At 31.8% G+C, this 72089-nt stretch overlaps 1 long non-coding RNA gene across 1 annotated transcript; it reads left to right on the top strand.

Annotated features, from left to right (window-relative positions):
• The first annotated feature begins 7045 nt into the window (after positions 1-7045).
• Positions 7046-52507, top strand: LOC148278214 (uncharacterized). The gene is made up of 3 exons (XR_015823246.1): positions 7046-7214; positions 14746-14815; positions 51563-52507. It is a non-coding gene; the product is annotated as an uncharacterized LOC148278214 (long non-coding RNA).
• The last annotated feature ends 19582 nt before the right edge of the window (positions 52508-72089 follow it).

Here is a 72089-nt window from a genome sequence, read left to right on the forward strand (position 1 = left end):
TAAATTGTGTCGTGGGTTATAATAGTTACACCAAGAATAGAAGATAATGCGTAGAGAACGAAACACTTTGATACATTATTAATAATTTTCCTTTATCGTATACAAATAATCAGTTACATTTTAATAACAAACAACTTGGAATGTAAGAAGAAGGATTAAGTTAATTATGTGTAAGTAAACATTCGTAAATGTTACTTATATCCATTTTCTATGTGTAATTCGGCAGTAATTGATTCAAAAACTCCTTAATCTTTCGAATTAAAAAACATTATAATGTTAAAAAATGTAAACTGTATTAAAATTGCCCTTAACAATATGTAAAACGCAAATATGAGAAGAAACACAATATTGCTCATACCACTTCATCTATTTCAATTTGGCGCATTTTAACTATTATCCCAAGATAGCACTAAAAATATATTCAGTAGAAATTTTTACATTGGGCTTCTGCCCAATTAGGTAATAGTGACTTCTACCACTTTGTCTAAATGCCACATAATTTTGGATAAAATAATCGAGTATTTTGAATATTTAAGTGAAATCTAACAGATTCTTAAAGTTATTTTGACGGTTCTTAAATGTCATCAATCTAACCTCATTTTCACGCGGGGTTAGTTTGAATTTGTAACGATTTATTTAGACTGTCAATTGGTTATAAACTGTCAGAAATTTCTGTCAGTGTTTTGCTGAAATTAAAATCATTTCCATCGTAAATCACTCTGTATGAGTTTCCTTTTCGGATAATTTATTCGGTGCTTTAGTGTTCCAACTGACAGATTTTCTCTTTCCGGAGCGACTGCAGCATCTGAGCTGTGTCTGTGAATTCGTTTACAACGTTTTAAACCAGACTGATAAATTATATATGAAATATTCTGCGGTTCGCATTTCTGTAAGTTCATATTTTTTCACATAATTCTTCATATCATACGACTCGCATTGTTGTTAATCGTAATTTAAAGTGATGGCGTACTGATTACTGATGCACATTTATCCGGTTTCATGTGATGTTAGGGTATGTTTTTAAACAGTATCACATTTTTCAAAGTTTTAAGTATCACAGTTATATAAATAACACCTTTTATTGGTTGATTGGAAGAAATTGCCATTTGGCAGTAAGCTAGCCAATGTAAAAATATTGTAATATGTACAAGAAATTTAATTAATAAAAAACGAAAAATGCAGACCATTTACATGGAGTGTTTATCATTTTTTTTAAAAATAAAAACCTTTATATGCTTAAAAAAAAACAATACATACATTTAAAAAGTGGAACACTTAAGTTTGAACTAGCCAAAAAAGAGTCTGGCTCTTGTGTTGGGCAAGTTTACAAAATATTATAAAAATGGAAAAAAGCAAAACAAAATAATACAATAAATAAGAAATTAAACAATTGAGAAAATTTAACACTAATAAAAAATAAATAAAAACACAAAGTTTATAAATTGATATACACGGGCACATATTATACATACATCTTTATTTTCATAATACGGTTAATGTTGATTATCTCAGGAAGTTTTTCTTCAATTTATTCTTAAATTTTCCGTAATTTATTTCTTGACGTAGATTTTATAATGCAAAAAAATCCTCTTAGAACTTTCGGAGAAGCCGAAGTGGTAGTTTTAATTCTCTGTAGAGCGAGGCATCCTCTTAACCTTCCCAATATAATAATAATAATAATTTTAGACATAGTTTATATCGTCTAATAAAATATTTATTAATTGTCATTTTTAGGAATGCAACATACAAAATTATACTTTTAAAAAACAGTTGTGTTATATTTACTCCACATACTGTTGTGTTTTGATATATTATGATAACTTGCATATGGAAAAATTGAAATCAGTGACACTCTTTCCGAATCCGACCCATCGCATTGTGTTTATTTACTACTCTGCGTGAGGCGCACTCCGCTCCGTAGTCCGTACGTCCGCGTCCGCAGCGGTGGTGGCAGTGCATCGTCCCTCGCGCACAGCGCGCTATGTGCGCTGTATGTAGCGGGCTATAAATATTGTGAAGGGCACGTCAGCTATTTCCTCGCCACTAGTAGTACTAGAGCTTCGCTAGCGGGATCCCTCGCCCTGAGATGAACCGTAAATCGGGACGAAATTAGAACTTTAACGCCGGTCACAGGTCTCCCGAGTCGCGTTGGTACTGCGTACTTAGTGTTCAATATTATTCTGCATCGCATTTCACAAAGCCAATTATTTTCAACTAATGTTAGTAAATATTCGAACCACTTACCGACTTCTTGATGTCTACCAGTTTTTCAAACGCACCCGTATCTTCGCCAGGAAACTTCTAGGTCAAAATGTAACTATATAAATACTCCGCGTCGTACACCGAATTAGTTAATTATCTAACTATATTATTAGTGTTTTTTTTGTTGTTTTTTTTTGTTGTTTTTTTTTTGTTTTGTTTGTGGTCCTGTGGCCTAGTGTCTCAGACTCACGGACCAAAGGTCCCTGGTTAGAATCTCACTGTACCCCAACTTGATACCCATTTTCTTATAGTGAGTTATTTAAAACTCGTTGAAAATGGCCCTCAAAATACAATATTTATGTAAATCATAAGAACGCAAATATTTCTTTTAATTAAAAATAAATAAATATATGCGTTCTTATGATTTACCCGAATCAATTTTTTAACCTTTTTCTTTTTAAAAGTAACCGAGTTCGAAAATGGGAGACAAGTTGTGGTAGTGTGGGGTTTGTTCCTCGGTCCTCCTGATTCGCGACACGGGACTGCAACCCGTCGTTTAAAACTGATGAATGTTGCACCCCTTAAACTGTTCGTTTTATCTTTTCCTTAATAATATGTGTGCTGTGATGATGGTGAATGTGATGGTTTAATTTAGTATTTGCACTTTATTATACTCAGTGTCCTGATAAAGAGGGGGGTACGTCTCGAAACCGGTAGACGTTATTAGTTAAATCTGATAAGCACAAAGTGAATGCTTGAAATGTAAATAGCAACCGTCTTCATGTTTTAGTTATAAGATCATTTCGTCTTCAACAGTTTTCCGGGTAGCTTTTGTAATGTTTGTATGTTGGAATTATCAACAGTAACACAAATTAAAAATATGCAGATAATAAAAACGATGACATATATCCACAGAAATACGTCAAAATATCAATTAGTTATGTTTCTTCGTGTGTGAAAATATGTGTTAGAGATCGATTGTGAGGATGAGTCAGTATGCACCGTTGTTCGAAGACATTGATAGAATCCTAGCCTAGGGCTCTTACGAATTCGAGGACGTCTTCGGATTCCGAAATGTTACAAAAGTAATGTCCTCTTTTATTATTTTTAAACTTAGCGTGCACAATTTGGCCCTCTTTTAGACGCGCAATAATACTTCATATTTTTACAATGTCGCGGTAGACAATTGATAGTATTACCGATTATTAATATGACTTTTTAATCGATCATTTTATGTTATCATACACTGACGGTGCTCACTTTATTATAATTTTCTATGATTTTTGCATTTCGTGGTCTATTGGACTAATTTAATTCACGTGAAACCGAAATTGCTTTTTTTTCCCTCTGAGTTTAAGATCAGTATCCTTATGAGAAAAAAAGTTCGCGCATATTTACGTACTAAATACGCGCTAACGAAGCGTTCTCTACTCCAGCGATAGCGTTCAGAATAGCAGCCCAAGTTTTTAAACTTTATTAAGTTTTTCATTGCTTCCTATAATCTCCACTCCTTTCTCTTCCTTAATCTCTCCTCCTTTCCTTTTTCCTCTTTCCTCTTTTTTCCTTTTTCCAATTGAGTAATAGTTTTGATTTATGGTAATTTATAAACAAATACGTTTATTTATATTTTTATATATCTTTAGATTTTGAATATTTTTTTCTATTGAATATGTTCTGTAACTTGAATTATAAAAATAAAACTTTTATTTTATTGGTTAGTTGGAATAAATTGCCATTTGGCAATAAGCCCGTCAATGTACACATAACATTATAAACAAAAAGTTAGAATAAATAAAAAATACATCATGAACACTTGATAAATTTACTACTCTGCCCTATGTTTATGTTTATTTTTAATAAATTTATCGTCATCATTTTAAGTTCTTAGAATCCCACTCGTCTATGCACTTTGAAGCTTTGCACGACTCTTGGTAATCTTACTTCCATATGTAAATGTTTCAATGAAATATCTAAATTTTGTAAATGGGGTCAAGTATTTCGACCTTTCATGGACCTAGTAACTGAAAGACGTGTTCTAATCTTACTCCTTTTTAAAATTTCCTCTTTATTTAAAAAAAATATTCATTAATGCACTTAACTTCATTGTCAATTAATCGTAATCAAGCTCTTATCTGTTATAATTGAAATAGATGGGTAGAAACGAGGAACTAGAATCCAAATCGTTCATTCGCACTGTAGCTGCAAGCCATGCTGGAATATTTATTTTTTGTACAGCGCCCTTGAAGTTATTTTCGCAAAAATGGCGCTATATAAATTATCCAACTATATTTTCTTTAATATTTGAGGATATTAATTCTTATTATTGGAATCCCAGATCCAGTATTGACATAACTTTCACACTAAACTTGTGCATGAAACACAGAATATCACTCCGATGGGCAGCGATGTGGTACATAGTACACATGTGTAATATGTATCACGTGATCACTGATCGCCTCTATTCACGATATATCGTGTGTACATTGGAGCATGTTCTACTATCATTCGCACTTTTTAGGACCTAAAACTTCACACGGACATTTCACCGACAATGAGAAAAACATCAAGAATACCGCAGTTTGATATTATCTTATTAATCAAGTAGGCAATAAAAATCATTTTCGCTACTGAAATACATTTAAAAAAAAATGTTTTGAGCCTAATTTGCTATGTTCATTTTTTTAAATTTTTTAATTTTATTAATTTTATTAATTTTACACGCCCATAAGGCTTTTACATACACAAAAGTTGTATAAAATATGAGTATATTAACAACATTAATTTAAAAAATACAATATAAAGCAACAAAAGATAGAACAGTGTTTAGAAGTAAAGTTGGTATAAAAAAAAGAATATGAGTATATAAACAACATATTTTAAAAAAAAAACAATATAAAGAAATAAAAGATAGGAACAGTGTTAAGAAGTATAGTTGGTATAAAAATAAAAAGATGAGTGTATTAACAACATAAATTTAAAAAAAATACAATATAAAGTAATAAAATATAGAACTGTGTTTAGAAGTTAAGTTGGTTTTAAAAAAAAAATTAAAAAATATAATAATATATATACATATAAATATATTTTTTTAAAATAATTTAACTAAATATTTTCTTTGTGTAAAATCACTAAATATGTTTTTTTTAACGCTGAACTTCAATCGTGTTCAATGTGTGCTTTGATTTACACTTTCACTTTTTTAAGACATGCGGTGTTTTTTTTAAAGTATACTTTGTCCTGAAGCTAGACATCGATTTTTTTTAGTTATTGCAATATTTCCTTGCTTAAAGACTGCGATTATAGTACCGAGAGCGGATAAGCGATAGATGAAGATGAATATTTTCATAGTTTGTCATTGCTAGATTTCTACAAATCCGAAAAAAAAATGTTTGATCACTTTTACCGCGCGTACCAACATCCAATGAACGGGAAAAAGTGATGCAGAATCGGCATAAGTATTAAATTACTCGCTGAGGCTTCTATATCACGCAACAATCATTAGTCAGACCACCTTCGTTTACTTTCGATTTTATTATCTCTTTTTAATTTCTTTTAATCTGAGATAAATTACTCACCATACCGCAGTACCTCGGTATCCAATATCGTGGATCGTGTGGCGAAGTTAAAGTTGCAGTGGGCAGCGCATGTCGCAAGGCAGGATGCCGCAAGATAGACTCCTATATTTCTGAAGCGGAGACTATGGGAAGATAAGAGGGGCGTCGGAAGACCTCGAAAGAGATGGTCCGACGATATAGCCGCTGTGGGAGGGAAGAAATGACTACAAAAATCAAATGACGGAGAAGTATATGGAAGAGACCTATATCCAGCAGTGGAGAGATAAAGGCTAAGGAAGAAGAAAATAAGAAGACCGAATTATTTTAGCTTGTTTAAGCGATAACTTTAGCATTCACTATTCTGTACAAATTAAAATATTCGTGCGCCTTCAATTCTATTTTTTGTTATTTGTGAAGTAAGGAGAATAGGTATTGAACTTCCAAAACTGAAACAATTTTTTTTTAAACAAAGATTATCAGAATGAAATTTTCTGTGAAGGTACATTCTCCATTTTTCAAAATTATTTATCGTATTTGTGTACCATACAGATTGCAGATTAAACTTAGCGCTTTTTTGGGGTTTTTGGATGGTCCTAGTTCCCATAAGAAACAATTCATTAAATAAACAAAACGATAAAGACGCGCCAATGGTGAATATCTATAGTTCGCAAAAATCGCTCCTCTAGTGTCGTAATCTAAGGAGAAAATACGAGAATACGTTTTTTTTTCTTCATACAAACGTATTGTTTGTTTGAAGAAAAGTCAGGCCGTGTTTCCTCTTAATGAGCTTTATTGGTGTGGTGATAAACTAGGAAACGCCTGAAAATACTTATATTTTTTTCGTGGACCAGTTGGTTTTAATACACAATACTTTTAGTTCTTATCATCTACCGGAATATTTCAATTTCGAAAGCCATTTTCAACGAGTTGTATATAACTCACTATTAGAAAATGGGAGATCGGGGCTCGAACCTCAAACCTCTGATTCATGAGCCTCATAATTTCCCATCGCTGCTGTACTTTTGGGTATATTAAAAATATTATTTAATGATGATCAACGTTTTGTTCAAACGCTCGAGTTGTATAATAATCGAAATCGCACTGACCCGACTGAAAGATCATTCGTACGGGAAACGCGACGCATGGCGTCGGCGTCGCGTCAGTTCTAATTCGGTCGCCGCTCCCCGAGGAATTCGGGAATTTCCGCCGAAGATCGTCGATGTTTATTTTGTTCGGCGGGACACGCGACTCGGTGCATCTTTATCCCAATTATTATTACAGCCACATTCACTCAGTCCTAGTGTTTCTGGTTGTCCTGTTGTGTTATTGTGCTCGCGTCCGCGTCTCCGGATACCCGAAAATGCATCGCAAAACCGAATAGCGGTTTCATGTGTACCATCTGTCGTATTTATACATATTGTGATCAATTTTGGATAACTCGCACTCATTCGACCAATCGTAAGTAGCGATGTTAATTTAAATCGTACATTTTGTCTTAAAATCAAAGTTTGTCTTGTAATTGGATACGCAAGTCGAAATAAAGATTTATGTGCCTTATGTAGTATTCAAAATTTTTATCTTTTTGTTATGTATGAAATTATATTTTATGTGATACCTAATTTTTATTTTATTTATTATTAATACTCAACGGCCGCCGTAGTAACAGTTATTTAGACATCTAATTCTGAAACTGGCTACGCAATATTGATGTGTTCTGGCGTGCAGAGCCTAAATCGCTGCAACTCATGTTTTGCCGTTTTTGAGTTGTTTATTGATTCGTAATCAGCATTTCATTAGCTATAAGTTTATTTAACTCTTTTTTGCCACGATAACTAGAATATCATAAATTAAATACCCACCAATGCAGTAACATCAAGTAAATTAAAAAATTCCAACTAAAATGCGGTTTTTTAAACATATTTTTATCTTAATCATGTTAAATTTTTATTTTTAAAAATAAACCCCACTTTATTTGGATGAATAAACTATGTTTTTTCAAAAAAATAACATGTGTTTTTAATCATACGCTTATACGCGTAATAAGTGTATCTGCTATCAGTTTTCTCCAAAAAACAACTAAAACGCTCTAAACCTTATAAAATACTACATTTGCGGTTGTTACAATTACTAAAAGAAGCTTTTTTGCAGTATCGAGTTTTAATACTGCATTTTGATTAAGTTTTCATGAACTTTTTGTGTGCGTTTCATGAACTAACTGATGCTAAATTGGAAAAAATAACTTTTTTAAACACGCCTTTTTCCCTCAATTAATCGTCATCCCTCATAACCTTAGGATAAATTTAAAAAAAGTTATTATCGATATCATTGCTATTTACTTGAAAAATTTTTTGCGTTTTCCTCGAAAGTGAATTTTCAAGTTACAGCGGTTTAAGTAGTCCACGGCAGCGTTGTGGTGTATTTTTCATAACTTCCTTCCGTAAGCTCTCTTTTCCGCCTGCTGAAAAGCCTCTACTTAGAGGATTATATATTATATAGAGGCTTCGAGGATTATTCCTTTGAAATAATAAAAAATGAAAATAGTGTAAGCTAGGTGAATAAAAATATATGTTATTATTATTTTCCACGGTGTAAACATTGCCCATAATTGAAAAAAAAAGGTTTAAGCATACATTTTTTAATTTAGTGTACCAAGCAGTTACTTAGTATAACTTTCAAGACCTTGCTCATTTACCGTCAATGGTAATCGATTAGTCATCCTCTCTGTCGTTCACTGATATGAATATCAAAACTTGATTGCGTAATGCTCACTGCTCACCTACCCAGGCATTCACTATTCGTTAATCTCTTCAAGCGGGGTTACGGCTACAGGACATAACGTAGCTAAAATTGTAGCGATTCAAAAAAAACCATTTCAATTTATTTATGTATACAAAGGTTAATATAATATTACAAAAAATAGCTCCATGAGACCAAAAACCCTGTGTTGAGTTGGGATACAGTGAGGAAGTTCAGTGCTACGGTAATTTGTTTTATTATTGTTTTCTTTCATGCGGAAAAAAATGAGCATTCAATTGTATGGCGAAGTTTTTCGAAAATATATGAAAAATTTATAAAAATGAATTACTTTTGACTACGTCGCAGGTTCTTGCTTATCAACCAATAAACTACAGCGTTAGATAGATTTCCGGTATCCGGGAAGCTAACTCATCAGTCAGAACAACTCACAGTCGACAACTAGTGACGTCATGGGCGGAATATATTTAAAATTTCAAATAAAAAAAGCGTAACGATGGTAATACGATATATAAAAGTATTACCTTTTTGGCTTAGTTTGATAATCTTTTAACAAATAAAAACATATTAAAAAGTACCGAACTTCCTTATCAAGAATAATCCTGAAGTACAGTCCTATTCCTGTGAATAATAGTTTTATTCCTGTGAAGTACTTTTTTCTTCTGAAAAGTGCAGCGCAAATCCTGTGAAACATTTAGAAGTTAAACGTTGTATTTTCTTACGTGCTCAACACTTTTTTCTCTTTTTTTTACCAGCATCCAAAAGTTTATTATTTAATTTCCCGTTTCTGCTTATTAGGGTAATACTTATTTTCGTATATTTTTTTATTAAGTCACGATGTACCTTCTGCAATTTTGATATATTTTTTGTAGAATTATACTTTTTAACTTCATTGCAACATAACATCATGTTGCAATGAAATATTTTCAGATATTTAAGTTTTTATAAACCAACGTGCAAATTCAACCAATTTCATCCTCTGCATATCAACACTGCCTAAGAAGGACTAGTCTGCTAATTTTCTTACTTTCATTCATTTTAAAGTATATTAAGCATTAGGTTTGGGCAAACTTAATTTATTATATACACAAATGTACAATGTTTTATTTTCGTCACCTTGATTATCGCCTCCGTCAATTTCGGAGCTTTGTTGAGGGGCGGTATTGAATGTTAATGAAATGATGCTAACTTCTCCCGAACAAGATGGGCAATATTAATATTCATCCTCTCGCGCTATTGAATCATCACCATCAGTAACAAGTAGTAACCAGTAACCCACCTTCTCAGCTCCACGGCCCACCATAAAAGGTGAACTTATTAACTTCCAGTGTCTAAAATAGACATTTTTTCAAGCATAAATTATATTCCTAGTCGCTTTTTTCCTCAACTTTAAAACCAGTTTAAAATCGCCGATATTATTTTTAAATAAATTTATGCATTGCTGTTGGTCTACTCGCTATAAATTTTAATTTTACATTAGTCTAACTACAGCGGTCCATTCTTCGAATTAACTTTACTGCGTATAAGCTTTTTAATTAAGAATATATGGAATGCAAACGTATCGGCACATTATGTATGTTTTATCTTACCTGTGGCATAATTTCTTGTGATAGACAGCCACATTCGAAGTAGCTAGATCCATGCGAGTTCATTTTAACCAATGTACATTAGGAGGAAACGTATTCCAATATTTTCTCCCTGTATTAGGACACTAGAGCAATGATTTTTTACGCGCTATAGATATTTACCATTGGCGTGTCTATCGTTTTGATAAATTGTTTCTTACGGGAGCTAGGACCATCCGAAAACTCAAAAAAGCGCCTGGTTTTATCGGCTGTCTTTATGACAGTTATGATAAATAATTTTAGAAAAATGGAAAAGTTACCGACACAAAAAATTTCATTCTGATCCTTTCATAAAATAAATAACATAATCGGTTCAGTTTTAGGGACCTGTAAACGGCACAGCCAAAGGTCGATTTTAGTTTAACAAAATTAGTCCAGCGTGCAGTTGTCTTTTCAGCACAATATCGAGGGGACATTTGCGAGAAAGTGACAGAAAAACAATGTTCAAATATATATTTCGTATTTGAAACGATAATACGATACATAATGGTTTTATTTTTATTTTGGTTTTGTTTTATATTCTTCAAATAAAGAAATATAAAAAAACCACTGAACCTCCTAATTGTATTGTATAATACAAATACGCAATTGGGAATTTGGCCACCGTACCTACCTTCCGGATCATTTCGGCCATGACCGATGTCAGAGTTGACCTAAAATTCGACGTTTTCACGTAAAATGCCGGATCCAACGGGTGTTCATGCATTTGTGTTTTGTTTATTTTTTATGTCTCATTTATTGTGTAAAAAATTATTTTCAAGTGAATTGAATACGATCAAGCTGGCGATTATTTTGTAACAATCCAATAAATAAATAAATCATTTGATAAATTAATGAAAAGAAAGTTTTTTTTCTGATTTTTTTATGCTCTTCTTTGTTCAATTTGACAAACGCGAATGTTTTGTTAATTTTTTTTCACCAAGATAGCCTTTTGATTTTTAAATTCAACAAAAAAAAATAAAGAAAAATTTGAGCAAAAGATTGAAAATGGTTTTCATTAAACCTATAATTAAACACACTGGAAAAATAGCTTAAATTATTTTTTACACATTTTAAAAATTATTTATCTCAATATGCATTTTTTTAGTCCTGTGTTGAATTGGGACGAATAATTTATTAATGCCGACATTTTGTATCACCACAAATCTGTATTTATATAAAAGTGAATGTATAAAAGTTTGTCCTTTATAGACTAGATAACTACCTGACCAATTTACAAAAGAATCTAATTTTCGTGACTTAGGTTTGTAAATAATATCTTCAATATGTTCATCAGAAAAAAGTAATGAGCGAATATTTGTTTTTCATCGAACTTCCAGGGTTGCATTCGACTAAAATGCATATTCCAAAAAAATCGGAGGCTGTCGTTTTTTTGTGTATTAAAAAAGTTTGTATTTTAACGTTTACAAACATCAATTATTTTTAATGGATACTGAATTGATTCATTTCCTTATAATTCCCTAATTTCTACGTTTTAACTTATTTTTAGTAATGCTTAAATAATTTCAACTGACATTTTATACATTTTTGAAAAACGGATTCTTACACAGAATGCTGTTGGTAAGTAGCGCAGAGTTTGACATTTGCAAAATAAATTCTATATTTGAAAATTAATTATTTTATGTTTTGGAATTCCACCATAAACAAGTACCTAGGTACCTGATTAAATTTAATATTTAAAGATTTGAAAAAATAAATTTGGAATTCAATTATAAACCTAGGTACCTACATATCAATGAAAAGTCTTTTTCCTTTTATCCGCACAGTTTTTGCACGCTTTCACTACACAGTCATTTTTCTTTTATTATTTTTTATTTATTTTTCGACGGACTTATACAGTCCATTCCAGCAATGGTAAACACATTTTCTTATACTAAATACAGGTACAAATGAAATAAAATACAACTTGATAAAATTAAAGCTAGGACAAAAAATACTTCCTCAAGACAAGATCTGGTCTATCTTAGTTCTTTCTTTTTCGAATTAAATGTCAAGGTCACGTCAAAACCCGGCTGGCGGTTAAAAATGACTAAATATGCGTTGAGCATGAGTTGAGGTAATAGTTAATGCCTAGGGTAAAACGCGGTCTGACTTTTCTTCATTAACTATTTTCTCCATGGATTACGGCACTAGATTAGTGATATTTTCGCATGATTTTGATTTGAGCACGACGAGGACTCTTAACCAATCACATGAGGAGATACAACGAAAAACTAACCCTTATTACGAATATATAAACAGTTCGAAAAAGTCCAAAATAAATAACGTGTGTCCTTATTTACGAAAAAACGTTTGTTCAACCAGCTAATAGCAGGCAAGCCAACATTCAGGTAGGACAACGTCTGTCGGGTCTGCTAGTATAATATAAAGTATGAGACATAATAATAGAAAAATTAAAAATAAATGTATGTATGTATGGCACATCAATATGATAAATAGCAAACACATTTTTACAGTTTTCTTAATTATTGTTATAAAAAATTGACGAAACTTAAAAAAAAAAAAAGATGCATTATAATTACCATTCCTTTGCCGCACCTAATGCTGCACAGGTACACCAACTAAAGCGTATCTTATAAAACCTTTTTGGGTGTAAGATGATCGGTCTTGCGCTCCAGATAATTTATACACTACGATATAAACATATCTGCATGTATAGTCGGGGTCTACGTTCAAAGCACACGCGAGGAATGCGGTAGTGTGTTGTGACGCTATTCGGTTGAGTTTACATAAAAATTTGCTAGTCAGTATTTATCAATATATATTATTATGTTCTTGGATATCACGACACCAATTCTATCGAAACTATCGGGCAGCGTCAAAACGCATTATCGATTTTCTTCAGTGCGCCTTGTACGTAGACTCCGTCTATACCTAGGTAACTTCTTAAATTTTAATTAGATTAAGACATTTTAATTACGTTTTACTAAGTTATATACCATACAAACGCGTTCCGAATGAATGTTAAGTTATTGTAACGTGTAGGAACATTTTTTCACTCGACCATCTGGTTATAAAGAGCATTCAGAATATGAATGTACTTTCTTTGCGGGAGCCGTGTGGCGCTGTCACCGTCCTCCCGCGGCCTAACTACGCGAGGCTTGGCCCATTTCCAGAGCTTCGTGTGTTGTGGCACTAAGTACCAACCCAATAATAATAATCCCTAGTATGTACTTTGGTAGAAACCACGACCAGCGGTGCTATTCTGAACCGCTCTCGCGGCCGTAGAAAACACTTTTATCTCGCGTATTTTGCATGTAAATTGTATTTAAATACATGCTATAAAAGTGTTTTCTACGTCCGCGAAAGCGGTTCAGGATAGCACTGCAGATTTGTCCCTTTTATCGTGCCGGGTGGAATTTTACTGTGGTGGGAAAACTGCCATTCGTGTATTTTTTTTTAGTTTTTCAAGACGGGTTTTTCGGATTTTATACGCTCAGCCTTCATTGAAATTTTGTGAGCTATTTGTGGATTCCGCGTGCTGTATCCGTGCGAATAAAAAATCAATTTCTGTGTGTGAAATAGAACCAGAAACCTGGACAAGTGTTTTCGACTCGACGGCTACTCTCTAGTAAAAATCCTGAAATTAAAATCTAGTTCGGATAAGTCCTACACGTGATACTGGTTGGCGTATTTCCTTACTATTCTTGAGTTTCTCGGTTCCTACTGGGTTGTTCGACGCTGCAATAGTTCTTGGACTGGCACCTGAAACGTAAAACTGATCACCTTACCTTCTATGTAAAAAAAATGATCCAGATACACCGCAATTGAGGTACCAATGGAGTGCCCTATGCACCAATGGGTGCGTATAGGGGATGGTGATTATATTTTCGGTATTATTCTGACTTTTTTCTTTCAATATATTTTTTTTCCATGTTTTTACAGATCTTCCACCTTAGCGAAGTATTGAATAAAATGTTAACAAATTCTGTACCTCAGAATGTAAAACACGGGAGTCCACTTTTGCCTTTCTGAAGTAAAAAATGGCTGAATTATTGCAGTAATCTATTTTATACGTAAATATATCGCCGAAGTCCACTTTGTTTTAATGCAGAAAACGTCCCAGATACGCCATTTAAAAATTTGCTTTATTATCAAAATAAACATTATTTTACATTGAAAGTTTTTTATAAATTGAAATTTTCACAATTTGTTCGAAAGTTATCATGTTTTGGAATACTCAAAATTTTGTGTCCTGAACATTTTGTTCAATGTAACTCCTGTGATTTATCCTTGAAGTTACATATTTTATTCTAATAATGTAATTTTTATTGCTATTCTGCATGGCTATAACAAAACATTTGTTTGTTGAAATTAGCGAGTACTCTTAGAAGTTGCCGATGCTATTCTAAAGTTTATGTGAATTCACATGCTAATGCTTATTATTCCAATGTTTACAGCGCGTTGCGAACGTCACCATAACATCACATGCTCTAACACCCAAATTTAAACGGTTTCATCATCGATGAAAGAAATTTGTTTTCTTTTTGCCAATGGAGGTCTTTCGCCCTAGTTAAAATAAACACATGTTTTTTTTCTTCTGCTTCAATTTAAATCATTACTGTACATATTAAGTGTTTATTAACCGTATTTATTTATTTTTGTTACAGGTATGAAGTGATGTTTTAGCGAGCGAATAACAAATATCGTTTTAAGCGTACTGGACTGGAACACCTTGCTGTAAGTTTGTTAATTATTTCGGTTTTTATGTATATCATCTTTGTATGAATAATACAGTTCTTGGTCTGAAATTAAAACAGAATTCTGGACTACTAGTGTTCTCGACTCGATGGCTACTTTCAAGTAAAAATCCTGAAAACGGAAATCGACATGGAGATAAGTCCGCCTCGTGGTGGTATGGTTTGTGCGTTCGCCTGCTTGCTTGAGGACCCGGGTTCGATTCCTTGTAGGGTCGACGTGAAATATTTGTTTTATTGCTGGTTTCACATTGCAATTTTGTACTGTCCCTGTATTGAAACTTGAAGCGTGACTTGAATTTACCTTTAATCTGTTGAGAAATAAATGCAGAAACTGACGTCAAAACTCTCGAAAATGCCTTTTCTCGCATGCCTTTTACAAATATTTTATTGAAAAATCCCTCACAATCCAAATAAAATACCCTGAATGGATTAAAACCATTTCAAAGTAATTCATTTTTCACTGTAATTCAATCAAACTTTGGGAATATTTCGGCACTCAGTAGCCGACTGTTTCCATACAAATATATTTTTTAGTATTAACGCACGCCGTCCTACACGCTTTGCGGGAACAACAATACAATTATGAATGCCATTTTATAGTTTAAACAAATGAACAATTTAAAAAATATATATATATTTAATTGTCAATTCGTCGTCCATCTTTCAAAAAGGCGTATCTCGAATTTGTTAATTTTTGAGAAGACTTTTAAAAAAATTTTGCCTTTAAAAAGAATAAAATAATAATCTTGCTATATTTTGCTGGGTTTAAAAAAAAATATTTGAAGACAGTATGATGCTCATCTATTCCGTTAATATAATTTATTTTTTATTAAACTATTCATAACTCAATATCCACAAAAAACAAGATACGCCTTTTTGAAAGATATACGACGAATTGTCAGTTGTGACGGTAATTCGGACTGTGTTAGTACATTAAATACCTAGCGTCGGCGGCCGGTCAGTTCGTGTCTCGGCCCTTAAAGAAAATTTTATCAAGTTTACGACCCACATTTCCCATTATTCAGAAGACAGTTTTTATAAACTGAAAATTGCCATTGTTCTATGTAGAATGCGTGGAGATGTAATTTTCGACTTAACGACAAAATGTGAGTTGTACGTTTGATGTCTGAAATTATCTTATGGCTAAAAGTCAATCAATGCGAAGTACTTGAACTATAGATAGCTTGTCGTTTTATATGGCACCATTTTGCGTTTTGATCACCATTTAATATTATTTAACAAAACATGTTTTAATTGTAAATCAAATTTATCTTCTTACTTTATTTCATGTTTAAGCATGTTCTCGATTATTTGTCGTGACAAGATTTTCATATATTGAAAGTATTTACAAATAATCTTGCCGTTATTAACCCGCTTGTTTCTTACGATCTTAAATCCATTGTCAGAAAGGTCCAATAATTTACAGCATGCTTTATGGACCAATTAAGGGGGTTATTTTATGGCACGCGACTATCACATGGTTACTTTCACTTCTGTATAGTATAATAGGATTAGTTTAGGACTTGGAAAAGAGAAAAAAATGGCAACGTTAAATATGTTTAACGAAACTGAAACTCGGTTATATTCCCTAAATAGTGAAATAAAAAGAATATGATTCCTTTAAAATAATAATAATTACTATATAGATTAGTATTTATTACCCTTTTTTTTTATTAAAAACCTGAGTATTTTGAACCAATTTTGTAACCGGATCAAAAGAATATGAAGTACTTGTAATTTGGGATATGTTTTTTTTCTGGAATATTATCTACCAACTATATATTACATATTGTTATAAAAAACTTACTAACTGAGATAACCGCCCATGTTAAATTTCTGAGATGCTAGATGAAACTCCTGTAGCATGCGTCGTAAATCATCTTCTGATTCTGCCACTATGGTTGCATCGTCTGCGTAGCATGTGATGTTGACGACCTAATCTCGCTTAGTCCTAGATCAACAACTTCCTCCATTCTTTAAGGCGGCATTTATTTATTTTGTTTAAGAAAAGTTTTTTGGTTTATATATTTAGTTATAACGATGTTAAACTCGCTATGTTTCTTTGAAGTTCGGAATTACGCGCTTTTAAAAAAAGTATTCTTATTTTACTCCTTAAATGAGTTGTTTAGTAACTCCTGAAAATGTTATTCATTCGTATTATACTTTGAATTATATGATTTATATAATAATAAAAAAATACATGTTAATGAACAAAACGTCTAATAATGTAATTATTCTCTATCATTGCGCATTGGCTCGAGAAAAAACAGCCAATGAAAGCCCTGTTAATATAAAAACTTTCATATTTCGTTCTCATAGATTTAGGAAAAAATATTATGTATGCCGACGACATTGGACTACTCTATAAAAATCAAACAGATGTATTGACAAACAATGACATAAACAAAGACCTAACTATGTTGACTAAATGGACAAACACAAACTTACTTACACTTAATGAAAAAAAATGCAATATTATCCATTTTGAATCTAGAAAAAAATGTTATACAGTAGATGCTTACATAAATAATGAACGACTAAATGAAATTGTTAAATACTTAGGACTAACAATCGGCAGACAATTGACAATTCATAACAATAATTTAATTAGAAAAATGGCGTCATTATCGAGTCTTCTTTTTTTAAATCAAAAACTGTTCCAAAAATTTAAAAAATTCTTACGTACGAAGCATATGTAAAAACTAAAATATGTTATATGCAACTACTATGAGGAACAAGAAATCAAAATGACATAAACAGACTACAAAGACAGCAAAATAAAATATTAAAGTTAGTATATGACCTACCCTATCTAACAGCAACTAAAGAACTTTAAAAAAAAACTAAGCAATTAAATTTAACTGAACTCTTTAAACTAGAATCCTTCAAATTTATTCATAAATTAGCCACTGGTGTAATTGTAGACAAAGAACTAAAACTTCAAAAAAATTGTACTAAACATGGACACAATACGAGAATATCAGAAAAATATCATACACAACCTTCTAAAACGAGACAAGGACAGTCGAGACTAATAAACCATGGACTGAAATTATACAATAAACTACCAGACAAAACTAAGCAAAAGACTCATACAACCTTTACAAAAGATGTTAAAAATATCATCATTAACAGTAGAATGTGAATTTCAAAAGTAAAAATATTTTGTTAAATGTATGTAACCCGTTAGGGTTTATCAATGAAATTTTAAAATAATTTTTCAATTTTTTTATTGAAAAGATGTTCTTTCCATATTTGTTTAAACATCAAACATACTCAAAATATTTATGCTATTTTCATTAAAATGTTTTTCACTATATGTAGCTTCTGCAGTGTGAAAAAAGAGTATAATGCATTTGTATTGGTGTGCTTTTTCCGTATCTTATCTAAATGTATGTATTTTTATCGCTGCGCGCTGCAGTGAAATCATGTACCGAATCTCCTCTGTTGGTTATGTTGACTTAGCGAACTTCCCAATGATTACTAGTAAGTACATGCGTTCTGCCGTAAGGTATCGTGTGTCATCCATTTGTATTAGAAGTTTTCGCCCGACCACGCCCACGCCTTCCTGTCCTCTCAGTGTAGTAATATTGCATAGCAAATCATCATTCGTCATCGAATACTTTCTTCGCACATACTGTAATTAGGAATATTATTTAAGGTAAGATAATTGATTTCTAAATGTCTTATCTGCGAATATATTGGTTCATAATTTACCTAAGATATGAGAATTAGAGTTTTTAATCAAGAAAATATACATTCTATTACACTATTATTTTACATTATAAAAAAATAATATTCTGCATACTCCTTCCGATAAACTATCAACTAAAATAGTTTGTCATCGGGTGCGCAGACGCAATTAAACATAATAAAATAATTAACATAATGTGTATTATAGTTTTGATGCTTTGAAAATAAGAATACTCTTTTTTTGTAACTTCAACTAAAACAAGATAAAATTATTTTTTCAAAAAAAGAATTTTTGTACAATTATGTATTCAAACTCCTTGGTTTAGTATTGCTTTATTTCATTTGGACTGGTTATCAGTCGTGAATATGCCTATTAAGGCAAAAGCGCTCATTGGTCAAAATCAATAAAGTTAAACTAAACAGATGAGTTTTTATTGATAATTTTATCAAAACCATTTACTAAGGAGTTTTACCAAGAATTGTTTACAAAAAACATCACTTTAAAATCAAAAAAAGTATTAACCCATTAAAATTGTTTAAGAATATATTAATTTTTTATGCTAATGTACCAAGATTTAACTATCTGGAATTCTACCTCCCACGATAAATTACAACAGTGCTACTAAAAGTAAACTTATTTCTTTCCAATATACTCGTACATACAAAATGATACGTCAATCCTGAAACCACCCTCATACACACGTTTGTTTAATAATAATGTAAAATAGAAATAAAATTGAGCGGGAATATAATACTCATTATAAACGAAATAATACAGACTAAAATGGATACAAAGTCGTTGGAACAATAGGCTTCTTTCATCCCTCCGGCAACTACACGTGGACCGGACCATCTTCTAGGAATATAGCAAAAACATGTGTTTGCACATGTGCAATACTGCGACAGTGACTAGTCACTACAAAAGCTACCCTTCGGATATTTTTATATGTAATGTTATTCAGTGTTGAAGTGCTTTATCTGTTTAGTTTTTTATTGTTTAATTTTTAGCACGAACACTTAACAAATTTACTATTATGCTCAATGTTTGTTTTTGTAAATTTATTGATAATTTTAAGTTGCCAGAATTTCACTCGTCCATGCACTTTGTAGCTGCAAGACGATTAGTAATCTAGCTTCAATAGGTAAATGTTATCAACTATCAAATATCCAAATTTAGTAAGTGAGGTCTAGAATTCCAACCGTCCATGCGCTCTGTAGCTGCAAGACGTGGTGGGATATTTATTTATTGTACAGCGCCCTTGAGGTGATTTTCACAAAAACGGCGCTATAAAAATTATCCATATATATATATATAACTAGTATAGTAAATGACAATGAAAAAGTATAAAAAACACAATAAAATTAAATAATAAACGTACATTTTATGATTTCAAGAGATAGATAGCATATGCTTATAAATGCAAATAAACAAGATTAAACAATAAAACAATATAAATTCAAAGTATTGAGATTCACATCTAAAAATAAATAATGTAAATAATAAAGAGAAGGTTAAAGAAAGAAAAAAAAAAGTTGTAAGTACATAAATTAAGGATTGTAGAAACAAATATGGCTGAAGAACTCTTAATTATATTTTTCCGAAAATTTTCAATAAAATACCGACACACATTTCAAAGAATGCATTGATCTCACAAAGAAAAAAATTACCGAATTACCGATGTGCAATTGTGATGATATTTTTTTCTTTAATATACATTAATATCGATTTACTGGTTTTTTGCATACATTTTTTTATAATAAAAATAATATTTGGCTTATTTATACAGTCGGATTAGCCGGATTTCGATAAGTTTTCCTCCTCCTAAATCAAATGCTGACCTAAGAGTAGATTTTCTTTGACCTGTATTTTCTCTAATGCAAGGGTCCGATAGGTATCTTGGAGCCATTTTATGAAGGGATTTGAATACTGTCTAGCAAAGCTTGTATTTTATTCTCTCTGGGCTTTTAAACCACTGATAATCTCGAAGATGTTGTGAGATGTAAGATTTTTTTTTTTAATATAACAAGTTCATATAATTTACAATAAGATAAATGTATGATATTTAGTTTTGTGTTAAATATATAATTATATTAATTTTAAAATTATATTTCTGTAACTGGTTTTTCCATAAATTGCTATTAAAAATTCAAACATGCTGAGCAGCCGGTCTCGCGGTTGAACGAGTTTTCATTTTACAAATATTTTTGTGTGCTTTTTTGTCTTCTTGTTTTTTTATAAATAAAATATGTCGTGTATTTATTATAGAAAAGTGAGATGTTTTTCACAAAGCAATATTGTTTTTTTACAATCACTAAAAATATGTTTTTTTTAAAACTGTGTATCGTTTCAAATGTATCGAGTATTTGAATTAGATAATTATAAATGGATAGATTTCTTATCTCCATTCTCGAATGCGATTTTTTTTGTTCTAGCATTTGGAATAATTCTAGTAATTTTATCATCATCATAAAAGTTTCTTTACAACTCTTCCTTTCGTTTATATATTTTGAAAACTTGTTAAATATGTTAGTTTATAATTGTATAGAATTCCTTAAGCTTGATTTATATCAATTAAGATTGATTTATATGTAAGTGCTTCACAGATGCTATATATTTGTTTATTTCCTTTTTACCTGGTCACTCTCAACACCATACCGGTACTACTCTGCTCTACCCTCTTTGCGAATTGTCGACCTTTTGATAACAGATATCTGCAGTGCGGCCATGTTTACTTTCGCGCGTGATCGATTGTGCTATTATTAGGTGTTCCTGTAACCGTACTAATTTAACCTCACCTACCACACCTGACTAATAGCTCTTCCGCGCACCTATTCATGCATCTTACCGGGGCCCGTGTTACAATGGAAAGTTAACGTTTATCTTCAATCTTATCTACGAAGTAAAATTAAGTTTTCTGTTTGAAAAATAGAATCTGTCGATGGTTTAGAAGACAAACGTGCTAATAGCGGAATTGGTTATTTTTTAGAAGACCAGTTTAAAGTTCGACAAGTTGCTTTTTGTATTTGTTTTCATGTCACTCACAAATGTGCAACTGCAATTTGGGAAGAGATGAAATATTATTATTCCAATGAGTGCAAATGGTACGTCATGCATATTAATACATTTAAAGTTAAAATGTCCTAACTCATTTTTTTTGTACTTAGCATGTTTGTTTCTAAACATGTTCAATTACAGGCTACCTACAAAGATACTTTTAATTTTCATACAAATATACACATTTTCGTACATAAATATCGATTTGACTTTACATCGTCTCGATATGCACCGATGAAAATAGTAGCAATAACTGTTTGTAATTGCTCTCCGGGGGTGGTATTCTGAAAGTAAAAGTGGGAGTAGAAAACGCATTTTTAACACGTATTTACGTACTAAATACACGTCAACAGAGCGGTCTCTTCGCGTGCAATTCCCTTCGGAATACCAGCCCAGGGCTCTGATTGCAACGGGAAGTTAACAGATTTATCTTCTGTTGTCTATAAAGTAATGGACAATTTCTATATGAAAATGAAAAATTCTTTGAACATCTTCGAATACAATAATGTTACCGACGAACATATTTTAAATTTTCGTAAAGAAGATTGGGTTTTATTTTATAGACAGTTAAAAATAAATCTGTTAACTTCCCAACGTAATCGGAGGCTGGCTCATTTAGCATAACGCATTACAATTAATAAACCTACCTAACTCACGGGCGCTATTGGTATCAATCTAGTTTAGTATATTTTCTTCCTTACGGCTGTTTTTGTAGTAATAAAAATATATTTTTCTGAATTGTGGGATAAAATAATACTCGTACCTTAAGGTGCGGCGTGCGGCTTAAAAATATATGTATACGGTAGCGGCCACAGAAATCATATCACCTATTTTGAGGTTTTTCAGAAATTGCATCAACTGTAAATTTTACTTAAACGCTGTATAAAGCCATTGTGTAAACCTTTGTTATTATTTTTGTATGCATGACATTGCATTTTATGGTTAGTAAAGATTTATTATTATTATTTTATTTTTTTTAAATAAAATCTGTTCTGACATCTTTATATATATAATTCCTCTGTACGTGTGATGTCACCGTACTCCTCCTAAACCGCTTAACCGATATACGTGCTATTTTCAGAGAAATATAGATCTTTGCGCTGTGCGTGTTCGTAGATATTAAAATCTTTAATCGAATATGTAAAAAAGAAGTTAGGAGCACAAATGTTTTATTCATGGATCTACCAGGGTTGCATTTGAGGAGAATGCATTTGCAAAAAAATGGAAAGATGTTGTTTTTTTGTGTATAAAAAAAGTTTGTTTTTGAATGTTTACAAACATCATTTGTTTTTTGTGGATCTCAATCAGATTCTTTCTTTAAATTCCTTACAATTTCTACCCATTTATTTATTTGGATTGGATTTTTGGTAACACTAAAATTTCAATACATTTTTAAAAATCGTATTCCTACATAAGTACACCCCTTTGTTGGTGAGACGACTGGAGTTTGAAGTTTGCAAAAAGAATGCTATATTTATTTTATGTTTTGGAATTCAACCATAAACAAGTACGTACGTAAATATAATATTTTAATATGAACCAATTTTAGTTTTGGAATTTAATCACAAGCAAGTACCTAGGTACCTACTTATCAATAAAAAGTATTTTCCCAAGGCAAGCCAACGTTCGGGCAGGACAACTTCTGTCGGGTCAGCCAGTGTTTAAGATAACATTATAATATCAGCTTGCCTTTTCCCGTGTTAGAAATTTTATTTGAAAAATTGTACAATCGGCATTTTTCTTTTAAAAGGCACATTTTTTTGTAAAATACCAAATATTATATTTTTAAATATTTTATGGGCCACTTCTTTTCCCTTAACGATGACACCAATTTGAGAATTGATAAAATAAAATTTTCACTATCATCTTACGTATATTCTAGTGCTTTCTTCAGTTCTTTTGTTGTCTGTCTTTGCATTTTAACCCAAGTATTGTCCAGAAATTTTATATTGGGTTTAAATAAGGTCTGTTTTCAGGCCACGGTCTTTGAGGGCGAATTTTGCCTTTTAAGACAGCATAATAATTCGATCTGATACCTAAATATAATAACAATGCATTTTTTTGTATCGAAAGAGCAAAAACGCATTTTCTTATTAATAATATTTCATTATTTTTCTTTCTTACATTCCAAATTAATTTCTCTTATTTCATAAGCGTATCACGGCATTAGAATCCATCTTATCATCATTATTTGATTCTGGTAAATAAGACAGATAAGATAACTTTCAATGTTCTAAATTGTTACAACACTTGCATTATTTCGTTGTTTACTTTGTGCGGTGCCAAGTGCAAATGTTTTGCAAATTTTCCTTAATTTTCCTAACATTTACGGAGTGGAAATTACATTTTGAACTAGATGCACGTACGATTACTAAGCCAGTTATGGTACTGGCAGCAACTAAAAATTAATACATCGTTTCATACGTTTGACCAATCACGCCTTGTTCATTTTTGAAGAATTTCACATGTTGACATTTATCCTAATCAATTGTTTTATTTACACGACTGAAATTATTTCAGTGTGTCCAATAGAATATGCATATAGCCATTGTGCCTCTGTATACGATAATTGCTGTCTGGGCTCGAATTATTTGATCAGCTGCCGTACTAGAGAGCTTGGGTTGAAATGTGTTTGTTTTTCTCCTCGTTATTTAATACGGGCTTCCACGACGGGCTGTTTAACAAAAAATGCGTAACCTTGTCAGAAATTAGAAAACAGCCGTTTTGATTAAGTTCTGTTATTCGTAAAAAGTGTTTGTCCGTATAATTCAAAAATTAATAATAAAACTATAAGCCCCATTTTCGAGATCGCTCCAAATTACTTTATATTTTTGTGAAAAACTTGAGTTTTATCGATAGCCACATTATTGCACGCTGCTAACATTTGTTTTGTTATTCATGCCTCAGAACTCTGGACCGATTAGATATAGCTAATATGTAAAGAAGCGAACAGCTGTTCGCTGAACGAACCTCACGTGCGCGCGCACCCTTAGCTTGGGGTTGGCGCCCCTGTGTCCTCTGTACAACGTACTTGCTAGTGAAGAGCATAACCGATTAGTAAAAAAATCAAATATAACCGGCCATGAGAGTATCCGATTGCTGAAAAATACTTTTTCAGTAGAAAATTTTCACGTGTCTCACTATCTTTTCGAGCATTTCCCACGAGCTGCATTGTGAAATCCATTTTAACTTTTACCATATATTAACTTCTTTTTTGGTGTAGATGTATTTTATTAAAATTATTTGAAAGGCGGTTATTTTAACAATTGTCAAGCTGGCAATCTTCTTTACGGGCATAATTTTTTTATGGTTTGTTTATTTTTCGGATCTTTCAGATGAGTCTTTTTATAAAGTTGTTGCATATTTAAAAGTCATCTTATCTATTATTAACGCTTGTGTAGTCTCATATAAATCAACATAAAATACAACACTTGATATATATCTTATTTTTAAAAAATATGTTTTATGATATAACAGGCTCAAATCATATATTTTTTTAATGTAAATTAGGAAATATTGATTGTTAAACAGTAAATACATATGTAAAATTTTTGTTTCCAAAATGCCTTTTTTACCATTTTATTACAGTCTTGTTCGAGGTTCGATGGTAAACATATTATTTCAGCAATTTAAGAACATTTCTGATTTTAATAAAATACGTGACTTATTTCCTAACCGGTTATCTACATTATTGACATAATCGAAGCATCCGGTTATGAAAACAAATAGTTCGATTTTCATTATTCGCATCACCAGTACAGAGTACACGACGAGACCGGCAGACACTAGACCAGACACGGTCATAAGCCCCGCCGCCTCGCGCGGGTCAGGTAGCCCGACTAACGTATTTCGTCCTCACCCGCCCATTATATACCACCATCACCCGTCCTAATCACATATCGTCACAGGGAGGTTCGATACAACGCACCATGTCTATGTGGTGTTGTCGGCGTATAAACTCGGCAGACTGGCCCTTAGGATTCGATACAGAAGGTAACTCGCTCCTAATGGCGTGAACGTTGTGTATGGCTTTACGTGGCTGTCGCTTGCTAACTTTGTTCTTGGCTTGTCACGATCGATGCCCGCTGACGTATTTCGTATTATTCCATACATACGGTGTGTTTCGGTCGGCTTTCCCGCGGATATTTCGCTGTGATCGATCGCACCTGGGCCGGTATTTTCGCATTTTTATTGCTTTCACGCGTGCACGGATTGTTTTTCTTGTAATTACGCAAGCGTGACGCTTCTAAACCCGTCACAGGCGAGTTTCAATCTTCGCTTCTGTGAAAGGGTTGGATTATTCTTAGACGCGAGCTCATAAGCAACATCAGTCGTCGGTCCCAAGAACTCCTTATGGTTTCCTCTAGCTCGGCCAATGTGTACATGCATATCATTCTGCGCCTCTATGGCTTCTCCTACCCGATATATTGTTACTTAAATAACATAAAATACTACATATTTATAAATATTTTAACGGATATAAATTTTTATAAGAACGTAACCTAAAAGTAGGAGTTTGTTGGGCTTATCCTGTCAATGGCTGTTATTATAAATAAAATTATCAATAAAACTTCTCGGTTTAGTTTCACTTTTATTTCATTTTTACCAACGAGCGCTTTCGCCTAAGAAGGCATCTTTAAGACTGGTAGATTATTTACACCATTTTGAACTTTTGTAGTATTTCTTATAAGGTTCGGATATAAAAATAAAAATATCACATAAGTATTTTACTATGTGACAGACAACATAAATATAATTACAACTGGTTTGCAAAAACAGTTCATTTTTAGAAAAGTTTTTGTCCGAAATTGGGTTTAAGTCCTAGTATTTTTTTATTTCTTATCATTTAAAAGGTAAGGATGATATTATTTACTTTACGAACAGTAAAAATCATTCACATCCCTGTCTCTTATTAATAATTTATCTATGTGTAATTAATTGTATTTATAATTTCCAAGTCATAACGCATTGCTCTAATCACAAACATTAAGACATTATAGTAATATATTTTAGGTCGTTTTTTTCCTGGCTTTATTTTTATCCTACTTGTATATAATAAACGTAGTGTATTTAATTGTCACTTAATGAATTGACTGTACGAGTTCGTGAATAAATAATAATATCCCAATAAAAAGACACCCAGGCAGCAATTATTTGCATGCAAATTATATGACAATAATATTTTTTACGAGTATATTCATATTTTTATATTTTATTCATCTGTGTATGGGTATGTGACAAAAAATCTTAAGTGTGAAACTCAAATATAGCTGGATTTTTCTTATCCACAGTCGTACCCACATGAAATTCTTCCCAAATTCCAGTTTTTGAATTAAAAAAAAATGAACAATCAAATAGTTTGAGTACTAATTAAAGTAATCGGGTTGCATTATTTCAGCTACCTACACAAATATCTCACAATCAAAATTATTTCTACGGATCTTTAGTTTTATTGCCGAATTTAAGTATCGTCAGATAACCTTCTTTGATTATGGAACCTAATGATGTTTTGTTTATTTTAGCGTCCCATTCTACGCTTTCTGGTTTTAAGGTTTTTCTTGTGTGATAGCTTTTAACGCCATCGGGCCTAGTAATATTATTATCAAATAATCGAGTGACTGACGTGTATTGCAGTTGAAAAGTAACTACTACTTAGGGTGTTACCACACCGATACTATCGATCGACGATCAATCGATTGGTGTGGTAGTTTAGCTGATCAATTTGGTGTCGATCGACGTTGACTGATCTTATTCAACATCGATCGATCGATTGGTGTGGTAACACCTTTAGTTGGCTACACTCAAGTTCCCTCTCCTGGGTCACAATCCCGGGGATCGATCCACAATAAGCCTCACTAATTCACTCCTTTCCATCTTCTGTCAGTCTTTTCATATCCGTGCAGCTGCTACAGCGCACGTCGACGATCACTCGGTCGATATAGGCGTCTCTAAGGCGACCTCTGTAGTTTTTGTCCTCAGCCATTCCCTCTGTGTTAATAAGCAGGCCCTGGTGGCTAATGTAATAGCCAGGTTGAAATCTTAAGAAATGTAATCGAGCTCGAGGTCCTGGGTTCGACTCCTGGCAAGATCGACATGAAATATTAATTGAAAGGGTGGTTTTATACTGCAATTTTAAACTTCTAACTGAGGGGGTTAAATGCAAAACCGCCACTGTGCATGATCACTATTTATGGGAAGATCAACAAAACCAGTAGCCAAATGACTAATTCTTTTAAGTTCAATGTGCACATTCAACTTAAAATGGATAGTCTTTTCACTACCTGTTTTACAATGCACAAGTTGCACGTTGAACTTGAAATAAATAGTCTTTTTCCTGCTGGTTTAGTCGGTCTTCCCAAAAACAATGATCATGCACAGTGGCGGTTTTGCGTTTAACCCCCTCAACTGGTCTTTTCTTGTGTTTCATCAGGGCCTATGATACCCTAAAAAGCAACTTCGTCATTTATTACTATTCCGTGGTCAACAAAGCCTAAAAAAAAATTATTTTTTTTTTTAGTACCTGATTCGATAAGCAATACGTAATCACCTTCAATGCCACGATCACGTCATTATAATTTAAAGTACCCTATGTTTATTTCCGGTTTCTAATTACTCTTCAAATAATTCATTAATTTTTCTTTCATCAAAGCCTCTATATATAAATTTAATAAAATAAAATAAACAGACAAGTTTAAAAAAAAAAATTGTAATCAATTTATAAAAAGATATAAATTCTAATTTAATTATCATTTATAAAAAAATAAAATATATGTATATTTAGAAATATTTTTTGACATTGGGATAACAGTGAAATCTCGAATAAGCAAATGAATGCCCATTCTAGGGCCCCACTTTACACTTTTATATCTGCGTATCCTAATGACGAACGGCGAAGAGGTGAGTGTGAAAAAAGTATTAGATATCACTGTAAACAATCAGACTACAAGAAGCGGGTTTTAGGCATATGAAATTAGTTAATCTGTCACGTATTGTACTGATGGACGTTGACTGAAGTCGCATTATAAACATTTCATTTATGTCTGAAGATGCCCATTAGAAGGTTAAAGCGCTAATTGATCGAACAAATAAGTGGAAGTGTACCAAGTATTTTTAATTAGTAACTTATATGTAAATACAAGTTATTACATCATTACAATGGAATACCATCAAGAATTGTCAATAAATTATTCGAATAAAAAAAAAAATATATAGATATAATTATAATTTTTGTACTTTTCCAATGCAGTTGTTCAGGTCTTACAACGTTGTAAATATTTCAGATGTTAAAAAAATATATCTTAGCTCATAAATGAAAACAAAACCAAATCGACCTTTAGCAATTATTTTTTTTATGGATAAAAAAATTACTCTTAAAAATATTATCAACGCCAACATGCAATGCACGGCGGTATTATGCATGTGACGACACTCCACGCTATAATGTAATTACAGTAGAACTCCTTTGATCCGAACTCCACTCATCTGGATTGCCAAATATCCGAATCATTATCAGGAAATAAAAAAAAAAACGATTACGCGCCAACTCACCCTTCTGAAAACCCCTTAGAAAGTAAGTTTTTAATATGATTTCAATCCGCTGTATTTTTTCAAAAGCAATAAAAAAGTGATCATAGAGTGAATTTTGCATTTACTTTCAAAACATTGCTTTAATTCAATGGTTAATCCAACTGTCCGGATTTATGCATATCTAGATATTTATTAGGCCTACATATTGTCTCGTTATACCATGAAACGCTTGTATTTTAATTTTGTACCTGTCATGTAAAAGCCCTCTGGGCGTAGATTATAATAATAAAGAATAAAACTATGCATGTAATGATTAATCATTAGGTAAATAAATCGATCTTTACTTACATAGTAATTCGTGTCGATTAAAGTTAATATCTCCACAAACTTATAATATTATTATCCTCTCTAACACAATACACGCAAAAACCACGGACGGAAGCGTTTATTCCGTCCAGCAAACGTTATTTTTTCTCGTTTGATCACAAGGCTGTTAGGCGTACATGGCAGGTATTATTATGCAGAACGCGATGACGCAATTGTGACTACTCACAGCATACTATAAACACGTGGGGCACTTAGAATAACAGTGGTCTAACTACTCTGAGATCTATGCAGAATAAAAAATTATATTTTTACAAAAAAAAACATTAAAATAGCGTATATTTCATTCTAAACTATACTAATCGCCTAATCATAAAATGTGTTTTTTCAACTTCACAAACGGGACGTTCCAGAGCAGCGTTTCCCAACTGCCGGTCCGCGGACCGGTGCCGGTACCGGTCCGTCGAGGTCTTAATTAAAACTTCCCGTACTAAAAATGCGTCATTTGTTTTTTTCTATACATATTATATTAAAAATCAATGAACAAAATACTACAAAAATAAAAATAATATATACCTGCGTTACCGGTCCACAGGCGTTACCAGTCCATAGGTTGGAAAACGCTTGTTTTAATTTCATTTTTAGTGTATTATAATGTTTAATTCAATATACTAGACATAGGAAAAAACCCGAATTAGTTTAAAAATTAAAAACGGAATTATTAACTATTTATTTTAATTGCTATTTTTTTACACTTACATTAGTGTTAAATAACAAAATAAGTTTTTTTATAAAATAAACCGCTGTTTTATATTTGATATTAATTTTTATAAAAAAAAATATAAAATCACATTATTCATTATATTTATTTTATTTATTCATATTTTTGTCTTACAAACTATAATCAATAATATAAATAAAATGACTTCACTGGGGTTACTCGCGCCGAGGACACTTAACAATATACTTTTATTAAAATTTTTTTTTCATTTGAGAATAAACAAAAAAGACTAACTCTATAAACAAAAATAATTAACAAAATGTTCATACAGTTTTAAACACTACTGTTTATGTTTTTAATTAATTTATCTACATCTATATTATTTATATTACAAAAACGCACAATGAAAGAACAAAAATCCAACATAAGCTATACACTTGTGGAGCAGTTGATTCAATATTGGTTTGGACGAATGAGACAATCCATTTTACTTCTACCTAGCTCCACTATCCATTTTTTATAGCCTTTTTGAACATTTTCTCCTTACTAATTGTTTTAATAGATAGTGGAAGTAGGTTATAGATTTTAATTAAATAATACTCAAAATCCCTATATTCGGCGTCTTAGTACAACATTTTTATGAAGAAACATTTGTGCAAGAAACTGAACAAAAAGAACATGAAACTACGTAGCAAAGACAAACAAGGGCAGTCAAATAATGATATTTTTATGTTATTTTATTTTACAGAAACATACAGTCACAAATGATAAAATCACAAAATAAAAATAAGGCTTACAGACAGACCAGCGAAGTTTCTAAATAAAAATCACACACATTAAATTGTGATAAATTTTTAAATGTGTACGTGCTTATATATATTATATACTATTAAGCGTGTAGTCCAGATGCTTATTGAAATAGGTGGTCTATAACTTAAAAACCGGATTTTTGTCTGGGAGTTTGAGCGTTAATTAAAAAAAAAATCGTACAATTTTGTTATTCAAAGTATTGTCCATCGGAAGTCACAACATTTCCTCATCTTTCTGGCAATTTGTGGATGCTATCCCAAAAAAAAATGGTCATCTTGATGCTTTGGACTGAAATGAACCGTATTCCGGAATGTGCATTCTGCATCGACCGAAACAAATGGAAGTCAGATGGCGCCAAGTCTGGACTATATGTCGGGTGGGGCAGAACTTTCCATCCGCTATTTTCCAAATAATTTTTAACGGGTTGAGCAACATATGGCTGAGCATTGTCATGTTGGAATATCAATGTCCCGTGTCTGGTCTCCCATTCTGGCCGTTTTTCCTTCAATGCTCTCTTTAAACGAATCAGTTGTTGTCGATACAGCTCTCCAGTAATGGTTTCACCCGGTCTTAGAATACTAATACACAATTCCCTTCTGGTTCCCTTCATTCCCTTCATCTACAAACTTTTTCGGCTGTCCATGCCGCTCTTTGTCTTTGATATAAAAATCGCCACTTTTAAAGCGTTGAAACCACTCAATACACTGTGATTTCGGAAGAACGCGTTTTCCATACAATTGCACGAGCAAACTATGACTTTCGGCTGCAGTTTTCTTTGCTAAAAAGTGACTCAGCAAAATTTACCGCAATTGTTGTTTTTTTTCGCCAATTTTAAAAATTTCCCATGATCGAAAAAGTTATTATGCGCATAAGCAAATCAAACACTGTTGACTGATTTTGACAGCTTATTAATAGAGCTTCAAAATGACATGCATGTCAATGATTTGCTACAGCTCATACTTAAGTGTTTACATCTAGTGTCAAATTCCGGTTTTTAAGTTATAGACCTAATAATAATATTTTATTTTTGCTATTATTTAATTATGTACGTGCTTCCACTTTCCATTGGGTTGAATTCCAACTTAACACAGGGCCCTCGGCCCGTTTGGGATACGTTATTAAAATATTTTTTTGGAATATGTATGTATTTGTATGAATAAATAAATAAAATAAAATATACAATATATTCAAGAACACAATCAACATATAAGACTTCGAGCTAACCCTTGGCAATCCATTTTTATCCCACACTGTGTTGATGGCGAAAAGATTTACGAAAAGTCGAAAAGCAAGCGACTGTGCATTTTTTTTTTAATACAAATAATGCGTATATTTCAGAGTGGAGTTACATCATTGTAATTCTATTCTTTATTTTACAGAAGACAATAATAGGTATGTAAGTGCTACATTATATAAACATGAGGGGCCGTTCATTCGTACCTCTAAAATAATTGGAACAACATGCAAATTCGTCACCTCAATCAAATTACATTTAGTACTAGGAAAATCGTGTTGACGATTATGGATTTTCATCAAGTAAAAAATCATCATCAATCCCTTTCCACACCTTATGGTGCATACAGAAGGTAAGGTGATTAATCCTACGCTTTAGGTGCTAGTCCAGGAATAATGAAATATTGCCGTTTAAACACAATTTTAATCAATATTTCACCCTGCCAGGAATCGAACCCAGGACCTCAAGAATGGTAACCTAACGAGGCGAACTTATCTCCACTCGATTTTCTTCTTCAGGATTTTTATCTGGGAGCAGCCATCGCATCGAATCCAAAACGCTCGTCCAGGGTTCTGGTTCTATTTCACACTCAGAACTGTATTCTTAATCCGCCTGGATACAAAGACTATCTTTCGATCTTGGAATAAATCTTAGTTTAATTCAAAATAATCATAAAATTATGGCGTGGAAATTTAAAACCAAATGCACGGATATTAAAATAAATGCTCTCGGACACCAAATTACAATAAATTTTTCCATATCGGACCTGTATTAGGGAGAATACATTTCAGTCAAAATCCACTATCAGGTCAGCATTTGATTTAGGCAGAGGAAAACTTGTCAAAATCCAACGCTGCTCAAACACTAGGTTCTAAGATCGGCCCATCTGCCTGTACCCCATTACCTTCACACTTGCGAATCATCGACAGTCCCAGTCAGTTCAGATCTCAACTGAAATCTCACTTATTTTGTTTATCATACCCTTAATTTTAAAATTAGATAATATAATATGTAATTTTAGCTTAGTTAGAATGTAAATTTACTTATAAAATTGTAAAGCGCCTTTGAGGTGATTTTTCACAAAAATTTCGCTATGTTAATCAGCCAAATATCATTATTGTTATTAATTTTGATATATGATAATATAGAGCTCTTTAACGACCAAGGAGCGCTTTACCCTGATTAGGCATCATGCTCCTTGGTCAATTAAGATATAAGAAAAACCAAACTTAAAATACTGATTTATTATTTAAACACTTTATATACATGTACAGTTTACATACATATGAATAAGGGCAGGCATATTGTCTTAAGGCAATTTCTTCCTACCTACCCAAACCGCTTAATTTGAGAAAATCAGTGGTATACGAACATCTTGTTTGTTTAATTCATGCCTTGTATCAAAATCATAAACCATTGAGATTCGTCAAGAAATATGTGGATAGAAGAATTCTCCATTAGGAAGAGCATTTATTAATATTTCATAATTTGAGAAGATGTACGATTTTGACTTATTTAACGACTCAGCTCTCCGCTACAAACGGAAGCTGGTCTCATTGACATAATAATATATAGCCTCAACATTATTTTTTTGGTATGTACAAAAATACACATACCAAAAAAATAATGTTGTGTAATAAGATCTGGTCAAAATATAAGTATAAATAAATTGCAGAATCATCTGCAGGCGATTACTAGTACTTAATTTAACTCGGAAGAGTCTTAAATACATAAAATAAAGTAATATGCTAATTAAAAATACTTAACTTCAATATCAATACATAGATGGTGTTTCAACACGCTAGTGAATGGTTTCTCATTTAATAAGATATATACAAGAATCAAAATGTTACCTGTGTCGATATTCGCTAATAAGCGGAATGGGGAATGTTGTAAAACGTAAAGTGGCCACTCAACCCAGCCAATGACAGGTCATAAGCCCTGTAAACGCTTGAATATCGATAATCCTGAATTTGAAAAAATTCTACCTCATCTCTGTAGGAATATTGATAAAAAAATATATATAGCCTCTTTTAAAAAAAAAAAAATAAAGATAAAAAATCTCCTAAACATATAAAACAAACACCACATTTTACACACATCACTTCATAAACTACACTCCTTATTCACAGCAATGGAGATACAAACGCAAGAAGAGTCACGTGTTATATACATATTCTCGTCACATTTTGTTGTCCTGTCCAGAAATTGTATTATATATTGTGCTGTGTTACGTTTATGTTCTTATAATACTATTACATTATACTGAAGTAGCACTGTGTACAAAACAATAAACATATTTAAAAAAAAAAATAAACGTCAATATGAAAATCCCCCGATATTTTCTTTAATAAAGCTTCTATGGTATACCGAAATACCGTGTTGCTATATCTATCGAAGAGAGTAACAATGTATGTGAGGTTTAATTTTAATGTTGTGTAATCGGTTGAATATCGATTTTTCATCTATATTAAGTAGTTTTATTGTACCATCGTTGGTAACCTATAAACCCAATTACCCGTATTTGGTAATTTAATCCGAGAAAAATTAAAGTGTTATTTTTTAGTAGAACTCATTTTCTTTTTGCGGTTGTGCCTACTTAGTTATTTTTTTTTATCTATGCGGGATTATTGTCAGTAATATAATTATTAATATTGACATATTATTGCCCCGACACTTATTTGGTTTCTACTACGCTGTGACACGTGATAATTATTACCTACCTGCTGCAAAAAGCCGGACTTTTGGTGAATGAATAATTATTGTACTTCTAGTACTTTTTATTGTTCTGTCGTCGCAAAATAAACCATTATGCTTTTGGGAAGTCATCATCATTTCCTTTCCACACCTAAGGGTGGATAGGGCAATGCATTGGTACACCAATCGCAGCGTATCTTGATCATTTTTGTTACATGAATGTAAGATAATCAGTCTTACACCTCAGGTACCAGTCCGGGGCCCACTACACCGTGAGGCCGACGGAAGGGATGTAGGTAATCAGTGTATAAAATACTGTTAAATGCGCTCTGCAGCTGCAAGACATGCTGTAATCTAGCTTATATCTTTATCTGTTATTAAATTCAATTATAATTGGAAACGAGGAACTAGTATCCCAACCATCCATGCCCTTTGTAATTGCAAGACGTGTTGGAATATTTATTGTACAGTGCTCTTAAGGTGATTTTCACAAAAAAGGTGCTATATAAATTATCTATAATAATAATAATAATTGTCAAAAGTTATGTTATTATGCCATGGCTTATTGTCACTTTTTTTCCCCATGTACCTTCTAATTTGTTAAAAACAACATACCGCACCCCTTGAAGTACACCGTTGTATGTCTCAATCGGCCATTTTGCAGGAGAACAAAAATATAATTGTTGTTAAATTATTGAGGCTCGTAACTTAATGTATATAGGTAATAAGGCCGCCAATGTACAAATAACATTATGTACAAAAGTTAAATAAATATATTATTTGCTCTTTTGACTGTTAATATGGAAAGACACCGTATCCTCGTAATGACTGCAATGCCCTTCTCGATATTTTACTCAGTTGATCAAAAAAAATACTGAAGTTTGTGGTATATTTGATTTGTTGTTTTTATTTACGATACTGAAATCAAAAATTGACAGCCCTGCTCTGCTTAAAGTAATTCAAATTCGTATACCCGGTAGGTGCATTAGAAATAACGAATGATTTTTTTGTAACAATTCACGAATCAAATTTGAAATACAATCGCCTATACCCAGGATACATAGATACATACATAATGTAGTTTAAAATCATACTTCTGATGGTTTGAAAATAGTGTTTGCATCAGCCATTTTAATCGACCAATGACAGCCTTGAGATTGAAATTTTCAAAATGGCCGTGCCAACAAATATTAAGAATGTTTTTTGATTTCGTGTTTCTATTAAAGCTAATTTATTAGTATCTTAAAGTTTAAGTTCAGTAAAAATAACATTTCTAACATAAAGACTCTCTTTGGCATTAGTGTAGCAGTTTTTGATATTTTTCTCGTAAACACCAAAACGGGAGTTTGCTATCTTTGCTTCCAATGCCCTCAAATATTCGATATTTTCAATACTAATTCTATTCTGAAATGTAATCTCACTCGGTATTTTTTAGAAAGGTAAAACATAATTAAATTTAGCTTTGTTTCCTCGGATACGTATTTTTTTGTATTTTAACTTATTGTACATAGGCGAATTTATTGCCAAATGGTAACTTTTTCGAACAAACTGATTTATTTATAAAGTTTATATTTGAAGCACTAACTTTGTGGTTATTCATTATAATAAAATAAATAAAACAACTTTGTTTTGAACCACTAATTTTTATTTTTCACCGACCGGTTTCAAAGCAAACAAGCTTCTTCTTTAAGGTTTACGTAACTAATTAATTGATTCCTTTTTTTTATTTCTATCATGTTCACTAAATACTACACTTGGACCCAATAAATCAAGTGGTTTTTTCCTACACGGGTGGTAATTTGATATCATTATTTTCGAAGTAAGACAGGAGAGGAATAAAAGAAATATTGTTTATTTGGTTATTAATTATTGTTTTCTTATTATGAATCCCTTTTTTAATTTCTAAGATTTCTAAGTTGCCTAATTTTAATATTTTATTTTCAACATGAAGTACTTTTAAACCACTCGATTTATTGGGTCCACGTGTAGTATTTAGTGAACATGATAGCAATATAAAAAAAAGGAATCAATTCATTAGTTACGTAAACCTTGAAGAAGAAGCTTGTTTGCTTTGAAACTGGTCGGAGAAAAATAAAAATTAGTGGTCAAAAACAAAGTTGTTTTATTTATTTTATTTAATGATTTATTTATGTTTATTGTTGTGCACACAGTGCTGCTAGTTGGCATAATACAGTGATATTATTACCAAAAAAACATAAACCTAACCCAGCACTAATTACGTACACAACACACTATATAATACTATTTCTGAAGCAAACTTAAAAATCTCCATTGAAATTACTGAGATATTTGTGAAAAACTTCGAAAAAATAATTTAGATTTTTAATTAAGCTTCACTAACTCAATGGAGAATGCTAAGTTTGCGGTGACAAGTAGTATAATTGAAATCTGTTTTTGCAAGATTTAGAGATGGTTTTGAATTACGCTAATATTTAGGTAGGTAGGTTTTTATATATATAGTTTATTTTATTATCAATAACTCTTTTTCCGTTTTTGGTAGAGATTTCTAAGTTTGCTTCTTATACCCTCATGTATAACATTACTCTATTTGTGTTGGTATCTCCATTGTTGTGAATAAGGAGCGTGTCTTATGGAGCGATGTGTGTAAAATGTGGTGTTTGTTTTATATGTTTTAGTACTTTATATCTTTGTTTTTTATCATGTTTTTTTTTTTTTAAAGAGGGTAAACATTATTGATACAGGCTAAATATTTTTATTGTCAGTGAGACTCAGCTCCCGTTTGTAGCGGAGAGTTGCGTCGTTAAATAAGTCAAGATCCGTACATCTTCTCAAATTTTGAAAAATTACTAATTGCTCTTCCTAATAGAGAATTCTGATACAGACTTCTTATAAAATAAAGGTGATATTTAGCTCATTTGAGTTTAAGTATTGCTCTAAAAAACGTATTATTCAAGAAGTATTATTGTTTTTTTTTTATTTCCTAGTTGAATACTAACCACTTTATTTTTATGTTAAATCGCCCTCAACTTTACTCTGTTCTATTTATAGATGTCGTGTTTCTGTTTTACTTTTTTTTTAAGTATTTTGTTTTCACCAAATTGTTTAGTTTTAACTATTCTTTTATATTTCATATTATGTATTACATTATAAATTGTTAACTGCTGTGATACCTTCTCTAAAAAAATTTTCGCAAATGGTTCTTTGAACCGTCGATGAATTGATAAATAAATATCTAGCTCAATAAAATCATATTGACACGTGAGTGTATCCTAAGAAAGAAAAAAAGTGGCTATACTGCATTCACAACTCAAAATTCCTAAAGAAAGAGGGAAAAAAGTGGTTAAACTGCATTCATAAGTCAAAACAGCCAAATTTAGACATTCGACAGTGGACTGTATGGAAATTGTTACTCACTTTTAAAGTTCTTCCGATTGTTTCTTATATGCAGCACTTCACTATTGCTGCAGCACGAATACCGGTATCGTGTAGATGTTGATGAACTGTATAATTTAGCTCACACTAAACTTCACTTTGTACGAATATGCTGACGCAGTAAATGATAAAGATTTATCAGAGTGACAACTTTTCACATGTGACTTGCTCACAGGACGGTAGAAGCACAAGAATTTGAAATAGGAAGGATTTGGGAAGGATCGGGATATTTACAGTCTTATATGAGTTGCCAGTATAGAAAATGTAAAATCAGTTCTTAACCGACAGTGTACGTCTGGGGGCGCGATGCATCATGTTTTTTGGATGATCTCGTGCAGGTTGGATTCGTTCCAAACAGTAACCGCGAAAATCTACGCACCTTTTTAACTAGCATAGGTGCTGAATATCTTTAGTTGAGTCTAAGTATTGTGTTCTTGTGATTTGTAACACATTACAACCTCCTCCTTGTAATCCCTTGATTAACACGTCGCAAGTAACATTGAGTGAGTATTACTTAGACCCTGAAAACACTAGTGATGTTTCTGCATTATTGCAATATACTATGCAATGTCACTAGATATTGACTTATTACGGAAGGTAATTCAAGTAACGAAATAAAACTAAAAAATGGTCACATTTGCAAGGGTAGTTTGGCCGAATTGTGTCTATGTAGAAGGGCATGTACCATACAAACGAAAAAAATATATATGTTTTATGAAAACATAAAATTGTATATTGAGCAACGAGGTACCATTGATAAGCATGAAAAAGTATTGTTTAATTTATACATTTAAAAAAATAACAATAATTTTGACGTACTATAATAGAGCTTTGCCTAAAAGTTTTTGTTAAATTACTCTAAAAATAAATAACATCGCGTACACCCTGCTACGTGGGCATAATTCAATAAATATTTGTTTGTAGACTATTAAACTAACCCAATTCAGTTTAAATTTTATGTATCGTATTATCAGCGCCATAATTTTTAAAGTTTTGTATTTCTGAAATTACTCCGCGTGCGACATCTCAAGTTCTCTTCCGCTTCTTCTCGATCAGTTCTGCCGATTGGTCCGTTGACGAACCATAAACCGGAAATCTTTCGCAACCCTCTTACCATCAGTTGATTTGGAAGAACTAGTGACGTCATGCAAAGTAGTTCGTTTTTATTCAAAATGTTCTAATTTTTACCGCGTGTAAGAAAACATTTTTTTATCGAATTTCCCGGAGGGCTGAATTTCCTCATTGTTGAAATGAAACTGGAAAAAAATAGGACCCAAAATGCAGAACACTGTCAATGTGGAACGGAAGGTCTGTTAATGTCTGTCAATATTCCGGATACCCCCCCCCCCCTCCCCCGAATGAGTTTTCTTTGGGTTCCTTCCCATGTAGAGGAGCTGCTTAACGAGGCCATAGCAGTCTATCTCGCCAGATCCTCAAATAACTGTTAGAGTCATTAGAAATAGCAAACCTATTGCTGTGAATTTGAGCCTTGTAAATAATAAGCTAGGAAAAAATAAACATCTCACATTAAAAAAGGGTAGCTTGGCTGAATTTTCCTTCTGCAATCCACTGGTTCTATCTTTCGTTTGAATTCATAACATTCTGCCATTATTCAAAGAATTCATTGCATTTGTCACTTAAATCGTGTCCGCCTCATGGTCTAATGATATGAGATTTCGGTCTAGGGTTCGATTTCCGACATGCTTGACATGAATAAATATGTATCTAAGTACACAACAGTCCCGTTTAACCGAATTTGATGAGGAAATATGAACATAGCTAAAATGTACAGCATAGAATGAATAAAAATATAAAATTTCTCAAAACACCTGAAACATTTCCGCGTGATGGAATACAGAACTAAATCGAGGAACTAAAAAATGTGATGTTTTCTTTTGCTTCATATGAGTTTTTTGCAGCTATATGGTAATACAAAAAGTATATCAGTGATTCGATTGATCCGGAAATTCGATTAAACTTACTAAAAATATATCTATGAACTACTACTACTACTGAGCTCTGGCTCTGTGGTTCTGTCATAATTGCAAATCGAAGTTGAACAATTTTGTTTTTGGGCATTTATTATTTGTTTTATAAATGAAAAAAGAAAATGTGAGTGGTTGATTAAGTATTTTTTTTCCTTCTTAATTTAGATATCTCTAATTGTATTTGATATTGATAATATTTAATGTAATTTGTTTATTTACATTGCCTATTAAAACCTATGTATGTAGGCATATTTTATTTATAAAATGCAGTAAGCTGTGAATAGTAAAAATAATATGTATAAAAAAATATTTTAGTGATGTTGTTAACGAAAGGCGGAATTTCATTCAATTTTGTAAACGGCTAGAAATATTTAAAGAAAGGAAAAGAACATGGAAATGCACCTACATTTGATACGATGAGGATGCTCTTAAATTTTGGGCACTTGATAATGAAATTCACTGTGAATTATGCAACGATTTATGATTACTTTTATCACGATGCGCGACGAATCCAAGAAAAATTATGCAATCTAATGTAATGTCGAAATGTTGTTTTGTTTTGTTCCAAATTCAAATGTCCTAATTTTGTATTTCTTCCATCTTGATGTTAGGTAGGAACCATAAGGATGGGTCAAGTTAAGAATGGGAAAGAAAGGTAATCGACCAGGAATAATATCGATAAATGCTGTTGTTTACTAAACAGATGTTGTGTTTTGCACTGCATTATTTTATAGCTGTTGGATTAGCATATTAAACGTAAGATTAATCGACTTACCTTTACGTAATGTAAAATGCTAAAATACGCCGTCATGATACTTTTTGTGAAAACAGATTCCATTCCATTTCTCACTCGGGAATTTATTCATTTTTATATTTAGGCACGCGCACATAACGCGTATATTTGGCGTATTGCTTATGCATATGCATGCGCAATGCCCACAGTCTAATCTCAATACATAAAATTGGACCGTGTAATACATACAGCAAGTAAATAGTAATTATTAGTTAAACATTTCTCGTTCAGAACTCTTCAGATTACCGAGTAATTTGATGTGCAGTTGCTTCTGGAGATTACCATCTGAGTCGAATATAGGACAGAAACAAGTACGATATTATAGTGACTAATGTGGGATAGTAATGCTTTATAGTGGCGTATTAGGATATATGGTATAATTTAGGTCAATTCAGAGCAATCAAAACATCATCCTCACAACCATTTCGGTGTTACGTACACGGAAAATGGTAGCAGAAAAACAAATCCTGCGTATTATACAATTTCTAATTTTAGTAAATCGACTTGTTAAGGAACACGGAAAACGACGGAAAAGTAAAACCTTTTACTTTTCCGATCATTGCTTTGTAATTTTCTATGTGTTTTAAACCATTTACGTATATTTCATACATATTTTTGCAAATGAATTGATTCACAAACGCCTGTTAGTTTTAGTCCTTGTGTCGAAATGTGTAATTCGTTTAAATCACATTAAAAATAAATCATGTTTTTCCGAAATATCTGAAAGCAACACTTGTAACATACTTAGGTTATGTTATATTTTAAATAATTTAACTACGTATCGAATTCTCATTTAGTGATTTAAACTAAACAATTGCGTACTTTTTTTCTTTATTAAGAGGAAACGCGGTCTTTCTCACTCTTCTTTGTACAAACGTATTCCCGTATTTTCTCCCTAGATGATGGCACTCGAGCTGTTTGTGTTGTTTTTTGTGTTTGTTGTTTATTTTTTAAACTAGATATTTACCATCAGCGTGTCTATCGTTTTGTTTTTTTGATGAATTGTTTCTTATGGGAGCTAGCACCGCCCAAAACCCAAAAAAGCGTCCAGTTTTATCTGCCGTCTTCGGAGGTACGGTATACAAATGTGATTGAGAGTGAAAAACTGGAGAAACTCAAAATATTGTTGAAATAAACGTTTAAAGCACTGCCTTAAAAACGTCATACTCCTTTGTTCAAAGTCAATTGTTTAATGCAATAAGGCACCAAAATTTATTTTATCGACTTCTCTTGGTTGAAAATCTTCTCCTTATATTGCTTTTTCAAATTTTAAAGATTACTTGCTATACCTGTTATTCTTTCTTTTTTCTCTGCTGCATTGACATGTTTTTATACTTTTAAACTACTTTTAACTACTTGTATTATATATGTATATAAAATCAATATATTGCTGCTCTTACTATAATGTGTCATTAATTTTGAAGATGTTTTTTAAATTGACTTAAATTTGTTGTCTTATATTTCACTTTAAGATTCTTATTTATGTTTTTCCTTTTTTAAAAAAATGTTATTACTATTTTATTTTATTTTTACATCTGTGCATGTTTTTCATTTTTAATTTAATTTCCATTTGTAAATACTCACTACAAACTACAAACTTTAAATTATTTTTTTTACTTAAATTTTAATTTCTAAACAACTTCCATTTATGTTTTTTTCCTTCTCTTTTTTATACCTTCATTAAAAACCTTACATTTAATTGTTTTATAATATGGAAACTTCACTGGTCCATTAGAGTTAAGTCTAACTGTGTAACTTTACTGTATGTTTCCTAAATAAAAGAAAAGAAAATAAAATTAATCTCATAAAAAGACAATGAAAACTGTCCGTGGCAAAAATACACCTTTATGCATGTCGTTTGGAAAAAAACACAATTTTTAATCCAACTTGATATTATTGATAGCGATTTCAAATTCCGTTGTCTTTCGGGAGATGCACGTAAAATCGTAAACAGTTATTTTAGTTCGCGTTTCTATGCACTGAATAACAAGAATTAAAATTACGTCTCCCGTCAGTGATTTGTCATTTTTACGTCACCTCGTTTTAGTCATTAAAATTTCCTCCTGCATCATGCGAGATTACCGACCTCTAGTGTCGAGTAGAAACAATGTAGTGCATTGCAGAGATCATACCCAAAACTTATATGGTTTGCGTCTTGGCTGACGTTTTATTTTTTATTTTTAATATTATTCCTTAAGAAGACTGAAAATCTACTGGTATTTTGATATTTTAAAATCGTTAATAAATGCGTAAATTTTTGCATTTAGTTTTCTTAACAAAGGAATAATAATTTTTAATAAACTATTTTAGTTGTATAATAGATGGCGTTAGTATGTTTATTTTTACGAATCCTCGAAATTTGAAATGATATTGTTTAATGGGAATATTCCCTTATTAAAGTCGGGTTGTTTAAACATTGTTTCATATCAAAAGTAACGAGAAAGTTCAATGCTACTGGAAATTCGAAATAAAAAATGTTTTCTTGCGCGCGGTAAAATTTAGAGCATTAAATTATACGGCGATGTTTCTTGAAATGAAATAAAATAATAAAAATGATTTCAATAAATACGAACTATTTTGAACGACGTCCTTAGTTCTTCTAAACTACCCTATGATATAATGTGGTGATAGATTTCCGGTTTACGGAAAGCAAATTCTACAATCAGCCGAACTCACTGAAGAGAACTTGTGACGTCACACGCGGAGTAATTTTGAAATTACTAAACTTAGCGCTGATAATTCGATAGATGTTTTAATCTTCTAATTTTGGCTTAGTTTGATAGTCTATTAAAAAAATATGTACATAAATACCACTGAACTTCCTCATTGTTAAGAGTTTTGTAAGGGTTTTTTTAACACGAAACAAATATTTATTTATTGACAATTCTTGATGGAATTCCGTCGTAATGATGTAATAATGATGTATTTTTAAATAAGTTATTAATTTAAAAATACTTGGTACACTTCCACTTATTTTTTTGTCCGATTAGCGCTTTCACCATCTAATGGGCATTTTCAAACTGGTGTGAAAAATGTTGAAAATACGAAAATTATGATAATGTTCATATTTTAAAACAAAAAAAAACAAATTGCAAAACAAAAACAATTATAACTTACAAAATTAATGCAAATGATTCCACGAGGTGTGGACTTTACAAAAAATATAACAGTATTTGTATTTAAAAACCGGAAAAAATTACAAAATAAACTATTACGTTTACGTTATTATTAAGTGTACCCTTTATTTATTTGCAGTGCCTGTTAAAAAGTATTTCTACAAACAGGTACTTCTTTATTTTTCTTCCTTGTAAATATAACAGTTAATATCTTGCCATTCTCAGTCCCAGTTCTAACTCTCTTCCTTTTCGAATTTTTCGCAGTATAATCCTTCAAAATGAAGTTATCTTGGTAAACTTTTTTTTTTATTAAACAAACTCCATATGTCTTTAAGTGCTAAATTTATACACTTTAAAGCCCCTGTATTATGACCACAAGGATAATTTCGTAGTCTTTGTTTCTCCGAATATTAAAAAAAAAAAAACGAATTTATTTAAAAGATGCATTTTTAATTAAATATTATTTAAATATTTTTTTCAATCAATGACATCTTGTGACACCCTTGTATGAGTCAAACAATGTAGGTTATTGTAGGGAAGAAACTCACCGTTTGATTCTATTTTTTTCACGTTGTGTAGCGCCCCACAACTCTTCTCTTTTTCTCACCTCATCAAATGGATCTTCCTCTAGGTTTTTTCCCATTTTTTATATTTTTTTTTTAACAAGAAAAACGATGCAAAAACTCTTGACACCCACTCACTACATAACTTTCAAACTATTACTGAAATGAAGATGGTGGGTCTAAATACAATGCTGTCATTGGTCAAAATGGACTTAGCCAATATTGAAGCAAAACAGTAAAGAACTATACCAAATCTGAAAGTAAGCAATTTTAAAACATTAAATTTTTGTGCAAATATAAGTGATATTGTTACATTTGAAGAATAAGCGATGCTCTAAAATAAATGTACAAAAATATTCGTTAAAAAAATATAAAAAACTTATTTTTGGGCCATTTTTTAATATTACCTCCTGATTTACACAAATATATTATTCGGTGCCTCCGGGTGAAATAAAGTCCGCATTTTGGCCGCAAATAAGCTAATGTCTCGGGGGTTAGAAGTATGACGTAGTAATAAAAATGGATTCGTATTTCTGCCCTACCGCAGCATCCCCATTTCCCGGGCGGGTCGTGATCCAGTCGAACTGTCTGCCCGACCACTTACGACTGCTGCTACTACTTTTACCTTGTAATTCTCGTATACTACTTTGTCTGGTTTGCCGCCAATTTTCCCCTCATTCGCCGGTCAACATAAATATTTCAGTGGGCGGCCATTAACGGCCTGCGGAACTGACGTATTTATAGTTGGATAATTTATATTGCGACGTTTTTGTGAAAATCTCTAAAGTAAATATCCCTACCCGTCTTGCAGCTACAGAGCGCTTGGACTGTAAGAAATCTAGCCCCCATTTTTAATTTGACTATGAAGTCCTTTTTGTATAAAAAAAAGTCGTTTACCGAAATTGGAACTCGATTTCAACGCGTCCAGCAGCTACACAGCGCATTAACGGTTGAAATTCTAGACCCTGTTTGGGGACAATGTATGATTTTATTTTTGAACAATATTACATATTTCATACAAAAAAAAATATTTTTTTAAGAATAAAGGAAATATTTGCGTTCTTATTATTTACCCAAATATTTCGATTTTCGAAGCCAATTTCAACGATTTGTAAATAACTCACTATTAGAAAATCGGCAGTAAAATTTAAAAGAAATCTAACTATCAACTTAATCACGGTCTGTTTTAATTATTAACTCATGTGTGGCTATGCGGTAACGGATGTCTACCTCGGGTAAAAAACATTTAATAACTCTCTTATTTTTTTAAATAACCAACTCATATTTTTTGTAATCCTTATATGGACTTTTTTACACCAAAATAAGGAAACATTTTTATAAAAAATGCACGGGCTTTTTCTATAAAAAATAATTTCTTCATTTTGTAAAATAAATTAAAACAAACGAAAGAGATGCCAGTATTATAAGTGGTTTATTAAATTTTATAAGAAAGAGCACGAGAATATAGCATATCAGAAGACCGACAAGGACACTATTCGTTAGGGGCGGAGCTTGAGTGACCGAGAAAACAATACCGAAAGAGCACGATACAGAATTATACCACTTGTGGGACAGAGAACACATCAGTCGCGTGAAGTTTTTTGTAGTATACTGAGCTGACGCTGTATTTAACACACCGTGTTCCCGAAATGTTTCTACAATTTATTCACAATTTATCTGATTTAAATTATTTTTTGACAATTCTTGATGGAATTTCATTGTAATGATGTAATATTTACATACATTTACATATAAGTTATTAATCAAAAATACTTGGTACACTTCCACTCATTTCCACACTTAAGATAATATTTTGATTTCTATAAATCATCCTTACATTGTATAATATTCGCCAGTCTGAAGATGTCCATTAGAGGATGAAAGCGCTAATTGGTCAAACAAATAAGTGGAAGTGTACCCAAGGAAGTGTGCAAAGTTATTTCATTTAAAGTGTTCAAAAAATTTGTTCGTAACTAGTTTTAAAAAACGTGTTTACGTTGTCATTTTTGTGTATGTTTAATTATGATTTGATTATATCACGTATTACGTACTATTATTTTATTTCTTACAAGTTTTTTTTGCTATTTTTTTAGGTTTTATTTCAATATTATTGTGAGAATATGTTTTAACAGCGTTTTTATTTATTCTAATAAAATCTAGTATTTATTTGCAATAAAAATTTGATATTCTTTTTTGCTTTCAAATAAGAGTTGTATTAGCATAGCATACTTTCTAGTCTCCCGGTTGATCTATTTCCGTTAAATTCAGTCGTAAGTGTAATTCGGAATTCAGTCGACAACCAGACGCGGGCGGCGGCGTTTGCTGGCGGGATTTTAAAAGGAATGAACACAATTTCTAACTTTATTTTGCATAAATATGCTTTAATTTTATATTTTTTATGTAACATCTTTGAACAAAGATCATTTTTAACACATACCATTGTAAATAATTTGGTATTTTAGCTTACATTTCAAAATATCTCGACTTATGCTTGTGGTCACATTGTGTTACACCACCGGCTGCAAAGGGATTATTCAGCACAGTCTTTTAAGAGTTAATACCGGGCTGTGGTCCTGTGGCTAGGTCGCGGACTCATGAATCAATGGTCCAAGGTCCGCACCCTGCTCTACCACAACTTGGTTCTCATTTTCTAATCGTGAGTTATTTACAACTCGTTGAAAAAGCCCCCTAAAATTATAATATTTTGGTATATCATAAGAACGCAAATATTTATTTTTTCTTTGAAAACAAAAGTAATCAATTTATGTTAAAGGAAAAAATGACAAAGTAAAACCATTAAATGATTACTTCCCCTTAGTTTTGTTCTCTTTATGTGGGACCATTGTCGTGTTTAATAATCATTACAGTATTTTTTTATCAGGGTTCGAAGGATATGATCACTACTATATATCACGATATATCGTCTGACTAACTTGCAAAACTCCAATCTCCAAAAATACAAATTTTACAGGAGGATGAAAAAACAGTATAAATTTAAATTAAAAGGGGAGTTTTGAAAAGTCGAAAATCTAGTTAGTTCAATTAGTGTTAGTTTAATAATAATTTAGTAGGTGATTTTGTTTTGACCCTAATGTATGGAAGCGAAGCATGGAGTTGGAAAAAAAGGGACGAAAGTAGACTGAATGCTGTTGAAATGCGATCCCTCAGGCGAATGTGCGGAAAAACAATGTATGATAGGTGCCCTAATGTCGAAATTAGAGCAGAATGCAAGGCTGAGTTAAGCATTATCGACAAAATTAAGAAAGGTATTTTGCGATGGTTCGGTCATGTGGAGCGAATGAATGATGAAAGAACGGCTAAAAAGATTTATGATGCGAATGTGTCTGGTTGTAGAAGTCGAGGAAGGCCGAGAAAGACATGGCATGATCAAGTACAACAAATTCTTGAAAGTGGTCATGTGAAAAGTCGGAATAATCGACGTGCGTGCATGAGAAGATGTATGAATGTGACGGAAGCAAAGGAAGTGTGCCAGGACAGAGTGGTGTGGCGTTCTATCCTCTCTGCCTACCCCTCCGGGGAAATGGCATAATGGTTAGTTAGTTAGTTAGTTAGTTAGATTTTGTTTTTACGAAACATTCCCGCGTTTCTCCGTGATTAACCTTTCCTTTACTGTCCTAAAAACATCCGCGCGTTACGGTGCTGTGTAGTCACTACACATGCAAAAATGAGAGATTTTAAATCGTTAAATTGTAATCTTCATTGGCAATTACCTAAATTATCCATAGTTAAAATCAAAAGTAATGATATTTTTTATCTAATTGCTAAAAACATGAAAAAAAAATATTTATGCTCTCAGTGCGCGCAAAGGAACCGCCCCCAACGTAAGCCGAGAAGCTACTAACGCAGCTAACGGGCGTCTGGGAGAATTACAAGAAACTTTGCTGTTCGCGCGTGTGTCGCATAAAAATTGTCTCTCTCGCTCCCAAATATACCCGTATAATCGAGGGTGAGACGTAAAGAGTGTGCGAGACAATTATATATTAGAATTACTATTTAACCACGAACGCAACATGCGACACATTGGTAAACTTTCTATTGTATTGGTAATATCTCCGATTTTCGATAAAACGCTTTTTATGTTCCCAATAAGCATTAATTATTTAATCAAATAAACATTTTTACCGATACGCAAATGTATATATGTATAACGAAGGAATACCGAAAATCTAAACCCATCATTTATTATATTTATGGAGATATTAAGTTATAAGATGCAATGTTAGTTAACTTTACCGAGATTCCCTGGGCGCCATAAGGTTGTTTGTTGCGTGTTGTGTACCGAAATTAAGATTCACCCGAAGCATGGAAATAAAATGCAGCAACAGCAGCTCTAGAGAGATACTTTTCATCTTTTGGTTTAGATCAGACCAAACGTAGAAATTGCCTGGGAAATGAAAAGGCCGCGAAAATGGCGTTTCTGGTTAAATATATCAACTGACACACTGAAGCCAGACATCATTTGAGTTTGGAAAGCATTCGTTTCGGGTGGTTATGAAGATTTCTAATCGTTTGTTGATATTTCAATAATGAAATTGATAAGGGGTTGGTTTCCGTTTTATCCATTGTAATTTTTATTGTTTAATAAGTATTACATACATATGAACTACCTAATTAAACTGTATTTTTAACGTCCATTTCCCTTTAGCAATATTCATATAATAAATATAACTTTTTGATGTATACTATCAGAGTAATAATTCCCTAGAGAAGTCCTTAAGCTCTATTGCATAGAACAAAAGCGTTCCAAATTTTTAGTTTGGTTTTTAGTTTAACAACTAACATGTAATGGACGGTTTCGGTTAGCGTTCGCAATATGGTTAATATCTCATACTACGACTACCGATAAAAATATATGAAATGGATTTAGAATACTTAATTGTATTTTCAAAATCAATAAGGATATTGTGGTGAAATGTTTTCTTATACAAATATAAAAAATACGTCTCTAGAAAAACGCGACATGTTTGGCCTTGATGTTTTTTTTTATATGGGAGTTGCTTTATTATTTACCTTGCTTTTAATATACAAGGTTTAAATATAAAAAGGTAGATTTTTCTGCAATTAAATTTCTTTTAATTTATCTTAACTGTTAGTATCAGGAGGGATATACTCATGTGGACCAATCGGGAACTTCTCAGCATTTGCTCATGTGGGCCTTGATGGTTGTGACGTCAAGATTCGTGAAAATGTTCTAGACAAAGTTGAATGGCCAGGAACAAATTAACATGAATCGTGACGTAAGAGGGCCGTGACAAATGGAATGACCGTTTTTGCGGGAATTAAACATTTAAAATTTTAAAATATTTTTTATGCTACTAATAAGTATCAAAAAAAATATTTTTTTTGCTGTACTGTATTTCATAGACCTCTATTACTTCAAAAATGTATTTTAAAAAAAAGTGATATTTCCCTATTCACAACCAAAGTACCTACGGCCCTTTGTATTGCTACAATCAGTAGCTAACTTCGTGGTCAATAATCATAGAATGGTTTTTCTCCGTATGGGCCACTCTTTTAGGTTATTGCTCTAATTATACACCTGATATTTTGATATTTACATTAATATTGTGATATTTTGGAACCCTGGTAAGGATGCAAATATTACTTTACGTAGGTACTTAAATAATTATTTTTACATTTTCCGTTGTACGATACTTTGATGTTGACCTAATGACTTTTTGGTAAGTATTTACTAAGTCTTTCTCAAGCTGTGTTCGGTTAGGGCTGACGTCAGACTGTAAAAATAGCTTCTTTATGCAGAAAATGAAACAAAAACAAAGATGCAAACTCAAAGTGCTAAATATGTTCCGTACCTCGCGAAACCTTTCACGCTTCACTTTGAAAGGCTTTTACAATGTTCCCAGAGCGTGTAGAGAAGGAAGTGGCGAAACGGGTGTAGCACGAAGGAACAAAAGTTCCGATAATGGAAATTCTAAATAATGGAACATATAAACCATGAGCGGTTTTGGCAATCTTCTAGGGATTTAAATTGATATTCAGATACGCAATAGAATCGAAAAAGTCTGGACATGTATAGTGAGGAAGGTCAGTGGTATTTTTTTATGTATCGTATTATCAGCGCTATGATTTTTTAAAGTTTTGTATTTTTGTAATTACTACGTGTGACGTCTTAAGTTCTGTTCCCCTTCTTCTCGATGAGATTTGCTGATTTGTCAGTTGACTCTCCGTAAATTGGAAATCTGTCACAACTCTCTTATCATTGATTGATTCGGAAGAACTAGCGACAAACAGTCGTTCGTTTTTATTAAAATCATTTTTATGATTTTTTTCATGTATTTTCGAGAACTCTGTATGACACAGTATCATTCTTATGTATCTATATTATCTCGAAGTAGAAGATTTGGACATACTCTAAATCGATTAAGTGGCTTAAGTTGAATCTGAAAAACTAAATGCTTAATTCCTTTAAAAAATATTTTCAGTCGCGTTTTCGTTTAAATGGATTGTGTTTTCTTTATTTTTTTATGGACATAACACATTTTGTATATTTTGAAGAACAAACGACAATTATTTTTGCTCTCAACTCTTTTGACGTATCTTCCTAACTTTTGCACCAAAAAAGTTTAAAAAATACTATTGGTTGCGTCTTTATAAAAATGGGTTATTTTATTTCACGTTTTTCAAAATGACGATGACGCGATGAACATTTAACTTTATACCTTTTTAAGTGCTATTTTACCTACCCGCTATTTTTCATAAATTTAATTTGTTTTACATAATCTGTATTAATAAGCGAAAATTTCCTTGCAGGTAAGCGATGGCCAACATTCTTGACGTCTTCAACCACTATTCTCTCTGGCAACAAGGTTTGACTTCACTGCTCATTATTTATCATCGTCGATATAATATTGTTTTCGATGGTTTCCTTCGTCCAAATATTTTTATCATACCCCTGGATGTATTATATTAATTATGTATTCCTATGTGCGTTTAATTTTTTTTTTTTTGAATACATTACTTATTTCTATAATCTATTTAAAAATACATTACGTATTTCTATAATCGAAAAATTTACATACCTACCTGTATTTTTTCAGGAGACAATAATTTATGTCTTAAATCAGTATTTATAAATATAATCGTGAATCGCGAATGATTTATGATGCAATGATAAAATTTTTGTTTCGTAACAATCAAGTAACTTTTTTTAGATTCCATGCAGTATAATTTATCTGGCGACAAAATATTATATACAATAGTACATTAAAACAATTTTGGATTATAGATTTATTTTCAAACACCTTAATATCACCGATGGATATTTCAACAAAAATTGTATTTTTGAAATGAATTCACTATTGCAGGTATATCTTCCAATTACATTTTTCCGGTTCCAACGATGTCGGGAGTTTTCCCGCCATTGCTGTCCGCCATTTTGTGTTGGTTGTTAGTTCTCTGTAGCATCTGTCGTAAAAATTTCTTTATACATGTTTAATGGCTGCCCGTTCTCTGTACCATCTCCTCCACTTACTAGACAGGTACTTAGAAATCTAAAACGAGCCAAATAAACCACGATATTACTTGTATTTATCGGAGCTCTTATGAATGGCAGCTTTTCCATTAAAAGCTTCGGGTCTCAGAAAGTTCGAGCGCTATTTTCCTTAGTAATGGTAAATAACATTCCCTGCTATATATAATAAATGAAAAGGTAAATGTGGCCCACACGATTTGTTTTCAATCCATATCTCTCAAAAATAATACCAAATTGAACGATTTTTTATTTCCTTCCACCATCATTATGTTATTTTGTAAAATAATTGACTTTTTCTCTAATATTTGTTTTTGTGTTCAATTAATACCATCGTTAGCCTTGTCAGTTAGCCGGTCTGCAGCTCGCACGATTTTAAAAAGATTATTATTTGAATCGTAAATAAAATAAGACAAAGCGGTTCGTTTGAACATTACTAACTTTCCAATGAATGTTAAAATCATTTTAATGTTAGTTTTTTGTTAGGACGGGAAAATAGATAAATACTCTAGCGAATTAAGGTTCAACTACGAGAAACATATTTTATAACGAAATTACAAAAATTATAGTCCATATTATGCTTTCATTTTTGCTGTAATCGTTTATAAAAAAATGTAAATAAAAAGTGTTTAAATTTATTTACTGTTTTGGCATGTCTTTAGTATCCGGGTTTTTTAAATTAATTATTTGTTTTATTCCTTTACTCCATTGTGTTTTAGTGATTTAATTGTATATTTAAGCCTGTTACGGGTAAAATGAACTAACTTTCGCATTCAAAGATTTAACTCGATAGTTTTTTAAACCTATTTTTGTTTTTCTTAACTGTTTTTATATTTAAATTAATATTCTAGTTTTGTGCATAAAGAACCAGGAAAAAAGGTTTTTGGATTATCATTATTACGGAAATGTAATATAAGCAATGTGTTTTGCTATAAAATGACGAGTGATGAGTGTTAGTTCACTTCTGAATGAACTGAAGTACTCTCTTATGTTAGAGAAAATCCAAAAGAAGTTTCTGAGATATCTCTACATGAGAGAGTGCGTATTATCCTTGGCTCTACCAGACCGAGTTTCTCCAGGGTATGCTTGGCTACAACAGTTTAGAGACTAGAAGGAATGTGTATTTGACTACACATTTTTATCGATTGTTACGCTGTATGATCGATAATTCTGAAATTATGATAAGCATTGGTTTGTATGTTCCTGATAATTACAATACCTAAGACAGCGTCAGTATAGATTGTTTCATATTCCGATATTCTGGACCATTTTGCCTATCGTTATGCCTGTTGGAAGGGCCACCGCTGTGCTGAACAACATCGCTCTGGATATTTATCTGTTCCAAGTATCCGAAAAGGTTTTCCTGAGCAACATGAGTCTCTTTCGTGTATTTTTTTTTCTTTTTTATAATATGTACGTATTGAATATATTTTTGTAATGTATATGTTATATTTAAAATAAATTAATTGAATTGATTTTACCTGCAATGGGCTTATTATTTAGTGTCATCAAGTTTAATCATGTACGAGTACGTTAGTGACCAATCAAAGTAGTTGTAGAGGTAACCTACAAAATACGAACATTTATATCCGTTTATGTCCACTGTTAATATCCCATGTTATCCCACTGTTAATGTCCCATGTTAATATCCACTCGATTTCGTGTTAAAATACTTTCACCTTATTTCAATATTACCTTGTAAATTTTAAGAAGATATGTCGCGTCTAAAATTAATGAATTCTTTCCTTTTTCTCGACTCTCTAACAGTGGGCTTTCTAAAATGTTAATTCATAATCCCGAGCATTAGAATCCAGCTGAGCATAATGTCTAGTGTAATGTGATCGCAATACGAAACGCGATTTTTGCCGTTTCGCTAATTACCCACGGACTAAACCTGCCCCATATGGGCCGAAGAGTCGAGACATAACATGACGCCTGTATTGCACCGCCCAGAAACTGCTCATAAATCTAAACGGAATTCTGAACAAAAGATATTGTGATTAACTGCGTAAAATTTTACTTGCCATTTTACACGGTACATTTTTTCGGTTTGAAATTGGTATGCGAGCATGCGCGTTAAGAAAAATGTTATAATTACGCGTTATGAGATTCTGAATCAGAAAATGAAATAAACTGTTTTTTTGTTTAGTTTTATATAAATACACTTTGATACTTTATAATAAATTATATGAATAAATACAAAAATCCCACCAAGCCATTTTTGTGGCTTAACTGATGAGTTAACTTATATATCATTTTATACTCCGTTAATATTAAAACCCTTGATCGAGTACCCGCTCCCTTATTTTACTCTCGCTACAAGGTATCTAAAATTAGTTAGGATTAAACTGAAAGTATAAGATACGATATAATATAAATTAAACTTCTACTATCATATTTATTACATATTTTAGTGATCACTTAACCGCCATAAATGAAGGGCGTGTTATAATTGAGTCACAAATGAAATAAACTCTCACGAGAATTTGCTTCTTCAAAAGTGTTATGGTCGTTTCTCCATTTTTTACATAGTATTTATATTCCCGCGCAGAATATAATTAAAACTAATTACCGCATTCAAAAAAACTTAAAATTTATACTCACCATTTTGTTTTATACGATACAATATTTTCTTTGTCCAAATTTGATCAGATTTTGGATCCGTATAATATGTGCTTAGTTTAGTTTCCTTTTAAGATAATTCGCTTTTCGTGTCGGCAACATGGCCGCTAAGTTTTATTAATTCGCTACTAATTTTTTGTTGTCGATTCGGAGTTCAAGCGAGCGGATCGCTCTTACAATAATTACTTACACTCGCGAGATTCATATTGAAAGAGAAACATATCTCGTCATCCCCTTCACATTCACTCCTTCCATTTTCTCTTCGCAACATTAGTTTATGTGTGTTAGAATTGTCATTATTTTATAGTTTTTTTTTATTCGGTAACCTATCCTACTTCCCCGTAAATCATGATCATATTATCAGTTTTCCCGCGCATAGAGCACTGTATTAATTTGTAGAAAAAATGTACCGAATATGGAATGGCTTAAAGAAAGTTCTTATTAATTATAATCAAATTGTTTATTAAGTGCACATTGAAATCTTTAGGAACATAGATATGGAACAAAATGTCATAGACATTTATAAAAAAAACAAATGTCATCATTTAAACAGAAAGTGAAATAATAGAAAAAAAAAAGTTGAAAAAAAGTGCTACTAATATGGGATACTAATTTTTTCCTTTTGCATGCAATTATGACATATCAAATCGATATTATCGGCCCGAACATTCAATATGGCTCACTTCTTGTTTTTTTTTTTTAAATGTCTGTTTTTGGAAAGCCTTCCAGTTCTGTTTTATTGGGAGTCAGGAACCTGGATACAACCTAGAAAATGTAAATAAATTTAGTTCTACTAGAATTCCATATTAGAAACAGTGTTTCTTTCAGACAATATTACATGTTACGGTTGCCCAGATATTTATATTAAGAACAAGATCGGTACAAACTAATACGTTCACACAAAAAAAATCTACGTGAATTTTTTTTTTTTAAACCGTGACATTAAATCAACTATACCAACTTACTGGTGTACCAATGCAGTGCCCTATGCATCATTAGGTGCGGAAAGGTAATGATGACGATTCTACCAACTTAACCGGTGTATATATATTTGAAATATATTTCCTCACTTTAAACAAATTTAAATAAAATGCTAAAACCCGAATTGAAAATAATAATAAAAAATTAATCTAACTGTACCTACCTAATATTTAATTTTTTGTACTCTTTAATATTGTAATTAATTAATTTGTTTGAAAGAAGAAAGGAGGGAGGGCTGATCTGGGGTTACTCCGTTAGGATCCGCCGGCGAAAGGATTTTTAAGTCCGAGTAAACAAAAAACTTTTACTTTTATTTTTTTATTATTTTATAATTATTGTAATATTTTATTCATTTTTTACGTGTGGAATGATGCGGAGTGGCTTTTTAAAGGTACGCTTTTTTCTTCTTTTTTTACATTGTATCTAGTAAGATATAGAAAACTATAATTGGCTTATGATTTTGGTTTATTTGTAAATATTTTTTTTGTTATAATGGCTGTTGTTTTCTTTTAATAAATAAAATAAAATCACGCAGTAATAAAAAAACATATACTGGCTTTGCTCCACGTATTAAGACAATATTATTTTATTTATGCCTAGTAAAAAGGTAAAAAACGAGTGGTACCAAAATCCGCGATTTTGGATTAAACCTGCTCACAATATTTTCGCTTCCGCGACAATCTTCGATTCTATAATAAATTACAGTAAACTTCTACCAAGACTTTTTATGCATCAAACCAATAAAGATTGAGAGAATTCTCACAATTATAATTCGTTTTTCATGTGGCAAATATGTATGTTTTTTAACCTGTTATGATCTCTCGCTATCTCCTTTTTTTTAGTAGTTTCGTTCTGCGTGGGTTTGTCCTTTCCATATAAGGCCGCCCTCACACGGGCTTCTCGGAACGTCTACCCGCATTCAAACAGTGAGATTTAAACACAAATAACAATACAGAGTCGGGGTACATCTGATTTTAAATAAAAATAACAAAATTAATCAAGATTTTTTAGAAATTAATGTTTACTTGTCAGATTTTTATGGCTATCTCACCCAAGGTAAAGCAATTATTGGGGAATGGGGAAATCTGTCTGGTTTTAATGATCACTTTTCACACTGCAAGTATCAACATTCTGTTCGATGTTTGTAAGTTAATATTATTCGATCAATTTACATTGATCAATTTGTCCCATCTCTAACATTTTTGCAAAATGATGTAACCTTGTAAGAACGTCGTTAATAATTAGGTTAATTTAAGTTTTAAAGCTGATTTTATGCATTGATGTTGATTTATATGTCGAGCATTGTATTAAAAAAATAAATTAACATGCCCGATACGAATAATTTTTCGTTTGTTAATATAAATCACTCCATAGACGTTACTACAATGTCGTCACTTTTGCTGACAACTGTCATTCTAATCAAGCTATATTTTAAAGACTATAGATGCTATCCATCAGACAACCACGTGCTATCGTGAATATTAATTTTTAATGCTTTCACCTCTGCACAAAGGAAATGGCCTTTGACATTCTCGGCCACTGTTTTAGAGGATTCGCGGCGTTGTAATTTTATAAATGCGAAAGAGAGAACGGAAAGGTTTTTATTTAACATAATACATAAAATGTAATTTTCTTTCGGTCTAGTGGTCTTTGTACCGCATACCGATGTAAATCCAGTTATTTCGATAATCCTTCACGGTAAAAATGTTTTAACAAATTCTTTACATTCACTAATCGCAACCTAACCACATCAAATTGTTTTTTTTGCTTTTAAAAAAATGAAATCGTACAAAAACACTAATTTGTCATCTTTAGATCTATCGTACTTTCGACTGTTTACAAAATGTCCGCCTATGAAAATCTTTAAACATACAGGTATCTATGTTATGACGAAACGTTATTCATGTTTACAATAGAAGTGAGACGAATACTTAAATTGAAGTTTATGAGAACAAATTAACGAATCATTATTATGATCAATATTTTGAGTTTGTCCAAATTTTTGTAGACAAGGACTGGATTCAACTCCCTGGGGAGCTGTTTATATTAACATATAACAACAGAGATGAAGAACATTTAAGAGAAGGTAATATAGAAGTCCAGGCATCTACAGGGCTTATGACCTGTCAATGGCTGGTTTAAATAAAGGTTTCAGCTCTTTAACTTCACAAACATCAACATATGAAATAATTGAAGGAATATAGATGTTCAAATATAGGCAGAATGGTGAATGTTACACAGTGTGTAAAGTGGCCACTTAAACCAGCCATTGACAGGTCATAAGCCCTGTAGATGCCTGGACTTCTATTTTACCTTCTCTTAAATGTTCTTTATATCTGTTGTTATATGTCATTATTATGATTATGAATGTAGATTTTTTATTATTATTATTATATTGGAAATCAACAAAAGCGCTCGCTGACGAATTGCGTAATTGTAATTCGGCAGTTCTTTGTTTTTTTGTATTTGTGTATGTTTTTTTTCAGTGCAACCAGCCAGGGGCCCAATTACAGTGGCGAGTTACAGCATAGAACATCCAGGCTATGGAAAAAAAAACTAATTTAATTTTTGTGTCCTCATTGGAATTATAAGATATCGTTTGTAAATAAATAAGAAAGGATATAATGAGCCTCGTCTAGTCGGCCTCGTGGTGTAATGGTCAGCGTGTTTGCTTACCATGCGACAGGTCTCGGGTTCGATTCCCGACATGGTTGATGTCAAGTATTTATTTAAAAGGATGTTTTCACTCCAGAATATTTCATAGTCCCTGGACTGGTACCTGAAGCGTAAGACTGATCATTCTTACCTTCATTTAACAACAATGATAAAGATACGCTGCGATCGGTGTACCAATGCAGTGCCCTATGCGCTATTAGGTGCGGAAAGGGAATAATGATAATAATAGCCATTGTATTCTTAAAATAATCATAATTTATGATCCATCATAATGATGTATATACTTATATAATAAGTTATATGTATATATAATAACTTATATATACATATAACTTATTAATTTAAAAATACATCGTACATTTTCTTTTATTTATTTGACCAATTAGCGCTTTCACCCTCTAATAGGCATCTTCAGACTGGTGAATATTATACAGTGTTAGGATAATTTATATAACACTTATTTGTTAATAAATTTGTATAAACCACCTAATTTTTTTAATTTTTTTTAATTACACTTTGACCGGTTTCGAGGTTACTACCTCATCATATAATTACACGCGTTGCTATTTATATAATAAATTATCATATGAAAGAGACAGAAAATTGAAAGAAAGAGAGAGAACAAAGATAAAATAAATCAAAACGGGAATAAAAAAAATATAAAAAAAGTCAAAAAATTTAGTGGTTTATACAAATTTATTAACAAATAAGTGTAAAATGTCACACCACAAAGTGAAAAATGTTTTTGATAACAATAATCATTTATATAAAACTTAATATGATCTTAAGTGTAGGTACATTTAAAAATAAATTGAAACAATACGCAATATTTCAATGGAACCGAGTTAGACAAATTATTGAAACATGTGTTGGCGGTGTACTTTAATAGAAGATTATATTCTATGAAAAACATTTATTGTTTTATTACAATGTACAGGGTCCAACTAAGGGGGCTAATACGGATGAGTTTTTGAATTATATCTGCTGATTAAAATTAAAATTCTATCACTATTATTTTTTATCCTATTTATTTCTAAAATCTGTGAAAATATATTTGTATTGTAAATATAAGTTATTACATCATTACAATGGAATTCCATCAAGAATTGTCAATAAATAATTTTAATAAAAAAAAAAAAAGATCCATCAGTTAAAAATGCAGTATCTAAATTGAACAATAAGTTTTTCTTGGTTATTATGCTGAGTGTCGTTCGTACTCTTTACCTACTTTTCGGATTGCATCACAGCGGCATCAATCAGGGTTGATGTTATCGTGTAGATAAATGTGTAACGTTATGTACCGCGTCGCAGCCGTTGCTGTCTACAGCTTGTTAATTGAAAATCTACGTCACTTCTCAGTCTACGCTTTTATGTGATTCTTTTATAACTGGGTACCGGGACGACTTTAATCCCATCCCAGCATATCTGTTTATACCGTCGGGATGTTAGTAAATCTCGATCGCTTCTTTCACCAATAAAATTTGGGACTCTGGTCTCCCTAAGAATATCGGCTCGAAGGAAAACTTATGCGCCGTTTCTATGCGGTGGTTGTAGCAGAGCCTGCGTGCGCTCGAATGTTTCTATACTTTCTTCGTAATTAAGCACTTAAATTATACAAGAGAGGAAAAGGTTCCTTTCTGAAATTTACGTTCACTACTCTTAAGTTACTTCCTTGTTACAAAACAAAACGACATCCTCAAACTTTTCACGCGTTATCGATTTCTGAAGTTAAATTGATTCATTTTCATTCCCTCTTCCCATTTTCGCAACATTTCCAACTTCCTTTTATATCTATTCATGCAATTTGATTGATTTTTATTGTTGCAGCGAGTTACGAAAATTGCATAAGACCTTTTAAATTATTTACTTCTGTCAAGAATTCGATAAAACTGCAAGCATTTATAACACCGCCTTACGTTGAAAATCTTTCCAATAATTGAAAGTGGCATAACTTCATTAAATTATTCTTGTATTATTGCAAGAGCGATCTTCTTTCATTTCGTGAAACTATCATTCAAACAATGTGTTGGCAAATGCTTAAAACTGTGGGAATTCGTTTTTTGGAATCACAAAGAGTTTTTAGCATTCTCTTTTTTTATTATTAAATAAAAAATTATATTGCTTCATTTTACTCTCTTATTTCATTTCTCAAATATTTTTTTTTAGTTGAACAAAAAATTTTAAGTTTTTCTAGTTAACTTTTAGAACTCAGTCCACATCGGACTACCACAAAATCAACTAAAAAATGTTTTTTTTAAATTTACATTTTGTTCACGATTTTTATTTATTTTACAGAAACAAACAGTCGATGATGATATAATATCATAAAAAAAGATACAGTTTAAAGACAGACCAGCGAAGTTTCTATATAAAAATCATACATATTAAATTGTGGCACGACAAAATTGTGTGTTTATGTGTATTTGTATTAAAGTAAGTGTAGAGGTGTGTTTGTGTGGGCGTAATTATGCGTAACAATTTTTTTTATAATTACTAAGAAATCCCGACTCTTTAAATATTTATTTTTAATAAATACCGAGGTTTCATGTATTTTGGGCTTTAATTGTTGTTTTATAATGTGCATATTATTTTCCCAGCCTCGGGGATAAAACCTTAAGATTTGAGCTATTTGTTTAATGTCCTGTTTCGTAATTCTCCGTGTTAATCTTCCTTAAACATGCCATTTTTTGTAAACATGAATACACAGCACCTTTGTTAAATACATATCCGTAACTAAACATTGTTTTTTTGTTATTCCAAAATAAATTTACTAACGAATGGCTTAACATTTGTTAAAATATGAAAAAAAAATGTGACTTCGGAATATCATAATATGCCAAGATAAATTCGCTAAGGAATGTTTCAAAATTTGTAAAATTATGACGTAATTTTTTTCGGGTAATTTAAAAAATAAAATCTTGTTTATAACAATCGTTTTAAATCAACGTTGTCTAAAAACATTTATTTTTATAGTGAGTATTATAGTGAATCATCTGCACACTGCACTGATAGACACATTTCACACTACGGTAAAAATCCACCGGTGCGATAAAATAACGTTGGGTGGGTTGATATTTATCGTATTTTTATATTTTAAAACTTATATTATGTTAAATGGTCCCTAAAGTTTCCGAGATTTGCTCATTATATATTTCGTTTGTATTGAACTGTATACTCATATATATCTAATTGTGTCTTTATCTAATTAATTGTAACTGTCCCAGAATGAACTTGCAATTTCATGAGAGTACAATTATGTCGTGCGCGTATTTTGTATAAATAAAAAATAAAATTGAAAGTTACCGCTGAATAAATTTTATGTAAATCTAAAATAATATTTTAAATGTCAATCCATCCTAAATTTACCGTGCCGTGTGGAATTGGACAATACGTGTTAAATATTTCATGGTATTAGGAGTGCCTTTGGTAGTCTGCTCGTACTATCGGTGGCTTCAACTTGTCCCACCCATACCGGTATGCCGCAGGGACCGGTTCTGGGTCCTCCGCAGAACAGCTAACGTCACTGAGTACGGTGAAATGTTTCACGCTATCTCCCAAAAGCTCTTAATCACCTCTGACTATCTCATCCCACGTTATAGTGTATTGTATCGCCTCGCGTGTGATATCTCTATCGAGCTTTTTTATTTTCGTGATGGGTAATCAATTATTTATATTTAAACAGCATCTTATAATACATCTTATCTATTGTGGGAGACTTTCTGAGTAACAAATTACATGTATGTAACAATAAATTACATGTATTAAAAAACATCAGTTATTTTTTCAGGTGGAAAATGGAAGCTTGCTAAGTGAATTAAAATTCATCATTTATAACCAGATGCACAAGTAATATTTTTAAGCACTGTATAGTAAAGTTGTATTTTAAAATTTTATTCAATTTGTTTTTGTTATTTTTAGTAAATTATAAAGAAATACCATATAAGAGTAAATATAACCAAAACGCAATTTTTGTAGATATATCTTGGTAAAACTCCATCGAATAATTTTATTGTATGCTTGTCCGTAAATTCAAAATAATGCACTTATCTCCATAAAATTGTAAAATGATAGTATGTTTTTATGTTGTTAACAATTTTCCGTTCTTGAAGATGCGTACTGAGGCGAAAGCGGTCGTTATTTGATAAATAATATGTTAAAACTGAACCAAAAAACTTGATTCATATTTTATGTCAAAAATTTTTAAATGCGTTGAATTTTCTATCACAGTATTTTTTTCTATCATCGTTTCCATCTCCCTAATGTACCAATGGAAAATAAAAATCTAATTGATTTCTAAAAAAAGGAATGTACGAGTAACATGAATGTGTGATATACATGTCTTATGGCTTCTTCTTTTCTTCTTCTTCAGCCTTGTTATCTCCACTGCTGGATACAGGCCTCTTCCAAACGTCTCCATTCCTTACCATCACCCGCTTTCATATGGCTTAATAATACGTATTAATAAAAATAACATCAAATTTTTATGACATGAGATATCTTGGTCACTATCTTGGTGCATGTAATTTTATGAAGAATGAAGTATTGATGCCTGATAATTTTAAGTGTGGCAACTTACTGCGTTAATCATGATAACATATGCGCCCTGATTTCTTTTAAAAATTATGTTTAAAATTATCAAATCATCGTTATTTTAGCAAGTAGTCTTTTTTTCATGGATTACATAGAATGATGGATAAATCCATTATATTACATTAGTACAGTACACTTGGCGTAAGCAGGTAATGATATGTCTGCGGTATTGCGAAGACCGCCACCTGACCTCCTTTTTGGCATATTTGTATAAAATCTGGAGCGTATTGTTTGTCGGATCGGTTTTCATGTTTCATATCAATTTTCCGAATTGATTATGAAGCCCCGAGCAAACATTACAAACGTATGTTTTCCGCATAATAATACCGTTACTTGTATGTTTTTATTAATTGTTCTGAAAGTTATTTTCATAACATACCTACGTTTAAATTACCGCTATGATTTGTGAAATGATATATTGGATTTTATAATAAAACTAGAGAAGATGATTATCATTATTATTAATTACCAGCATAAGTCGAACGAGCTAAGATTTATAATGTACCTACTGATTTTAAATTTCTCAAATGTTTTTTTTTCATTAACGCGCATTTATCAAATAAGAAAGCTAACGCGCTGATTTTCTAATCTAAATTTTCAATAAAATTTCATTAAATAAATTCATTAATACGAAGTTTGCTCGTGTTGAACATTTTAGAAAGTATTGCCAGTGATATCATATCCTTATAAACTTTTCAGTGAATCATTTGTTGTGACACTAAATTATGGTTAGAAACTTTTTTACTCGCCGATCAGCGAAAATTGACGCCTTTTTATATTCATTAATGAAAGTGTGGATACCAAATAAAATTATAACTGTTGGTGTTATTCCTTCCTTATTATATTTATCATTGTGATCTCTTAAGAGTACAATTTCTTTTCGTCCAATTTTCCACTTTATTATTATTATTAACTCGAAAAAAATCTATACAAAATGAATTTACTAGGGGAACCTGTTCAAATTTAATTTACATTTTTCAATTCTTCTGTGTTTATTTGGTTAAGACAGATTTTGAAATAGTTTTGTTTTCTGCCAACTCAATTTTATGCGGAAGCATATTTAGCATTGCGACGAATTTCTTTTTAGAACATTTTAGTTTTTTTTTTTTACATCAAATTATTTTTATCATATATTAAGTAATCAATCCATTTGCATGCTTAATACAAACGTTATCAGATCAATTTTTTGATAAAATCTAACCCGAAAAAGCTGTTTCACTAAAGCACTTCATTGTTTTTTTTTACTGACTTTGCAATCGAAACAAGCTGAAATTTGTATACCCATACAATAGTTGTGTCATAAGTTACGAATAAGGCTAAGAAACGAACTATTGTTAAAGATTTCAGCAGTGTATGTACCCATAGTATTTGTTACCTACGATTGTACTCAAGTCGTGGGCTTCCTTGCGCTAATTCTTCTAACCAGCACACTTCAGTATAATAGTGCTAATATTTGATATACCTTTGCAGTGCACAATGAAGCCAAGTGACGTCACGTAACTTGCAATTCGGGCCAATCAACTTGCTAACCTCACTTGCTCTGTCAGTTCGCATCATTTATTTTTAACATTAGTATAAAGTATTCGGGTTTTTGCTATAATAAAGCAATTTCTTTCTGTTGAACAAAATTTTAATTAAATAACACGGATACAGGAACAGTTATTTTATAATAGGGAAAAATATTATTCAAAATACCGTCCTAGCAAATTTATTTAGTGCAATATCAATTTATTAAAATTAGCACCCACTTGAATGCGTATGTAGCATACTATTTTACAAGTATTTTAATTGGTAATTATTTATACAGTTCATACTCTTTTTGAAGACTTAATAGGAATACGGCCATTGTTTCCCTTATTTAGATAGATATTATTTTTAATTGTATTATTTACTGATTTTTATGAATATATACACAACTATTCCATTTGCGTTTAGATATTCACATTGTTTTCCCCATGCCATTATTTATTCATTTATTAACAATCAAAACCTTTCAAATCATTTTATTTTGAGTTTTATAGTATTAATGATTCGATTTATCCTTGAGTATAAATAATTTCTTAAATACAATATAACTTTTAAAGAATTTTTATTTTACACAGAACGGCATTTACGAGTATGACGTTAAAGTATATATATATATATATATATATCTTATACCCGTATGCAGAGACAAAACTTAAGGTGAGGAAAGTACATTCTAATTTCAAATGCAGAGAATAATCCGAAGGTGAAGACAATAGAATGTACTGTCATCACCTTAAGGTTTGTCTCTGCATACGGGTATAAGTGATATTTTAAAAACTGCAATAAAGTAAATTTATTGATTTTGAAAATTAACCAATTTGTTAAAATATTGGCTTACTCTGACGGCAGGTTGTAACTTACATCTTTAAAAACTGGTTAAACGGGGTCTCTAATTCCAAAATATTTTCCGAATTCGTTGTTTGATTTGAAAACTGAAAACAGTAATCTCTATTAGTTTTTTTTATTTAAACTTGTATCTTTGTATAGAGTGAAGATACCACTTTTCCACCGTTTCACTGAAGAGGTAGGCAAAGAGGATAGAACACCATATCACTCTGTCTTTGCATGTAGGTCTCGCTTCCTCTACATTTATACATCTTCTCATGCACGTACACTGATTTTTTCGACTTTGTGGTATATAAATATGAAATAAATGTATATTTACCCATAGCGAGTTGGGTTTTTGAAAACATGGGGGGGGGGTGTACGGCACCATTTATTTACACGTACCAAATAATTTGTTTTTGTCCAAATTAATGGATAGAAAGTGGTTGGAACACACCCAGTTGTTATTTTCAGGGGACAATTTTTCCGCCCTGTCTTATGGATCCATTTATTTCGCCTTATTTCATCTATCGGGAATCCAAAAAAATAAACCTTAAATAACTATATTATGCTTATAAATTTAATGATAAAATGATTACACTAGTAAATAACATTTAAGTGAATACGTAATATTTTAAGGTAATGCACAGCCCTGGCATTCTTAATTATAAGAGCCGCCCAAAAAGTGGTCATAAAAATACCATTTAAAATTGGCGCAGATGTATTGTCATCTCTTTTAGTTACATTCAATAAACGACAATTTCACATTATTTAAATGATATAAAAAGAGAAAGAATTATTTCTAGATGTCGGTTGACTCCGTAAAAGGTCGTCGAGTTTGCATGTTTTGAACATTTTAAGATATATTTGGATTGAAACGTTTGAAAAAAATGATTGAAATCACATAAATCCAATGTATAAGGTATTTGAATAACACATAAACAAATGCTATAATAATTGCTCAAATGATAGTACAAAAATAGTGGTGCATTTATGTTGAAAACTACCAAAAAACGTATTAATTTGAAAATGTATAATATTTGATAAATATTTGTGATAACTGAAGCGTTTTCTCCCTTTTCCAGTTCTATTTGAACATCCTTTCATGGCACAAGTCGGCATAATGAATTTTAATGTAATTAGCACTAAATACGTTAAACAACCATCAAAATACCGACAGAGCGTTTGACAGTTCGAAACAATACTGGCCGCGTACTTAAAAAAAGAGCATCGTAAAATTCTAAAATCGACTACAAAACAAAAAATGAGGACCGTGCCCACAGATTTTTTTTTGTCTCCCTTTCTCTCATTTAGAACATATTGTAAAAAATGAGTCCGCTATAACCGGCAACATGCATTGAATTGGTAAAATATTTTGTTATCCCTCTATATATGTATATACTCTAAGAGTATGACTTATTTTTAATTCATTTTATAAATTATTTATAATCAAATAATTGTGTTTTAAAAGCGTTATCGGTCCAGTTAAGATATACAAAAACAAGAAAATCCGTCAAGTACCACGCAAAGAAATTATTCATGAATCGAAAAATTTGTCGTGTTCTTGGTTTTATTTAGACTAGCGTAATGGTTTTTGTGATAGTATGCACGCATTAACAATGTTTCGCATACATAATAAGATATTTAAAAAATATTTTTACTACTTATTAAAGCCTTCTACCAAAACATGATTATATCGGCCGAAAACACATAAAAACAAAAGGGTAACAACATGTACACAAGCATAATATTGGTGCATGCAAGTGTAATAATATTTAATCATACACACAAATAATTTCAACTTTTTTAATTTAACATAAATTATAACAAATACTATCGTCAAAAACCTTAAACTGCTTATTTAACATAAAAGGGATTCTTATAATAAAATACGTATGGGTAGATAAAATTTATTATCTAAATGAGAATCATTAACATATTACAACAGAGATGAAGAACATTTAAGAGAAGGTAATGTAGAAGTCTAGGCATCTACAGGGCTTATGACCTGTCATTGCCCGGTTTATTTATTTATTCATATTTTTCTCTTACAAACTATAGTGAATAATAAAAATAATGTGTCCTCACTGGGGTTACCTGTGCCGAGGACACTTAACAATATACTTTTTTGAAATGTTTTTACATTAGAGAATAAACAAAGAAGACTAATTTAATAAACAGAGATTATTAACAAAATATTTACAGTTTTAAAAACTAGGTATATATGTACATCTATATTATTTATATTACAAAACGCACAGTGAAAATAACAAAAACCTAAAGTTTATGTGGCCACTTTACACACTGTGTACCATTCACCATGCTGCCCATATTTGAACATCTATATTCCTTCAATTCTTTCATCTGTTGATGTTTGTGAAGTTGAAGAGCTGAAACCTTTATTTATGCGGGTGAGATTCATCTAATTGAATAATTTCACCTACATACTAGGCAACGCCTGAAAATTGAATTATTTTTTTATTTCACTTCACAAACATCAACAGATAAAAGAATAGAAGGAATATAGATGTTCAAATATGGGCAGAATGGTGAATGTTACACAGTTTGTAAAGTAGCTACTTAAACCAGCCAATGACAGGTCATAAGCCCTGTAGATGCCTAGAATTCTATATTACCTTCCCTTTAATGTTCCTCATCTCTGTTGTAGTATGTTAATGTTAACAGCTCCCCGGGAAGTTAAATCCAGTCCTTGTCTACTAAAATTTGGACAAACTCAAAATATTTTTGATAAATGAGAATATGATTTTTATAAAACAGTTATTCACTAAAAAATAGCAGTTTTAAAGTCTCTGTCTGTCGGCAAATTTCCGAGTGCTACCGTTATTTTTACAAAGCAAACAATATAAATATTTAACTTCTGTGGAGTGCACAGCACACAACATTCCAAGACACGCCGCTGTTGAGTTTCTACAACGTCCTCGCTTGTGAGAAAGTCCCGATCTCAATCGTCTTTTTCCGAGAATATTTCTGAACTTGTGACACGCGTTTACTCCGTTCTAGATAAGACACGTTTTTATTTCAAGGAGATAAAATTGTATAATTAATTAGATTTATAGTACTTAGTGCTTATATTTATAATCTCTGTCGCCTTCTAGGGTCCTAGGACGTCCGCAAAAATCATCGGACTGTCGATTAAATTATCTTTTAAGTCGCTTAATAATCCCTAGGCTTATTCTGTAATTTCATTTCGTAAATTTTTTCGTTCTTCGTATATCCATCTCACTCTAACGCAATCAAAATCGTATTTCGCTTTCATTCCCTCGCATGCGATGCGAAAAAATTTACGAAACGAATAAGGCCAGTGATAAATAAATTAAGGCCTGATTAAGATAAATATCCGCAACTGGAATTAAGGAAGTGAAGACAACTGTATAAGATTGCGGAAATAAATTTATTATTTTTGCGATGTTTTATATACTTTTCGCTATGTTTTTCTTTGCTATTCTGTTTCCTGGATTGTTTGTGACTTTGTTTAAATTCTTTTTTTAAGTTGGTATTCAATGTTACTTTTCGACTGTTATTATTTATATTGTTATTGTAAACTGTATTATTATTTTCTTCTAATTTACCATTTTTTTTCAAGTGAATAATCATGGCTTAACACGAACATAGCCTAAAAAGTCAAAATAAGCTCATGAATGTAAATATGTAAAATGTAATCTAATTAAAATTAATAGATTAATTAAAAATTACAACAGACATGAAGAACATTTTAAAGAAGGTAATAAAGAAGTCGGCATCTACAAGGCTTATGACCTGTTATTGGCTGATTTAAGTGGTCACTTTACGCACCGTGAAACATTAACCATTCTACCCATATTTGAACATATATATTACTTTAATTCGTTCATCTTTTAATTTTTGTGAAGTTAAAGAGCTGAAACCTTTATTTATGCGGGTGAGATACATGTAATTGAATTATTTCCAACGCCTGAAAATTTTATCTTTTTCCATTTCTATACTTCTTCATGGACCAGGTGGATTTATTAACAATATTTTGAGTTTGTCCAAATTTTTAATCAGAATTGTAAACTTGTTTATTTAAGGTTAATTTAAATTGTAAACTTTGAAAAATATTATTATCGAATTACTCGCCTGTATGGATCTTTTGACATCTATTAACGCACTTTGTAGCTTCAACCCTTCTACAACGTCTTTCGGGTGATTTTTATAAATATATATATAAAACAACTTAAATTCATCTATCCGTTTTGTAATTTCATTTTTAAAACATATTCAACTCGCCAACTAAATTTTTAGACGCACTTATCGTATTTTTCAAAGAGGTTATTATTTAATGAAAATATTAAATCGTTAAAGTTGTAAATATTAAAATTAGTTGTTTTAAAAAATGAAAAAACCTAATATTTTTAATAACAGTAAAGTAAAAGTGGCTTGAGGCGTTGGACCTATTTTCTAAGCAAAACAGGACACGGTGTTGGCAAATTTTCTACCGACATTAATCGCGCCTTCCGTTTCCAGGAAAACTTTTATTGCCTTGGCGATAAAAAAAGTCATTTCCTCACCTGTTAAAACGTTTGTAAAAATAATTATAAAATACATACCGCGTTTTTCTGCATCGCAAGAATGAATTTTTTTAGCAAGCAATTATATTGCGTTCATAATAAAACAGTTTTTCCAACGTAGTTTTTTGTTTTCAAACCTGTTATGTTTTTACAACATCGACATCGGAATGAAAAACACCTTGCTTCAAATCGTGATTCACGAAATATGTGTAAAACATTAAATTCTGCAAGATTGTTCTAATTAATAAAAAAATAACAAAACAGAGAGAGAAAACATTTTTGAGAAGGGAATATGGAAGTCTAGGCTTTTACAGGGCTTATGACCTGTAATTGGCTGGTTTAAGTGGCCACCCAGTTTGCAAGCATTTGGGCATACTCCAAGCGTTGTTGAATTAACTACCTGGTAAAAGAATATGTAAAAAAAAATGGACAATCGTTTTCAGGTGTTGCCTAGTAGGTGAACTGGTTTAGCCGGATGAATCTCGCCCACTTGATAAAGGTTTCAGCTCTTTTGGTTCACAAAAGTCGACACATGAAAGAGTTGAGGAAACGTGGATGTTCAAACATAGGCAGAATGGTGAATGTTACACAGTGTGTAAAGTGGCCACTTAAACCAGCCAATGACAGGTCATAAGCCCTGTAAATGCCTATTGCCTTCTCAAAAATGTTTTCCCTCTCTGTTGCGACAAATTTAAATATGAACAACTCCCTAGGAAGAAAATCCAGCCAATCTGCAAGCATTTGGACATACTCAAAACATAAACTGTTTATCATTCCGTGTAGATATGATAATTATTTATCATCGCTACACGGAAAAAAAACGTTTTTAAAAAAAAAAAACTGTAAATGATTAACAAAAAACAATATGAGCTTTTTCCTGTGATGGGTATTTTTTAAATTTTAAGATTTATTTAAATATAATTTTTCTTTTTTGATATATCGACGATAAAAAGGTTATGTGATTGATTGATGACAAACGTAAATTTTGATGCTTTTATCAAAAACCCTCTATTTACAGCAACAACAAACCAACACGCCGTTTCCCCGTAGAGGTAGGCAAAGAGGATAGAACGCCATATCACTCTAACTTTGCATACAGACCTCGCTTCCTCTACGTTCATACATCTTCTCATGCACGCACGCCGATTATTCCTACTTATGACACGTCCATCTTCAAGTATTTGATGGACTTGGTGTGTCATGTCTTTCTCGGTCTTCCTCGTTTTCTGCATTCATCAACATTCGCATCGTAGATCCTTTTAGCCGTTCTTTCGCTGTCTATTCGCTCTACATGTGCAAACCAACGCAGCCGCCCTTTCTTGATTCTGTCGATAATGCATGTCTCAGCCTTACACAGTTCACAAATTTCGACATTTGTACACCCATCATACATCGTTTTACCACACATTCGCCTGAGGGATCGCATTTCGACAGCATTTAACCTACTTTTATCATCATTTTTCCTATTCCATTCTTCGCTCATATACATTAGAGTTGGCACTAGAACTCTATTGTGAACTGCTAGAACGCCTCCTGCGATATATATTTGTTTGCCAAAGTAGATTTCAGTGCACCGTTCACCCTGTTCCCAGCACTCACCCTCCTTTCAATATCTTTCTCGGTTTTTTCATCCCTAGTAAACATACTTCCTAGATACACAAATTCTTCTACCTGATTCAGAATATCTCCGTTCACACTGATCTCACATTTAGTTATATTTTCATCCCTTTCAAAAATCATCACTTTCGATTTATCAACATTCATAAGCAAATCGCTTTTCTTGCATACATCGCAGACTTTTGTTACCAAGAATTGCAGGTCTTCTTTGCTGCTAGCAAGAAGCACGGCATCATCCACATACAGAAGACAGTTAATACTCGTAGTTATACCACTTATTTTTGCTCCCATTCTTAAATCTTTCAGTTCTTTCACACAGTTAATGATGTATATGCCGTACAACCATGGTGACATTACACATCCCTGTTTGACTCCTTTCGGAATATTAAACCACGATGTGAATGACCCATTCTCCTTCACACAT

This window comes from Micrasema longulum, unplaced genomic scaffold (assembly GCF_059751315.1).
Source record: "Micrasema longulum isolate JH-2025_06_02 unplaced genomic scaffold, ASM5975131v1 h1tg000911l, whole genome shotgun sequence".
In the NCBI taxonomy this organism is placed as follows: Eukaryota; Metazoa; Arthropoda; class Insecta; order Trichoptera; family Brachycentridae; genus Micrasema; species Micrasema longulum.